This window comes from Anopheles ziemanni, chromosome X (genome assembly GCF_943734765.1).
Source record: "Anopheles ziemanni chromosome X, idAnoZiCoDA_A2_x.2, whole genome shotgun sequence".
NCBI classification, from domain to species: Eukaryota; Metazoa; Arthropoda; class Insecta; order Diptera; family Culicidae; genus Anopheles; species Anopheles ziemanni.
Window position 1 is genome coordinate 12654467 of NC_080707.1, and position 60143 is coordinate 12714609.

General features: G+C 41.9%; 2 protein-coding genes across 2 annotated transcripts in view; one reads left to right on the plus strand and one right to left on the minus strand.

Moving 5' to 3' along the window:
- Positions 1 to 389: 389 nt before the first annotated feature.
- LOC131291095 (muscarinic acetylcholine receptor M3-like) lies at positions 390 to 28348 on the minus strand. The gene is made up of 9 exons (XM_058320285.1): positions 27908 to 28348; positions 27631 to 27745; positions 15931 to 16730; positions 10882 to 11033; positions 10545 to 10665; positions 8307 to 8378; positions 799 to 968; positions 509 to 696; positions 390 to 424 (listed from the first exon to the last, which is right to left on the minus strand). The coding sequence occupies exons 1-9, from the start codon at positions 28346 to 28348 to the stop codon at positions 390 to 392; spliced, it is 2094 nt and encodes a 697-aa protein (XP_058176268.1).
- A 29903-nt stretch (positions 28349 to 58251) lies between these two features.
- Positions 58252 to 60143, plus strand: part of LOC131290867 (dihydropyrimidine dehydrogenase [NADP(+)]) — a 6184-nt gene continuing 4292 nt past the window's right edge. Inside the window, exon 1 of the mRNA XM_058320053.1 lies at positions 58252 to 58338. Coding sequence (XP_058176036.1) covers positions 58291 to 58338 — 48 coding nt within the window. The 5' untranslated portion in view covers positions 58252 to 58290. The remainder of the gene's footprint in view (positions 58339 to 60143) is intronic.

The window sequence follows — 60143 nt, forward strand, 5'->3', positions numbered from 1 at the left end:
GCTGAATAACTTGGCTGTAGGAGCTCTCGACTTTAGTAGTTTAAGTTGTATGTTTCCCTTCATCTTTTTCACACATACAAACTACGCGTGATACTGTAGGCTATGGAACGATAAATGGAAAACCGGTTTTAGTTGTATGGAATGTGTAATAAGGCTGTCTGGACAAAAATTCCTGATTAAAGCATAGTTTATGGCTTCGATAAAATGTCAACAAAATTCATCGAATCGGAATTACACAGCTCTAGAAAATAGGTAACTATATTAGCATACCGATGGGAGAGGTCTCTAACAACACATGTGTCACCTCGTTTGGACTTACTTGTGCGATTCGTGCACTGCTGATCGAGTTCACGATAGAGACGGAGCTGTTCACGTGATCGGAACCGGTGCTAAACCCGATCCTCGGATTCCAGAATCAATATCTCTGAGGGATGAGAAAATAAAGCAGCGCGGATTAGTAATGGAGTCACCCACTCTCTCTCTATTCTCTCGCTCTCTTCTCACTTACCGGAACGTTGCACGATACCGCGCCCGACGTAGACGAGTGAGTCGTTGCCGGACAGGTCGGAGTTGTTGCGCTCCGCTCCGGAGTGGTTCACCGCATTCTGGCGCAGGTAGGCCGCCGACTTGCCCTCCCCGCCGTCTAGTGGTGCCGCCTTCTGCGTGGCGCAGCAGATACAGCAGCATAGTGGCATGCTTGAGAGGGAGAGGGAGCAAGATCGCTGAAGCCGATTACTGGGCGAGTGCAGCGCAAACAGCGCCATTGCTGGCAGGCGTGCCACACCACACTCTACTTACCGGTTGCGGTGGCAGCTGAAGATGGCGAGAAATGCCTGCCGGAAGCGGCGGTTCATGAAGCAGTACGTGATCGGATTGCAGCAGGAGCTGATGTACGCCATCAGCTGCACCAGCGCGATACCGCTGCTGCTCACGTACTGGTAGACGAACGAGGGTGAGTACAGATACACCTGGCGGTACGTTGGAAGGGGAAGAGAGAAAACGAAAACAACGTGTCAACGTGTTTTGCGTGATGATTTGCTGTAAACGTTGCGTGCGTCGTAATTTGACAGGGGAAAACAACACCGACTGCTGGAGGTGATTTGTAAATAAGCGTTATATGACACCTACCATCAACGTTCGACTTGAAAGCCCAAAACGATAAAAGAAAAACCTTCGATCGCACTGGCGAAATCGTGCGGAAACCGTTTCTGCTATCTGTTCCCGTGGCTGTCAAGCAAAACCGTGCTGAATATTTACCAGTGCACGGTGGGCGCCTTCGGGGTCAATAGTGGCATAAACCTCCGTATAGTGTGCTACCAGGTTTCAACGTTAAATTCATCCTCAAAACATAAATCCCACCAAATATTTTATCGATACTTTTTATGGCTCAATTTTATGCTCTCATAAGGCATGATAGCTTGAAATACGATTTTACCCAATAAATATAAGGTTAGGATTGTTCAAGCAGTTTTCGACAGAGACACAAATAATAATGAAGTTTTATGAACTATAACTTTGAAAACAAAATGAAACGTGTGCTGAAATATCGTTCTTACAAGCTGTTATAATTAGTGTAGTGCCTTATGAATCTTTTCTCGAGATTCATTCATTCAAATCTTTCACCGAAGATTCATTTAGATGGATTTATGAATCTTTTGGGATTTGCTCATCACTTTTCATCATTTGATTAATCTTTGGGATTCATGAATCTTTCATTAAAAGGTTCATGAATTTCTAAACCTCAAAGAATCATTCAGATTCATGAATCTGAATTTGGATTACACAACTCTAGTTCTAACCATCGATGGAGGCGCCTAGTACTTATGGGGCTGTAACGAAACTTTTTCGATCATTTTCCTAAAACCTAAATAGCTTTTAAATTCACATCCATGCTCAGTTAACATTCTCGTTATAAAACCTACACCTCATTCTCCCTGAAATGAATTTTATTGCTATGACGTCAAAATTCCATTTGTAGGCTCTATGATTTCTAATGAAATTATGAAATAATATGAAAACGCAAAGTTGATGAAAATTTATCAGCAATTTTGTTCAACAATTCTACATGTTGTATTGGCATTGATCATTCTGTTTGAAACTCGGTCCTTGCAGTTAATTAATTTCTCGGTTTTCTATTATCTGTCAAAGGGTATGATGACATTTTCAGGTGTATTCATTTGATATTCAATTTTAACCAAGGGTTCTCCATTCTGTAAGGCTTCTCTAAAATTTGTCACGCGTTGAAAGGAATTCAGGAAATAATAATGATTTATTTTGCTTTTTCATATCTCGATTCGGCGTTGTAAAACGAAGAGTGGTAATCGATTGTTGACAAGACAGGAATATTCTAGGGATCTATCCGTTTTCATTCTATAATACCCGAATCATTTTCTTGGAAGGTGGAAAATGCGAGAAACACCCGTGAAAATACCCAATGTTCATCGCCCTCGGGGTGTTGATGGAAAGGTGCTCTCCGTTCGATTCCGGCGAATAACGATGGCCCCTTTTTTGGCTTTTCCTCTTAGACACGTACGAGAATGTTTCCCTCATTTGACTGTCATATGCAATGCCTGTCACCTTTCCGGGATGCTTCCTTCCATTAAGCCGCAAACAAAGCCCCCCCGGGACGGGCGAACGGGGAACGTTTTTCCGTGTACCGATTCCGCTCAGGTCGCTGAGACGTGTTCAAGGGCGCTATTTTAAGGCTTATCGGTGACATTTGTTTTTTTCTCTTCTTTTTTAAACGAGCAAACACAGGTAGCGCTGATTTTTCGCGCGAACTCCCGAGCACAGGAGCGGTGGTGCATTGCTTCACGAGCTGCGGAGCATTATTTCGATAAATCGCAATGAAGTATTTATGGGCAGTGTGCGTGCAACAAGTATTCAATCAATCTCCTTCCGGCATCCGGTGGTGCACGCTGGAAAGGTGACGCCCTTTTGACGTAAAAACCGGGTGAACGTGCTTTTTTTACGACCGACGAGCGCAAGGAGCAAGGAGATTTCACCGTCCAAACCACGCACGCAACGCGGGGTTTCGCAAGCCGCAAATCGCACAAAAAACGGGGGATGACTATAAATAAAAAACGACCCCATCCTCAACCCATCAACGAGTTACTCGCGTCGCGCGAAGTTCCGGGCGACAAACGGTCCCGAACTGGCAAGGGGTACGAAGCGGGGGCTTCGCGTGCACTACTAGGTTGGCCAATAAGTTTCAACACGTTGACTGCCATGGCGATCATTTTTGATAGCCAGCTGTCATTAGTTCTAAAAAGTTTTTGCCCCATAAATTAATGAAAATGCGACACAAGTATTACAGTAATATTTAATATCAATTCTTCGGGAAGCTAAGTTTTTGATCAGGCTTCAAAAATTGCTGGTTTAATAAAAGTTATAAGAGATTTTTTTGAAAAGATTGTGCTAAAAATGTGTGTTAAAAACGCTTAGCAGTCAACGTGTTAAAAAGCGACAACCTTCGAGTTGTTTAAAATCCAAAATTCCTTTGCAATTTTAATATTTCATCTTTCATACGCACTTGCTCAAAATGTAATTTTGATCCGTCAACTCATTCGTGTATACAAGCGTTATGAAGTTGAGTTGTTGTTTTGGAAGGTTTATCGGCGACTGAGATCCTTCATCCTTCGTTTATTACGTTCTGCTCAAGGGACTATTTTATCTGATTGATCTTAAAACTAATATTAAATCTATGTTTACAATCTTCATGGAACACAAAAAAAATCACAAACTGAACTTATTTATTTCTTAATTAGACTAGACGTTCATCTTAATAATATGCCATTTTTAAAATTTGTCGTGCTAACATCAAAGTCATGCTGGCCGCTAAATACATTAAACATTTTGCACATAGAGATTATCGGTGCGTTACTGTTACTAGCATATGCCGTACTTGTATGTGGAACTCTGATACCTTCTCTGAATCTTAGAGCCCTTTCATGTGCAGAAATATTTATTTTTTCTTACAGTCAATTTCGTTGTTCAATACTTTGGCTACAAACGTTGAGATAAAAAGATGATAAAAGTACTAAAGAAGTCTTCTCCTTTTTGTTTTTGAATTGTTGCAACATCCACCCCATTCGCCTGATTTAACTCCCACTGATGTCTGACTGTTTTCACACCTCAAAAATTCAAAATCAAAATTCCTTCGTGGAAAGCATTTTTTAACAAACGAGGAGCTGTTATAGAGGAGTATTTGCGTAGAGTCAAAAAAACATTTCCGTAATAGCATAACAAAGTTAGAAGATCGTTGGACCAAGTCCTAGTTGATCTTCTGGAAGACTATATGTACTGAGCAATAAAAATGGGAACCTCCAAAAAAAAGCTGTATTTTCATTTCCGCCTTCAAAACTTATTGGCTAACCTAGTATGTGGGTAAATGGTTTTTCCCGTACGCCCAGTAAAAGCGAGCACGGCATGCATAAAACATTGATCAAATTGTTGCCCGCACCGCCATCACGTTTTTCCAGAGCTAAAATCCTGTTTTCCTTCACGCCGTTCGGTTGATCCGGATTGAAGGGGGCCGTTCCACCTCGACACTTTCTCGAAAGCACACTTTCTCATCTTGCGACCTCCGAACGACAATGATCCTAGAGGAGAAACACTCCAGCATTCCACCTCCCGTTGCTCGATGCTGGCTTGTTATGAGTGTATATTGTTTTATTTATTTACCACCCTAATTTAGCATCGCAGCAACCCTTCTCGGAGCGTATTACAACTCTGTTATGCGTTCCTCGTTTTCCAAAGCTTGGGGATCGAATTACCGGCGGAAGTGCTTTTTTTCTTTCCTCCTCCTCCTCCTCCTTGGGGACGCTATCAACCTGTCACCCACGTACGCAGCCTATCTACAATCTGTTCCCGCGGAATGTAAAAAGCGGTACATCACGGCATAATAATACCCAACCGCCACCAGGCCGAAAAACCAGGCATCTCGCCGCTAATTTCGTGTTTTATTTGCCCGCCCGTGCGTTACGTAAGGTTGGTTTACCGCGCTCGGTGCGGAATCGGAAAATCCGGTGGAAATGTGCGAGTGGCGCGGAAAGGTGTCTTGGGCAAGCTGGTTGATATCATCTTCACCCGGGGTCGGATTATCATCGTCGGCGAGGATAATTCAATTTGAAACACAATCTGTTTAGGGATCACTGCTCGAGTGTTTGTGTGTGTGTGTGTGGGGGGGAGCGTGTGTGTGTGGTGCCCGCCCGACACCTGAGCCGGGCTGGAAGTATTTTTCGGCAATCTGCCTGCTGAAAGGTTGGATAACACCCAGGCCCAGCTGGGACCGGAAGAAATCGAGATTTTTATCACATCCCTGTTTTAACACGCTTTTAAAGCAAGCTTAATCGAATACTGCTTTTGCAGGTAGTATTTTTTATCAATCATTTACTTGCGAGCGCAAACAGCTCCGAGGCAGAGAAAAAACCCATCAACATTCGACAGTTGTTGAAAGAGAAGGAAATAAAAATGTCGTAAACGATGGTAAGTGATTCCTAAAGTGAAGTTTAATTTAAGTAAAACTAATTTAACTCATCTGAAAACATTCAGTCGATTTTCACCCGAACAAGAATCAGTTTCCTTCAATGAAGAAATATCCAAATCGAATAGCTGTTCTTGTTGTCAACTGTTAGCCATAAATCCCTTTCACACTTTCTGAATCATTTGGTATAAAATTATTGGTCATTTCAAATACAAGTGCCGCAAGGCAGGGTCATATCCCCTTTACTTTTTAATATGTTTACTTTTTAAGTTTTAACTATGAGCAACTGTTAACAATTCCTCTAAGCAATTAATTTCCAATCTCATTTGCAGAATAATTGAATGATGATATCAAATGAATAAATAATTGTTAAAAATATCAATCTGGCTCTGAACAAATATATTCACATGCGCGATATTCTACGAAATGGATGCTTAAAGTGAACGAGTTCAAATGGGAAGCTGTATTTTTCACCCGAAACACTAGTTCGCGCAAACAATCAGATGTCAGACTTTGATTTATAAATACTAAAATTACGTGGAGTGATCCAATTTCATACCTGGGACTATTCTTAGAAAAGAGGTTAATCCTTGAAAACCTCAACGACAACCTTTGCTATTAATGTGAATAAATTTTCAAATTACTCTACTGCTTCCAAAACAAAAAAGCTAAATTAAAGTTCGTAAACAAAGATTGATTATATAAAGCCTTGTATTAATGAGTTTTTTTAATGGTTTCGATCTCATCTTTCCTCATCAATTGTGAATAATCAATTGAAATTGTGTGTTTCCTAGGTAGCGTTTTGGTGGAGTTCAGTGGGATAATTGTTAAATTTAAAAATCCACATAATGAGCATTGTTTTCATCGCATAACAAATTATGTGTTATTAACTTCAACCTTTATCCTTATACTTACTTTTGTTCTGACCGTGAACATGATCTGGTTTTAATGTACGCTTTTGTTTGTTAAAATATTTAAATCGGAAATGGATTATTTGGAAGGGAGTGTATACGAAGAGAGCATGCAAGGTTGTGGGTTGAGGAATCCAGTTGTGAAAGTCCAAACCTCATTAGCGCAATTTATTTGGTAAAATGATGGCAATTTACACAGCTCCTCCATGGTACAGTACGTCTGCACTGCACAAGGCACTCGTATACTATTCATTTTGAGAAAGCACAGCAAGCTGTTACTAAAAAGCCTAATTAATATTGTATCATAGTTAGGCTTCGTTGTACAGTATTTTTTATTTCATTAGTGTTAGATTAGTTTTAAGATTGATTTAATTTCTTCATCGAGGGTTTTTTTGTTAGTTTTTTCAACATCCAAAAAACCTTTCAAAAACGATAAAAACTCAGCTTAAACCAACAATAATTAGCTTTTAAAACAAACTTTTTAATGATTAAAATCCGCTGTTGTAAGTTAACAACGTGATCCGGGAATAAACAAACTACTAGTATAACTACTACTTCGATTATTCAGCGTGAAACAGAGACGAACGACCAAGATGGTCCAAGTCTCTATAATTAAACAAAACAAAAATTCAGAGTAAAACAGGTGATTGTTTGAAGTGGTTCAGCGCGGTTCTGTGTCTCTTCATTCGTCATAACGTGGGCTGAGAAGGGCATGTTGCCAACATTCAGCGAAGCCATCTACCCACTGCAACTGTATTGGAACAATTTCCATCAAACATACCTCTTCAGCGGGACTGGAATGTTTTTCCGCATTTTGTAAACGCTTCCTTGCGGAAATATGAGCACTATTCTCACTCGACTGCAAATGGCAAAGTGATATCTCGTGCAAGAATAGTGTTGGCGCCTCCCGACGATTTGCTCCATTCCGTTATTTGTGCACAAATGTAGGGGATCATGGTGCAGTATGCACTCTTTAAGCAATACGATAGAGTTTTCCAAGAACTTTGCTAGCGATGGTTGATTTTTCTTAATTGACTTGTTTCAATGGAGTTAAAACTAGCAGCAGGAAAATTTTGCCTATTTTGCTAAAACCATTATATATCTGGTTGAGGCAAAGTGCACTATAGCAAAAAGGCAAAATGCACCACAAAATAAAGGTACAATAATCAAGTTTAGAACAATTAAAAGGATGAACATTTAGTGCGGTTTGACCGAATGTAAATGAAATTCCAGTAATCAATGATTTTATTAATCAACTTCTTCATTTTGATATTTGTTTCCATCTTTAAACGAATTTAATAATTCGTTTTAGTTTGTTTACAAACTGATGCATTTTGCCCGATATAGTTCATAGTTAAACACACTTGTAATTAAACTATGAGTGAATCGCGTTTTGAAGCTCTGACTTAAATTTAAAGAACTTTGTATGCCATGTGAAAAAACAACGACTTTGGCACTGTTTATTTTCCAGCCGAGAGGTGATGGTTTTGTTTTCCTTTTATTTAGCGTGTTTGTTGATGTAGTGTGTTGTCAATTTCACAGTGAGACCATAATTTAGTTGACTTTTGTTAGGTTGCTACTTTTGATTTGTTAGGTTGCTAAATTGGTTTTGCATCAGGGATGCATATTGCCTCAGCCACCCCTACATCAAAGTCTAAGAATCGCTTAGCGTTGGCCATCAGAAATCATTTTCGAAGTGAATTGCTCATAACTATGCGAGGTATGCGGTATTGTATTATGTTTCCGTGCGATTTATTGGAACAGAAATTTATTGGTCGAAGTGTTTTACAGACCACCGATCAACTTCCATCTGATACGCCATTAAATAAGTGCACGCATCGTCAATGACCATCGGAACGTAAAGCAAAATCGAACGTGAGTGAGCTGCTCCTTTCCAGAAAGTCACTTACCGTGTTGAGGATGTGCAGTGGCGCCCAGCAGACGAAAAACTCGACGATAATGACGAACAGCATTCGGATCACCTGGTCGAACGGGTTTCAATCGGGGACGCAGAAAGACAGAGCAGCAAGAGAAAAGAAAATCAGTTACAAATGGAAGTAACATTTAATGATCCGCACGATGGAAGCGCGCATGTATCGGTACGTGAGGTAATGCGGCGGAAGTTTGTCACATCATTGCGTTTCGAATTGAAGGTCACTCGGAAGACTCTTCAGGTCGGTTGAATCGGCCCGATCGATATGGAGTGGCCGGCGATGTTCATTATGGAATTATAGCTTATACACCCAAAGGGAAAAACACTGCACGTGTACAAGGCGTTACATCAACACTAATTGTACCAGTGAGTCAATTTGATGTCATTTCTTCATATATTACAAATTGTAGATATATCAAAAAACAAAACATAAAATTAGGGTAATTCTGATTCAGATATATAATTTATGACTGTTTGCTTAGATTTTGAGATTCATGAATCTTTTAATGAGAGATTCATGAATTCCAAAGATATAAGAAGGTTAAAAAAACATATAAAAATGAGAAGATAATCCACTTTTTTTTATTTGGTCCTCTTTTTTCATTTGGTCGTTTATCAAAGAGCCACGAAGATTCGTGAAAGATTCATGAATCAATCTTAATGATTATAGGGTGAAAGATTCAAATGAAAGAATATTTTATAATGATTTATAAAGCACAATGTGCATTAGTTCGTCTTCCATATTTTTTTAATTTGTAATCTCATCTTATCCTACCAGCTGTAAGTGATTTTGGCCCTTGTTATCAAATGAAGCTTTTTTGTATCCCTCCAAGCACATTTGAAAGGTAAATTTTTACTCTTTCAAATTATGACAGACTTTCTAACACTTGGTGTTAGAGGAAAACATATCCGCTTGGAAAAACCAAATTTGTTGTGTTATAACTTTAGAAGTTTTTGACCGCAGAAGAAAAGTGTGCGCTGGAATTGAATTATGGAGTTTGTAAATGCACCTTCCAAAACCCAAAATTTCATAACAGTAAGACAATAATTGACGCCCCAAATTAATCCAAACAAATTGAAAATAACTCAACTCTTCGTAGGAATTCAATTACTTTGAGAAAATAAAATATCTTCGCTAGATAAAAAGTTGCTTAAGGTCAAAAATACTTACAGCAAACTGACGCGTCCGGTATGATTGGGTGTACAATTTTGAGGTACAATTAGTGTCAACTAGTGATTTGTCTTATGAATCTTTAGGCGGGATTCATTTATATGAATCTTTCACCTAAGATTTATTTGGGATTCGAATCTTCAAACGTTGTTGGATCTTTCGAAACATTTATGGATCTTCATGAATTTTTCATGTATCTTTCACAGATCCTCATGATTTTTTTATTGGAGTGGATCATGCGACTCAAAAAAAAAGAAGGGTCTATATACCAATTTTTCGGTTTTTAATTTTCTGTTCTTTTAACATTAACATTTCTTTAGTACATTTTTTTAAATAAAATTTGTTTATAACATTTATTAAACATACGGTTTTCGAAGGCTAAGCCAGGACTTAACTTCAAAAAGTATTAATTTCTTGATATTACTATAATTTTTACTTTTTCACTAACTTATGGGACACGACCTTTTCAGAACGAATGACAGCTGGCTATAAAAAATGATAGCCATGGCAGTCAACGTGTTACTGAATCTTTGGGATTCATGGACCTCTCTTGAACAGATTCATGGATCTCTAAAATGATGTAAAGAATCTTTCAGATCAATGAACTTGAATCGGAATTACACAACTGTGTACCCTACTGTTGCATACATTCCGGGGTAATGAAGAAATGTAATTTGTCATTTGTCAGTGACCAAATTAACCTTTTCTGGAGAAGAAAACTCACAATTTTCTGTTAAATTGAAAGAGAAATAGTACCGTTTAATGTGAGTTAATAAAAGCTACTGTAAGGATACGGTGGCGTCATCGATGAATGGGTTGGGGAAAACACGCCAGCCCACGGCGGTTCCGAGCATAACCGGCAGAAAACGGGACTTGTTTGTTGTGTTGTTGCAGAAACCCCAGCACCGGAGGGGGGTTGTTGTTGTTTGAAGTGATGGCGTGTGGTAATACCTTAATTGGCTAACAAATCGCCCGGCCCGACCTAAGACCAGCTCGTGCGGTTGGCCAGGGTAAGGCCAGTTGCCAGTTTACCCTTTTGCTTACCTTTTTCTTCGCCTCGATGCTCTTGTCCATGTAGGTGGAACGGATTGCGTGGCGCGAGAACTGGTAGCTCGGGTCGGACTTGAGCGCCCCATCGTCGGCAGGATCCGTGGTCCCGGGTGCGCTGGAGGTGTCGGCGGTGGCGGTGGTGGCGGTGGAGGTGGTGGTCATGGTGGTGGTGGTGTTGGGGGTGGTGGTGTTCGTGGTGACAGCGTTGCCGGTCGCACCGGAAAGCAGAACCCGGGCCTGGTCGTGGGCGGCCGGTTCGCCCGGTCCAAGCTCGTGCTTTCCGTCCGCCTGCATCCGGTGCTGATGCTGATGGTGCAGGTGGTGGTGGTACGAGTGGTGGTGGTTGTAGTGGTGGTGATAATGATGACCGTATCCATGCTGTTGCTGCTGCTGAGGTTGCTGGCGCGCGGGCGTTTGATGGCATTCGTCAAACTTCGTTTCCGCCAGCTCCGGCAGCCCGTCCGGTGACCCACTTCCCAGATGATATCACTGATTCCGGCCCAGATCCCCGCGGTGTCGCTGTTTAAGGTCACGGAAGAAAAAACAAACACAGTAACGATAAAAGAAAAACCACCAAATGAGTGAACCGTGGGGAGAGTCAAGAAATACTTTTAAATATGTTTGCTCGAAAAAACAACGTTCGTTCAAATACCCTCCGAGCTTCTGCTTACTATCGCGCAAATATTTCCCTCATCTCTCTCCTTTTCGGAGTGTGAGAGAGCGAGACCATCCAGACGCCAGTAAAACCAGCGTTGCCTTCCGGTTTTACGACCGCACCAATCCAACATTAAAATCTCGACTCGAGTGCCGCTGCCTGCCCAGAGGTTAATGAGTGCAGGATATTAAAGATAGCGAACGCCTTTACAGCACTGCACCGAACTAACCGAGTAAGGTTAGGTGAGGCAGTATGCACTTTTTAAAACGAAACACATTAACGTCCACTTGGTTAGATAACAAGGAGTACTAAAACATATCAAATCAACATTAAAAAACTCCAAAACGTTGTTAGTTACCTTTAAGATTGTGAAGACTACTCTTTTAAACACAGTATTATTAAACCAGAACTTTTAATCGAAAGTTTGTTATTTGCTTTGTATCTAAATTTGTTAAAAGAGTTTTGATTTTGATTTTTTTTAATGCAAACATTTGATTTGACATTTATTTCTTATAAATCAACATGAAAAACCTCCAAAAGGTAACTTCAACTACGATTTTCAAGACTACTCTTTTCCACACATTATAATTAAACAAGAACTTTTAACCGAAAGTTTGTTATTTGCTTTGTATCTAAATTTGTTAAAAGAGTTTTGATTTTGATTTTTTGTTAATGCAAACATTTGATTTGACATTTATTTCTTATAAATCAACATGAAAAACCTCCAAAAGGTAACTTCAACTACGATTTTTAAGACTACTCTTTTCCACACACTTTTATTAAACGAGAACTTTTTAATCGAAAGTTTGTGCTTTGTTTTGTATCTAAATTTTTGAAAAGAGGTGATGATGCGCTAACATTTGATTTAACATTTATTTCCAACAAATCAACATTTAAAAAACTCTAAAAAGTTAAACTACGATTTTGAAGAGTACTCTTTTCCAAACGTTATTATTAAACGTTAACTTTTAATTGATTTTGTTTAATTGAATTTATTATTAAACGAAAACTTTATAGTTTGTAATTTGTTTTGTATCTAACTTTTTGAAAAGAGTTGATGATGCACAAAGATTTGATTTGACATTAATTTCCAAGACTAAATAAACCATTTATGGTAAAAAAAATATAAAGTACAAAGATTTAGAATATTGAACCTACTTTTGTGAACTCATTTACTAACAAATGTCCTACGACAACATCTATTTTACATCGCAATATTGAAACTTCTTTTAACATGATTTCCTTCCCTGTTTGTTTCGTCTCATTCTTTTTTGTAACAAATTTTGACGTGGAGGCGTGGAAAACACAAAAGAATCTATGTTACACGTTCGTGAGTATGTTGTGATACTTCATGTAGTTCTAAAATGAATAATGGTGCTTGCCCCACTTTTCGCTACCGGAGCGAGCAGGTATTCGCTGCGCTCACTACGAAACTTTGCCATCCATCCATATTTCATCCCGTGCCGGTACCGTCGATGTTGGATCACCTCCGGGGAAATCACCATGATTTACCGAGCGTACCTCAGGTGGACTCTAATGTTTAACGCGTGGCGAGAAAATTACTTCCCCTTGCCGATAGATATCTAAAGGAGCGGACGGTCCACGCGTTTTGGGCCGTATTAATTTATTCATACTTTAAAAGATCCACATGACTGTCCCTGTCTTTTTTAATTTATTCTTCGAAGTGTATTTTTTATTTTTTGGTTTCCAGCAACTTCCTTGGTCTAGCAACCCTGATGTAAGTTTTATGTGATCCTTACATGAATTAATAACATAAAAGGGTCGTTTTGTTTTTCCTTTCATCTTTACAAGTCAAGCATAGAGAGACTTCTTGAGTGAGGTGAGAGTATAGCGTGTTGCAGAAAGTCTGAGCCCGATTTTGATGTACCTTTGTTTTTATTCGGTTTGACAGTTTTATAGTTGATGATTATTGTATATTATAGTTTACATCAAAAGCTATTAAGCAGTCACTCTCAAGTGTCGGTGCAACATGTTCTCCCGAAAATGAATGTTCTCCCGAAGCATTCCCTCGAAACAACACAAAGAAATCATGCAAAAATGGTAAACTATATCCAATGTTTCAATGAGTCTGATGGTTGAAATGAAAGATGTAAGGATTGGATTAGTTAGAAACGAAATTGGGAAGTATATTGAGGGGACAACCTTTTAAACAAATATAGATAAAAAAAAACCTATAAAACTTCTATAACTTTGTGCTATTGCCCAAATACTCCGTAAAGTACAGACAGTAAGGCAGCATTGGTGTAGACCAAAAACTCCTAATGAAATGTCGAAACAAGAAAGGTGATAGAATTCTTCAAAACATGTTTAGCGGTAAGTTTTACGACTTATTTTTGAGGATTGTTGTACAGCTTTGTACACTGCGTCATAAAAATGGTAGACTCGCCTAGTTTTACTTTTAATCAATATTTTTGGGGAAAACGAAAAAACAATCTCTGTTGCACTAAGAAACTGAAAACAGATGTGTCCCAAAATGATAGCCTCACTAAGGATTTTGATTAAATATTTAATCAACGGAAATAGCATATATGGATAAAAAAAAGTAATGATTTAGTTATCAGTGGGTCCTCCATTACGATTTACAACATGGAAATTTCTTGATGGCATATTGTGTGATAATTTTCCAAACGTATTTACTGATAAGGAACGCAAAGCATTATGGATAGCAATTCCAAACTCTTGTATGATTTCGTAATGGCTCCCGTCTTCTGAGGTCTGGGGAAACGGCTGGCCAAGACATTGTAAGTTCTTGTTGTCGTCCAAGCGTCCACGGCAGCATTATATCTTGATGAAAAATGAGCTGTTGAGTGTTGTGGTTTTCCAAATAAGGCTTCAAATGATTGTCCAGGATGTCGATGTACATATCGCTGTGTTGGTACAATCGTCAATTCACTACTACCATGACCGCCATAAACGCACCACAAATCATGGCGGAATCACCTCCAAAATTGTGTCGAGAGAAAAATCGTAGCTCACGTCTCACATCTCGCCAGTAGTGGATGTTACCATCCGGAAGATGGAACTTTTTTCATCGCTCCAAACCACCTAAACTAGATTAATAGTTTAAAACCTGGACCATATAGCAAACTGACAACTTACGTTCCTCCAATCATTCCTCCACGTCATATGCTCTGTAGCAGACTCCAAGCTAACGACTTTGTGGTGAGTTTTGAGTGCTGGAACTTTCTTGATGGATTCTCTAACAATATCAGGACGAGAATTCAGTGCCACAACACAGTATTTTCGCTTACAGTCAACCTTTGGTTGAATTGGAAGAGACTCTAGAAAAATCTCCGTTTATTACGCGAGGAAAGTTTTTGAGGACGTCCGGGAGACTTCTGAGGCCCATTTGATCTGGGATCTTTCATATAATTATTAATTACGTTCGTGAAGCTTTTTTTTCAGCTCACCAATCTCACGGTTCGACTTGCCATTAAAGCGATAAGCATCAATTCAGCATTAAAGCGATAAGCAGCGACCTTCTCAGCGACCTCCGTGAGCTGTTTTCCACGGCCCATGTTCAAGATAAATTACAAAAGAAAGAAAGAGAACATACAAATTAATTTTGCCAACAGGTGACGTAGCTAGGAGCTGGGTCGCATTGTTAATTGGAATGATTTTTGATCATTATGGGACACTCAAGTTATTTGATGTTTACCTTAATGATATTCTAACATATTTTTCTGATAAAACAGAACTGAATCACCTTGCTTTTGATGTTTATTTTTCCTTACGATTATATAAATTAGCATATGAATGAAACAACTAGGAGAGGCTATCATTATGGGATGCAGTGTATTATCATGAGCATCTTTTTGAGATTGTGGTATTTGGTCATCCGTAGCTACATTTTCTTCACATCTGCTATTTACCTCCAGAACCAATCAGACCGGTAATGGGTTTTCCATCTGATAATGGATGATCCATCAGTTCCTCTGCGTCCATTATCTAGATAGGTTGTGGTTTCATATCTTTTGAAAACAGTTTTCAATGGTTTTTCATTTGAACGGTCCACTACATTTGGTTTTGTTCCACTTCTTTACGACTCAAAAGAGAAACAAACAAACTGCCCCAACAAAATAACACTTCAATAACATTCGTAGCTCTTCGTACTCTTAAGGATTCTCCCACAAGACTTCGTTAAGTCGATATGGTACTTAGGGAAGGTTGAAAGAAGGATGTGACAAAGAATTTAGACTTAATTTATAACTAATTTTGAAAGGGTTTTGCATAATAAAAAGCCTTAATAAAACCGATTGGACTTTGTACTCCCATGTTAAAACATTGTTAAAACCTGTTTAAGTCTTTTAGGCCTTGGAAATTACTTGGAATGGACATACTACTATTAATTTCAAATGTTTTAAAGGTGTTAAAATTACTCATACTGTTTTGCATAATGAAAAGCCTCAATTAAACCAGTTGGATTTAGTACTCCCATGTTAAAACATTATTAAAACCTGTTTAAGTCTTTTAGGTATTGGAAATGTTACTTGGGATGGACATACTACTATTACAATTTAGTTTCCGCAACTATTACTTCTTGCTCGAGTTCAGCTAGGTATCGCTCTACTATGGTTATCAGACCAGAGCTAGAGCCAGATTATACCAGAGCCTTTACTAAAAGTTCGTAAACATGTTTTATAGAGTTGAGCATCTTCTGCTATATGGGAAGGGGAACGAATCGCTAGAGAGTAGGTTGCTTACCTTGGCGAAGAAATGTCGAACGCTGCGAAGTCTTCCGGCGCTGGTGTCGCAATATTCACATTCCACCATCTGGTCTCCGCTGTTGCCGACGGTGGGCAAGTGTCCGGAAATGTCTGGCCCTCCAATACTTCCCTGGGCCGCGCTGCTACCAGCTCCCGCTCCTTGTCCATTCCCGGAGCCACTGTTGTGGTAGCTGTTGCTGCTAAAGTTAACCGTCGCACCCTGGGACGCTTTGAAGATGCCCTTCTTCATGCTTGACGGGTGCAGGAAGGAGCCGGGATCGGGGCGCTTAACTCCACCACCTGTGGGCGTTGTGTTGCCCCCGTAGGCGCCCCCCGGGGCATTCTGGGACACCGCTGAGGACTGCTGGACGCCGGCCGCGGCACCCTGACACAGCTTGCTCGACTGCTGGTACAGCGACGAGTGCTTGATTTCGTGACGCAGACCGCGCCACAGCTTCGACACGATCATGGAGTAGGCGAAGCCCATCGTCAGCAGCGGCAGCACCAGCAGGCCGACGTCGTGGAACAGCACGTACGCCTTCTCCGACACCCGGTCCGGCCACACCTCGCGGCACTTCATCTGGCCGGTGCTGCGTCCCGCCCGCAGCACCGGCTGCAGCCGCTGCACGTAGCACAGCGGCGAGTTGGCCAGGAAGCTCACCGTCCACACCAGGCCGATCATCTTGTAGGCGTGGAACTGGGTCTGCCAGCGGCGCGACGACAGCGGCCGGCAGATGGCGAAGTAGCGCTCCAGCGAGATGGCGACCAGCGTCCAGACCGCCACCGAAACGGAAACCGCTGTCGGGATGTCGACAAAAGAGGCACAATCAGTTGCATTTCCTGTTTTGCTCCAGCAGCACACTACATCTACACTGAAGGAAACAACGGTAGCACCATCCTGTTTGTTGCCAACATTTATTTTCATTTCCTTCAAACTTGTTCTTTTTCCAGTTTGAAACTTTATTAGCAACACTTTGGTGTTTTGTTCAGGAATTTAATGTATTCTAACCAATCATACCTTTAACACGTTGACTGTCATGCGTTTTGTACATGTTTTTAGTACAATCTTTTATAGTAAAATTCATTTATAACATTTATTAAACCAATGGTTTTTTAAGCCTAGGCAAAGTCTTAGCTTCCCAAAGAATTGATAGTAAATATTACTAAAATTTTTATCTTTCATTTTCATTTATTTATGGGATAAAAACTTTTTAGAACTAATGACAGCTTGCTATCAAAAATGATCGCCATAGCAGTCAACGTGTTAAATGGGTTTCTAAAGATATCAGTAGTTAGTAGAGAACCCAAACTTGAGAAATTAAATTTTATTAGTTGTGAGTTCTTCGATTATCAAAATTATTTAGCAGAAATGGGTCAGGTACAGTATCGCTCCATCAAAAATAAGGTAAACAAGCAAACTGATCATGATGTAGCCCTTTGTTCCCTTGAAAACCGGTTCAAAAATCTTTCAATTACATATCGTAGTATTACGGTACATATACGTGGGAATAAAACCCAGCTTACGGTGATAAATAAGCGAATCATTGACAAATAAGTAGTGAACAAGTAAAGAACAGCATGGATAAATCATGCGAAATTTAACAAAAGGTGTCAATAAGTCATTTGCAGCAAATTATAGAACAAGTGGGAAAAACTACAGCTATAAGATTAGATACATAGACTCGTATCCTTACTAATCGCATCATTAAATTTTATGTCAATTGTTTTGTTAGAATATCTTCAATTGCTAAAAAAAACCAAAGTTTTTTTCCAAGCCATTTTTATGTAAACTAACTTATGGAAATTAAAAAAATATTGACACAACACGGGGTGGTGCTATTCTTGTTTCCTTCAGTGTATAGTATTAGTTCTGAATATTTCTATTTCACGAACTGCCATAAAAACGGGATAAATTATACACAGCAGAGATACAATTTGCTTGGCATAGCAAACGTGATTTGCAGCGCAATCACAATCAATTCAATACCAAACAAGCAAAATGATACACGTTTTCGTAAGTGCAAGCATCCCAGTTGAAGATGGATATATTTTGGCTCAGTAATTCAGAGCAACAAAGACAAATCTACCGACAAACTGGCATTGCAGATGAATCCGTAACATTCGCTCTTTGCTAGAACAAATTGATGAAAATGCTGGAACTATTCGAATGGAACACGCGCGAACACTTGATGGTGGTTAGCAATTGAGTGATACTTGGGTAAAGCTAAGAAATAGCTCAATCACATAACGTTGCTTATTTTGATTTGCAGAAGAGACAATGTTTTAGTGATTGTAGAAGCAATACACTCTGTCCAGTTACTATAAAGCCTCCTTGATTTTCGTAATTTTCAAAACAAAAAAATATCGATGAATGTATATGTTTCGGAAAAATTTGCTTAAACAAGTATAGTCCAGTCCAATAAAAACTACTGGTGATGAAAGAAAATTTCTAAATTGAGCTGGTAAAAGCATAAAATGTGTCATTTTGAGCAAAAAATGTTGAGATGTAAGATATGGCAAGCTGTTCTTTGTGTTGATCGATTCAAGGCGTTCTGAATTGTTTTGTAAAGTGTCTAAAACGAACTGTAAAAAAAATTGTTCGCAATTAAAGTTTTCTATTTGAAACAACGTTAAGTTACTTAGACTTCACATGAGTATTTGAAAAGAACAAATGTAGCAAACAAGGGTTAGACCTTTTTTGAATAACGAACCCACAAATGTAAATCAACTGTCCTTCCGTACAGGTGAGAAACATTATTGCGGTTCGTTACTGACACAGTAACGCATGAGAAACAAACAGAACTTTGGTAAAAAACAATAGGACTAGACCGCTTCCTAATAGTTTGAATGAATATTGATGAGGTCTGAGGAGGAAAGAAAATTAATTTCCAAATAGACGTTTGCTGCTGTTGTTCAGTGTTCACACCCGAACTGGCCATTATCTTATCTACGATGAATAGCAGAGATTAAATTGATTGACTTTCAATGTTTTATCACAATATGTTTAGCAGCCAATGATATACTAATAGTTTCGGTATTTGTTTAAGCATATTTACCTGTAAAAAATATCAAGATTGAGCTTATTTATCAATATTTCAATGTTAATATGAAATTTCAATGAAAGTTTTGAAAACCAAAGTGGTCTTAGTGTAACTCGCAGAGTGTATTGAAGAGAACAATAGTGTTAGATAATATTTTGATATTATATGCAAAATAAGTTCGAATGACATCTTTCAACATTACAGTTTAATATAGGATAGCTTGACAAGGTTTTTGTTAATCCCACTGTGGGACATGATGGATTAGGGTGGGAAAATTTATGTTCCAAAACTCATCCCAAAACTGTGTGTGCACAAAATTGGTGTTAATATAAGAGACCTTGATAACGAGACTATCCGAGGGTATCTTATTTGAATTTGTTCAATTATTGGAATATTATGATGGATGGTACGGATTTTATCCTCAACTTGACTTCCAATCTTTTGTGCAAAACTACTAAGAAAATTGGATACTTCACACTTTTAGCTGGGAATCATCAAAATGTCGTGCGAAAATCCATCCCTGAAGACCGACAAACGGTACGAGTAGCAGTCGATAATCAATGTTAAGCTGAGACGTACCAAGATGACTGAGGAGTGACAGTTGGTTTGAAGTACACTGACGAGCTTTTCACTGACTGGAGAACTAGCGATTTGGGGTGCTTTGGACGCAAGGCTTCGGAAAGGGGCTTAAGTTCTTTTTTCTTTAAGACATAGTAAAACATTCTTGGGACCCGTTCTCCGAGTGGAGTTTCTGACTTCTGAGTTTTGAGAATACCAGGTGACGCCAAGTTCGGGAAGTTTCGAACCCCCGAATGGCGTGTGGTGATGTCGTTCCCCTAAGAGGTAACGAACTCGAAGGTAGGTCGAACAAAGGGGATTGTAAATAAATCTTATGTTTTGAAGCTGCGTCCTCTTGCCCTCCGGGTCTTTTAAGCCTGCAATCCAATATTATTATCTTTGGCAGTGAAATCAAAACTCGCTCACGCGAATGGCTGGCAATGCATGGAAGATGCCACGACCGACTGGTTGGCACATGCGATAGATAGATTACGGGATTACCACGGTTTCCTTTTTGAAAGAGCGCCGGGTTTTGCGCTTTCGCCAGCAATCGCGCAAGACACCCTTATTACTCACAGCGACGTCGCGCGTCGAAAGGACATACAAGGTTGGCATTAGTCAGCTCAAACCGCCGTGGCTCTTACGGATGTCTTTTCGCCCCTCCCCCAGCTCGAGGGGTTAGAGTGCGATTGCACTATCGCTGAGGAATATGAATGAAGATCCTGCAACCTGCAGATGGTGCGGCGCAACAAAACAAATTACCATCGGCAAAAAAAACGCAGGACCAAAAGCTGTCGGCGAGAGCTGTCACCACTCTGCCTCTTGGGCGATTTGATAAATAGCGCCCCCGGATTGGCCTCTGACAGGTCCCATACCCCCATACGGTCCACCTGCACCTGCTGCTCGCGACACGAAAGGTAGGTACGAAACTCGGGCTCAGGATGTCGAAAAACAACTGCTCCGGTGGTCGTGAAAAAAAAAACCAAATCGAACCCACCTTCCCGGGAGGGAGTCCGTGAGTGCCTGTACGCAATATTCCACCCACGGCGGAAATGACATGCTTTGTGCAAAATGGAGCACCCCCAAACCTCCCAAAGCCCCAAGTATGGTTTTACGTGCCCGTCGATAGGGTACGTTTACATCTGGCTTTTTCACCCATTTCCTTCCGGTCGGGTGAAAGTCGCGAAAACGCCACGCGTACGGCGTTCGGAAAACGGAGCCCTTTATGCCTTCCGTGAGCGCTTCCATTTTCCAAAGGCCACCATCCGACGTGGCGTGTGATTTGGTCGCTTCTGCGAAATGATGGTTATTTTCTTCGGCTGCTTTTCTTTGCCTTCCTCCCATTTTTTTTTTCAAGATTTCCTACTCCTTTCGACATCGCTCTGAGACGCGCTGTTTGCCTTTAGGGTTCGGCCTCGAGGCGGTCGTTTACGGCATACAAAAAAAAAAACCAGGCTTAAAAAAAAAATACGGAAAACATTTTAAGACCGGCGCTGGTTTTTGGGCAAATTAATGCAGATTGGCGACTGTCGTTATCAATTCTGTGTATTTCAATAAACGGAATTCCGACCGGGCGAACCCGGACGAGGACCCCGGGAGGCGCCGGTTCCGATTGCAATGGCCAATCTCTTTTTGTCAATGGTTTGCGACTCGAGCCACTCAAGTGGATTCGCGAAAAACGAAAGGGGGGGGCCGTGGAAAATGGCGATCCTTTTCGCTACAGAAGCGCTCGAGCACAGTTTGAAGAATCTGGTTAATAAATAAATTTTCTCGTCAAACGATACTTTACGGCACGTTTGGTTCAAACAATCTTTTCCACCGAGTAAATATTTCGATTAGCGGGACGGGCTCGGTTAAACATCTCAAGTATGTTCTGCAAAGTGATATTTTTTCTTTTCAGTTACCGGTGCACCGTTTGTGAATGCGAAATATATTATGTAGACTAAAATACTTAATGTCTATTTATATATCTACCTACAGGAAGTCATAATTTTCAAGGTTTACTTTAATGAACTTTGCTCAGAGGCGAATACAGCCGTTGCCACTAAACTTTATTTAGAGAGCAAGTGGTGTTGTCTCTGTCATCTATGACGTTAAATATCAGACACTAATACACCATAGTGCTCCATAGTAAAAAGTATATGTATCAACTATCAAAACATACATAGATTTATCGTCAGACTTCCTACCAGTAATCTTGCCTATAGGAAACGCAAGTAACAATAATTATAGAAAAATAAAAAATTTTGTATTACAAGAATGCAAATCGGAATGAATTCAGTGGTGAAATTAAAGCAAAATAGATCTTGCAAACAACATAAGTTCAACCACCAATATTGATCAAATAATTAACAATATAACAAACATATACAAACTGCTTAGAACAATTCAATCCCTAAAATAACGTTTAGAAAGAATTGGCAACGGAACCGTTCGAGCGGGATCGTCAAGCAACAGTATCACTCATTAAAACAGGAAATAGAAACAAGAATCTCACAAGAACGAAATGATAAGTGGTCAAAAACGGTTCAAAATTTAAACTCACTAAACAACAACAATAGTAAAATCTGGAAATTTCTAAGAACTAAGTGTCGCTCTGTTGAAAGCCGATAACAAATCACTAATCTATAAGTCCAATAAGTACAAATAGATACGATTAATAACAATTTCTTTGCACAAAACACGTCTCCAACATTTGAAGTAATAAAAAAAAGTGTTATATAAACAATATTGAAAGTGCATAATTTAACTAAAATCCTATCATTATGTAGATAGCCAACTCAAAACTGAACATCGCAAAAAAAATTCTTTCGGCGTGTGAAAGCTATTGGTAAACCCTGTAATATTAATGTACAGTGTACTTTGTAATTAATTCTGTTTTAGACCAACCGATCAAATAATAATAAAAAGAAACAAGATAAACAGATGATTAAGATGGTAATCCTTTTTTTATGTAACTCTCGACCTGTCTGTCCTACACCCACCATCAGAAAAGTCGTTGGTTCCATTTCTTTATCTTCTCTAGAAATCATCGGCACCATTAGGTTTTTCTTAAGAGTTTCCGCCCAACTAGAGCCCACGAAGTTCTAAACAGTTCGGAGAATCGACTGTTTTCGACACTTAATTGCCTTGTAGTACCTTTTACCATTCCAGGATGGATTTCGCACAGTGACAAGAGGCCAAATCAAGCCAAAACAGAGCCGGAGAGTTATGACTTCTTGTAGCTGGTAGCAAGCGCTTTTGCAGACATTTTTTTCTCGTTCACATCGTTAATGGTAATGCCGGTAGAGACGAAACTTTTCCATTTTCGACCATAACTTCATTTGGCCTCCCAAATCAAACGCTTCGTCGATGTTCAGCAACAGTGTTTCTTTTCGCTAGACCATGAGGTTGCTTGAAGTCTACGTAAGACTACGTTTGAATACATGAAATTATTTTGCAAAAACACGCTTTTAAAAATACGTTTGCGTCAACTTATTTCGACGCCATGCCGGTGAATGCCACAAGAATGTGTAAATATTATACCACGAAATGATATGGAGAAGCGTATAGATGTGGAGCTAATAATGTGGAGAAGTAATCCGTGAAATAATTTAAAACGTACACTGGAAAATGGTGACCAAGAGCTATCGTGGAAAAATTTTTTTTTTACCGATGTTTTTATTACAGTTTTGTTTGTCCTCTTAGAAATAATCACAAATGTGGTGAATACAGGAATATAAACTCATTTGTATAGCGGATAAACGAGACTTGTTTTGCTTGTTTATAATTTGTTTGCATATTAGTGTATGCAAATTAGTTTGCATATTGCTACGTATACTTTTCAGATATTGATCAGTACAAAACACTCTATTTGTTAATAAATTTGTTCTCTTTTCTTTTTGTAGACAGTTTTATAAAATAATCTCATTCATTCTGGATTACCAATGTTTTAGACCGAGATTAAATGGAAAATCAGTAGACCAAATAAACACGAAACCAAAGCTGATGAGTTAGAGACAAATTCAAATACCTGAGAGGCAAAAACTGATAAGCTATTTCAAAGAATGGGATAGGAGATATCCTCTTTTTATTTACTTTTACTGTTGAGGACAATATTTTAGAGTTGTGTAAATCTGATTCAGATTCATGAATCTGAATGAATCTCTGCCTTATAAGGGATTCATGAATCTTTCGTCGAGAGATTCATGAATCCTAAAGACACACCAACTAATGAAAAGTCACCAGCCAAAAATGGGCTGAGGGATCCTTTTTTTTTTTTTTTTTTGGTTGCATTGTCCACGTCTATGAAAGAATCGGGGAGATTCGTGACAGATCCGTGAAAGATTCATGAAGATTCATTAAGGTTTCGAAAGATTCATTAAGCTTTGAAGATTCTAATCCGCAAAGATTCATGAATCCATCTGAATGAATCATAGGTGAAAGATTCATATGAATGAATCTCGCCAAAAGATTCATTAAGCACAACACTACAATATTTTGCTTTTTTTTATATATTGCCCAAACTATAAATCATCTTTTGTCAAACCCTATTTTTACTTGTTTATTTTTGCCAGATCAACGTCCAGTATCGTCCACTTAACTCTGTGGGCGACCATTCATGTCAATTGAGCGCAAGTGGCACACAATCTGGCATTTGATTGATGCACAAACAGTGGAAAGTCGAGTTGCGTTGGGTAAACCAACCGACCAAGATATCGGATTTCGGAACCCCGATCGAGTCAACGAATGCGTGCCGTCGAGCTGTGGATTACGCCAAGTGGAGGGAGATATGTAAATAACTCAACCCTCACAAACCAAGCTCCCTGCTCCTAGCCGAGCCGAGCCGGGATGCTAATTAACTGTCGGATCATGATGCACGAAGGACGAGGCGAAAGCAACGAAAACCGGCGATTATCCTTACATTAGTGATTGCATTACACGCCGGGCTCGAGGAGTGAAGCGGTACGTTCTTTTCTGGCGGCGAAATCAAGATGTGGCAACCGGGATACGGCGTGCGGGAAAGCAACCCTCCCCGAGGTGATGCTAGCAAATGTGTTCGGGGAGTAGCGCTTTGGGAGCTCGGGAAGAATTGGAATAATGGCAGCACGCTGACTTTGTAGTGGATAGCCCCGGTAGCATCGATTCAACTATGCTTCCACGTGTCTAAAATAGACCAAAATAATATAAAAGTAAGTACTTAAAACATTTTTGTAAGTATAAGACACAAGTAAATACTTAAAACATTACACAAGTAAGTACTTAAAACAAACCCATATTTTCATAAAATGTTCAAGTTTACAAATGAGAAAGAAATGATCATTTAAAGAGTGTTAATACAAATAAACAAATATTTTTTACTAACATTTCCTTTTATGTTTTATTATTTTTCCACTGATCAACAAGTTTACATTTATCGTTTTAAAATGCCAAATTTATCATTCGTTCAAATTTAAACGTATTCTGTTATCCACTTCCGGTGCATTTTTTTTATCACCCATCAGGCGCCTCCATGATCCACCTTACATCGGTATGCTTTGTGTTAAAACTGATATTCTTGTATCAGATTTTCAAAGCATTCCGTAGCCAAATCAGAAACTTCACTGCAACACAAGTGCTTACACTGAAAGTTTTTGGAAGTACAAGAGCAACGATGGTGACAAAGAGGTTCTTTGAGCCAGAATTTCATGGACCTGTTTTATTTTTTGGACCTATACAACACGCAGGGCGTTTCGACATTGATATACGCAGGAAAACAAAGTTCGTGCAGCGCTGGGCGTCTCCACTACTGCTAGGCACCTTCACTACCACCAGGCGCCTCCATTTCTCACCTCATATTTTCTTTGCCTCATATATTCTGTTAGGCATACCACATGAAAACAGTAAATTAACTAAACCAATCGATAGTTTTATTTTGTTTATCCAATACATTTGTATATGCCCAAAATTGAAATATTGTTTACATACAAAACCAATCGTTCAGCATCACAAAGCGCCTTCACTACCACCAGGCGCCTCCATATTTAATTTGTTTGCATTTACTTTGTCATTCTTTGAAAATAGCAAGTTAAATGGACATATTGAAAGACTTTTTTGTATGAGTTATCGAATATATTTGCTTGTACCTAAACTAAACGTAAATAATAATTCCAAAATCGTGCAAAATCACTGGACGCTTTCACTACAATCAAGCATAACACACTTAGTTTTTATTAAACTTTTTTTCTGTCAGAAAAGAACAAGTTAAATGAACAAACTTATGCTTGTTTTTATTTTACTTATTCAATAAAAATTGATGTAAACAATAATACCAAATTCGTTCTGAATTACAGCTCGCCTCCACTACCACCAGGCGCCTCCGCTACCACTAGGCGCCTCCATTTCTCACTTAATTTGAACTTACACTTATCGTGAAAAAAGGCATGTTAAATGAGCAAAGTTACGGAAGCTTTTTGTATTGCGTATCCAATGAAAAAAAAGGATGTAAACAATAATTCCAAATTGGTTCTGTTACTACCACCAGGCGTCTCCACTACCACCAGGCGCCTCCATAATTAATTTAATATACGTTTTTGCGTTTATTCTGACTGAATACATTAACTAAATGATAAAATCAAGTTCAGTTTTGCTTAAAATATCGAATAAATTTAGGTCTGCCTAGAATAAATGTAAGTAAAAAGTTTGTTCAAAAGCACAAGGCCTCCACTACCACTACCAAGAGAAACTGCGAAGCACCCGATGAATGGGTGGCTCAATGATCCGCCCACTAAGGCTCCATCAAGGAGTTGTGCACCTGCCAAACGGAAGACCTATTCATCCATGTTGTCAAAATATGCTGAGGGGGTTAAATATACCTCGGAAGGGCCAGCATCGAGTTTGGCGATTGATTCGGGTTGCACTACTACGAACCTCAAGAATACCGTACTCCATTTCCTACGCACGAACACTACCGAGAAGTATTGAAAATGCCAACTTCCAAACAAACTTAAAACGGTAAAACTTATGAACAACAGGCACAACAAACAGACCGGATGGAAAGCGGTCCTTAAGCACAATGTCGGAACACAAGCGGAATAAACTGTCAAAGGGTCGCAGGGTGGGTTCTTGGGTTTAGGTTGTTGCTAAGCTAGATTCAAACTTTAAACGGACATTTATAACCGTTTCCCTTTTAAATCTTTAACACCGATAAGGTTTATATTGTGATAAACTCAGTCGTAAACTTTTTATCCTAACACTTTACCCCGTTGCGTCCCATAGTGATACGGTGGAAACGTTGTTTTTGTTTTCGATTGCGAACGACGCCGAACATCGTCGCCTGCCTGGGGGTACGAATCGATTTGCGAGTGATCTAGATTCGTTGACGTGACGAGAACAGATTGTTGTCGAGGGCCCCTTTTTTTACGTTATAGACAAAAAACACCCACACACACACACACACACAAAGGCGCCCAGTGATTACTGGCAGCTGGTAGTCAAATTACGGTAAATGTTTTGTTCCACCCAAAAAAGGCAATATGGCCGGCGTCGCTTGGAGCGCCGAGCGTCGGGACCTTGGGGTTTTCGCAACAAATATCTGATTATCTCGACTTTTACCCATCACGAAACCGGGGGGGGGGGGGGGGAAGGTGGGTAGGGGGGTAGGGGCAAACATCACGACCACTTGTGCTTCTTTTCTGCGTCGTGCCGAGCGAGCGTTCGCTTAATCAGGTGATTTATTTTCTTATTTGCCGCTGGAATGCGAACCAGCGCGATTCGTTTTTTCTTTTTTAATTCGCCTTCCGTTCGTTTTCTGTCTGAACGAACTTCTTTCCACCCTGCCGTCCCCTCTAAGATCCTAACTCACACGAAACTGACTTCCACAGTGAACGTTAGCAACGAACGAATGAAGATGAAGCAACAGAAACGGAATAACCAGCTTGTTGTTAGCGATGGGAAACCCAACACCTGCCGCGGAACCGGATGGGACGCGGGGGTGGCTTCTCGCTCGCGTCAAAGGGAAATTGATTCATCACCGCCCCCCCCCCCCCCTCCCCTTCCTCCCACCACTTGCTCAACAAAGGGTGATCAATAAATAAGGCATCCGCCACACCGCTAATCTGCCCCGGCCCGGTCTTACTTACCCTGAAAGTACGGTATTAATTTGCACATGACACTGCCGAAGATAAACCGCCGCAGCACCTGACCGGCGAGTGTAAACGGCATGCAGAAGACGCCCAGCAGCAGGTCGGAGATGGCCTGAGTGTGAGAGCCCAGAAGAATGGCGGCGAATGAATAAGTAAGCGGATGAAGTTGGATTCCCGGAAGCATTAGCTGACAGGGTGCCTAATCGTGGCCTCTCGATCTATTTACCTTTCAGCCACCAGGAGCACACCATGATGACCCCCCGGGAGTACTCACCAGATTCAGCAGGTAGACGTTCGTGACGGTACGCATCCGCTTGTTTTGGGCGAGCGTCAGTATCACCAGCAGGTTGCCGACGACCGACAGCAGGAAGATGACGGCGTACAGTGGGATGATAAGCTGGTTCTGGAAGGAGCTGTCACCGGCACCGGTGCGGGTGCCACCGCCACCGGTGGCGGTACCACCGCCCCCGCCGGCCGTGTAGTTGTACGTGTCGACAATGAGCGAAACGTTCTCGCGGATGATGTCGCCGAGGGCGGTCGACAGGTTGCCGGACTGCACGCCATCCGCGGCGTAGTACTGGTCGTAGTAGTAGGTCACCGGCGCCGGATGATGGTGCGGGTGGAACAGCAGGTCGTACTGGCTGGTGGCGGACGGGCCACCGGTTGCCGGTGGCTCCCGCAGCTCCACGCCGTACACGCACGGATTGTCTGTCATCTCCGACCGTCAGCACCTGCAGGGTAGGCAAAAAAGGGAAGGAAGCATAACACACAAAGCCAGTGGGAGGGGGTAAAAGAAAAACATGCTCATGGAGAAGTCGTCCTCCGGAACGACCAGCCGGGTGCTTTCCACCTTTTTTTCTTTTACTTCGCGCCAGGCGAGCGAAAAGCGAGAACCCTCCATGTTTGTCTTGGACGATCAAAAGCCTACATTTAGGCGCACTCCCTTGAGAATATTCGTTGTCACCCGTTGGCGCGCTATGGCAACAACTTCGTAACAACCGTTTAAGATTCCCCGCCAGACGATCTCTTAAACCCGCCCCGTCGCCCAAAACCCCTTAGTCTCCCGCGCGTTTTAAATGAGCTTCAACAATGTGACGAGGCATTATTAAACATTTGAGAATGTTACGAGAAAATGGCGGAAATTCTTTCGACAACCAGGAGCAGGGTGGGCCAACCCCACGCCCGACCGGCAATCGAACCGCTTTTCGGTAAAGTGCTAAAACACAATGATAGAGATAAAGTGTTCCGAAAATAATCCTCCTCCTCGGATGAAGGTTGCAGCTGATTTGCTTGGAATGGAAGCTCGTGAAAGTTTGCTCGTACCGCTTCATCCCGCAGATACATCCGTCGAGCGTAGTTTTTAAACAGGATGTGGTCGGGTTTATCACGACATTTTTATCTCGAAACCATTTCATCCCAAAGTTTTATCCCCGTTTCGGGCGGGTTTCGTCTTGCGGAACGTCAAGGCAGTGGTTTCTTTTATAAATACTAGCTTATTTGCCCGATTACAAGGGTGGTACTATGTTTATTTTTTGTGAAAGCTATCTAGGAGGTTAAATATGAAGTTTAAGTTACTTTGTAACCATTTTGTTGCAAAAAAATGTCTTTCTGTGTGACTGTGCTTTGTAAAATGGGTGTTTGGTACGTGTTTTGAAACTCTTTGAAATTCAAGAACTTCTGCTTATATTGAATTGTCTTTTACCTTTTTTTCTGTTAAATTATACGAAGAACCCCGTGTCGAGCAATTTATTTTTCATTTGACTCATTTGAACGTATTTCATAAGGCGAAAATTTTAAATAGTTTCAAAAATAAATTCCAACAGGTAAAGTATTTTAGTAATCCAAGTGACTTTCCCCCAATGAAGCTGATTGCTATAGCAATCAATGCTATGTGGTGAGAAAAGCTGTTTGATAGTTTTTGCTAAAAGTAAATGCCCTTAGCTATTTGCTTCCTGTTTCATAATTGTGGATAAAGTGAAAATAATAATCATCCGCAAGTTAATGACTTCAAAGCGAGAACAAAGCGCATCGTAACCGACAATGAAGATGCAAATGCTACTCTATGTATTTTTTTATGTGAATCTTCCAGGAAGTGAAATATGTATGAAATTTTAGTAAAAAATAACATTCAACCAATATTCTCCAGTTCGGTACTGTCACTATTGTGTGTGTTGTATTATGTTTTGATTTTTTTCTGTTAAATTGTACGGAAAACCTTCATTTGACTCATTTGAACGTATTTCATAAGGTTCTGGCCCGGTGCGCTCGAAAATTTGACATTGTTTCAAAAGTAAATTCTAACAGGTAAAGTATTTTAGTAATCCAAGTATTAAGCTGGTTGCTATAGCAATCATTGTTATGTGATGAGAAAGGCTGTTTGATAATTTTTGCTAAAAGTAAATGCCCTTAGCTATTTGCTTCCTGTTTCATAATTGTGAATAAAGTGAAAATAATAATCATCCGCAAATTAGTGACTTCAAAGCGAGAACAAAGCGCAACGTAACCGACAATGAAGGGGAAAATTCTGTTCATCTGTTGCTGGACTGTTCGTTGTGATTTTTTCCTATTCCAGCAGCAGGTTACTGGTTGGATATGAAACTTGAACGCAAGCTGAGCTTGTACAACGTAAAGCCTTACAAGTTGTAAGCTCACTTTGCTAAAATTTTATATATTATAGATAGATAGATAGATAGATATTTTTGTCTTGTTTCTTGTTTGCAGAATTAACTTGTTTCTACACTTACCGCGGTTTATAATAATTTGCATATTGCTATAGGTTTGTAGATACATCAAGCAACACTTTCCAATGTAAACTCAGAACCCCCTGCCGGCCTTTTTCTTTCATAGGCCTTGGGCTTGGCTTTTTTTATCATTGAAGAAGTTTCTTTTTCCAAGACAACCAGCCATTTGGTTCGAAGAAAACCGGACGTCAGGAGGAAAACCAATCAGCCACTGCTCATCGATGTTAATTAATGTATTTTCTGCGAAAAGTCCTGCGCAGGGACAGTCGGACGCAGCGTCGCCAAGCGGCAGAGTCGGTCGGCATCGATTTCTCATTTCCCACTCGGGCCCGAGATCAAAAAGTTTTCCTTGTGATCCCTTCCCCCCCCCTCCCCCCCCCCTTTCCCTCCCCCTGAAAAGAAGAGCTGCAAAAATTTTTCGTTGACGTTGTGGAAGAAATTCTCCGTGCTTCCGCGTCTTGGAATGGGAAAGTGGATCTCGGTACCCTCGGCCGTATGCTATACCATTGCGGGAGGGTCGGTGGGAGATAAGAAAAGAAAAGCACGCATCATCGTGGTAGGAAATCACCGAAACAGACGAACGTTCTAGCGGCGCGTTCGAAGCTAGAGCCCGGTCCCGTATCGTAGCGTTCGATCTGTTTTATACTCGCTCATTCCAGGGACTAATCTTTCAACCCATGGCACAACACACCCCCAACCCCACCGACCTGCTTTGTGAAGCGCAATCCATGGGGAAGAAATGTCCCCCCTCCCCGCCCCTCTCTTTGATGGAAGTGGGACCCTTTTTCCCGGGTGGAAAATGAATGAAGCCAGCTGTGTTGCGGTTGCCTGTCGACATGAACAAGAATCTCGATTTGTCTTGGTTTCACCGGAGAAAAGAAACAATACGAAACAATAACGGACACACACACACACACACACGTACGTAAAACCGTTATGTTGCGGTCGAGAGAAAGGATTGGCTACCGCTCGTCTGAGTTCTACTACCTTGGCGCTTCCCCCGCCTGTTCCACCCTGCAAATCTATAGTTAATTGATTAATGTGACCCACCTCGACAGGCACAAGAGACCAACATCGGCCCTTACAGAACCGCACATATCTCATAAGTCTTCGGTTGCTCGCACACAAAAGAAAAAGGGGGGGACGAAACCCGGTGCGATGTCGTATCTTTGCCAATATATTTATTTTATGTCCACACAATAATGATCCTCCGGCTTGATGGTGCGTTCTATCACGCTCCCGCTCCCCGGATGCCTCTCCGCTCGTCCCCCTGTTAATGCCACCTCGGTGTTAGGGAAAGCCCCGGGAAGCGCACTCCGGGAATCTGTTCCATTAAGTCATCAAATGTTGGGCGGAATTTTTACGGGCCTTTTCACGCCGTCCCGGGGCGGGCAGATTGTTTGTGTGTTTGCCGGTAAGGGTACAAGGGGGACAAGGGGGAGAGAGGGCCGGCAAAAAGGGTTGGGGGGGGGGGAGTAAACTTTTGCTATCGATGAAACTTTTCACCAACCAACCGGTATTCAGCAAAAAAAGTATGATGGCTCTTAAAAGAACTCGCAGTTAAATGAGGGGCGGGGAGGGAGGAGGGAAGAACCGTGGCGAGATAGGGGGCGGGAAATGGATGCTTTGTGGCGCTCGTGATAGTTTAGGTCGACTGGCGGACGGCGGGGTGTTCGCGGTGTGCCCGGGAGCGGTGTCACATTTCATCTTCCGCCGCCCGGGATACAGGGTTTCGATCAATATAATGGAATGTTTCAAATGGGTGAACACTTAAAACCCATAGGGGATAACTTCAATCGATAGAGAGAACATAGCAACCATATAGAGGAATGTGTAAGACAGCTAAGGGAAATGTGCATACGAATCAGGGACCTTTGCGGGGAGCAGGTTGTCAACGTTACAGAAGTTCTCGTTTGTTGTCATTTGTTTGTTTACTTTGTTCCGAATAGTGAATTAATGACAGTTTTTTTCTACTCGTATATTAATTCAATTGAATTTTTTACTTCGATTTTTACATCTTGTTTACACTCGTTTGTTCATCAACGAATTCGGTACGGTGAACGTGAGGAACCTCGCTTCGAATTTTACCCATCGCCGTGACATTTCATGTTTACCACGACCGATCTGTTGTTTGACAGAACTTTAACAACTAAGGTGAAATAGGAGAGTTTTTCTGTATTTTAGTTGAAAACAACTTTCTTGGGTGAAAACGACGGTTTTTAAACAGTTTATTATCAATAGGAGCATCATTTATTAACAAGAAACGATCGAGAAACGAGCAAGTCGCTCCCCTGATCGAAAGCAAAGTTCCTTGGTTGGTTTGCAAGATTCCGCTAGTTATTTGTCTTATTCCTTTATATGAGTTCACTATCATCCGAGGCTGGGGTCAATGCACTGTCTCACGATATTTTATCGGACATCTGAATCATAAGTGTTTCTGTTATTTTTAAAATTTGTACGAAAGTTAAATGAGTTTTATTATTTTTGCTAGATGAAAGCCTCAATTTTGGGTTTGAAACTCCAGTTTTGTTGACAGATAAAATCGGATACGACCATCCGATAGAATCAAAATCGTTCGATTTTATCGTAGGATAAAACCGTACGGCAGCTGTCAAATCCCATACTTTTTCGTCTTTCAAAACCTAACACGGTAAAGCTTTTACACCAGCCTGATACTTTCCATTATACAGGTCGAAACCCTGTAAGAAAGTCAGCCCAAGTGTATGGTTTTGACCTGAGGTCGGGTTTAATGTCGGGCGGGCCGAGGTGAAATGATACTAATAAATAACAACGGAACGAGTCCTTTCGTCACGCATGCACAGCATGATACATGGACGAATAGGCCGACCTTTCGGTGCTGAAGTGGCGTGAAGATGTCCGAGGATGGATGGGGTCTTCCAAGGAACTACGATGAGCGTAAGCTGGGCCCATCTGAAACCATCAGTAAAGCCACGCAGATAAGATCAAATTGTTGGACCAACGGGTTAATGAGCCGTAAGGTTTCAGGGTCGGGAGGTTCGCAGAGGATGTCTTAATTTGCTAAAAACTAGATGCTTATCACACTTGTTCCAGTGGGAAACCAGCCGGCATCGGAGAAGTTTGGACTTAGCAAATCGTTGCCTTTGATGTACCGGTGAGTAGCTGGGACTATACATTGCCCGCCCTCTAGAGGCTTTGCAAACGCACCGACCTGTCTCGACTTTGTGCGCGAGTTCGGGAGTTCAAAAGCTCTAACAAAGCGCTGCCAAAGCGATGATACACAGTCTACGGACGGCTGGTGGATCAAATCTCCAAAACCCAGGAGTCGGTCAGTTCGCTCTAAATGGGGCCATAATGGAGCGGGGGTTTGCCCTCCCCCCCCGTAGCAGGAACGGGAAGTCGGAGAAAGAATTGATGATGTTGTCTGATCCGATTACAGTTCGGTAGTGAGCTTCAGGTCGGATATTGCGACTGTCAGATCGCAACTGTCTGTTTCCATTGCTTATCGATTCCATCGGGAGATCGATTTCGGTGGTCTTTCATTCCTTGAAGATTTTAAATCCACCGGACTTAAAATGGTTCCCTCGTTCCCCGGTGGCTCTAGCGTAAGCAGGCGGATCGCGTTGGCGTCTGCTCTCGTTATCCTATTTTCTTTATCGGACTGGCATCGGAGGGGGGGAGTGTATCGTTTCGGTGAGATGGGGGAAAGTCCTCGCGTGCGTTGTGCCAAAGCCTGCCGACAGGGAGCCGTAATCTAGGATTCCAGCTTCAACTGGAGCCTACCCGATAAGCCAGAGCCCAGACAAAGGGCTCCAAGTTTAGGCACGCATGAAAAGGGGTTCTACTGTTAGCTTCCCTGCCATTACCGGCTATGCACGCCAGACAATCAACTGCCAGCATGTGTGGTGGTGGGCAAACGAAATTGTGTACTTGGCATATTTTTTTTTTTGTGGGACTACCGCGCGTTCCAAAGCCAGTGCAAATTTCCATACGACTCCGAATGCTCGAACGACTTGCATGTTTATTTATTTTCGATCCATGCGTCGAACGGACGAAGGCAGCGAGGCGAAGGGAAACAAACCAAACAAAAAAAAAAAAAAAACAGGCACCAGCAAATTTCAAACGCCATAGATTACGCCTCCGGCATCTGCTTCCCGGGACGTGATTGCGGTACGCCCGTGCTGCCATCCCACACACACACACACACAGACACCCCGAGGGCCCACGGTTACCTTGGGATTTGGGGAACGGACGACGAAAAACCCACCGCCGGCAGACACGCGCTGCTGCATTAACTTTTATGAAAACATTCACACATACGCACCGGAGACACTTACAAAACCAAGCCCGGCTGCCAAAATGAACCGTCACCAACCGGGACGTCGAATAATCCCCAACGGTGGGGCTCGTTTCCGGCACCCCGCGACGCTACCAATCCGGGACAGGCTCGTGCAGCCGTGGGACTGTTATTAATCTAGGCGTGGGAGCGGCTCGGTTGACGCTTTTGCCCGACAGCGGCTGTAACCAAGTGGCAACCTCTTGGAAATCACTTTACGTTCGATTGGAGTTTATTGTGAACTTTATTGTAGCTGCAGATCAGCCGCCTGCGCGCACTTTATGAATGGAAAGCTCCCGCCTTTCCTAACGACACAGCAGAAACCGATACTTCGGGTGGGCTTAGGCGTGATATTTAGTGCACCGTAATGTGCACCTAGACTCTTGTGACTGGAGGGCGTCGGGAATCAAATGGAATGCACGGATCCAAGGGGAGTTACCCAACGACAACGGGAGGTTGGGTGATTCTATTCAGACGCAGATGAGAGGTTAAAAGGTTAGGACTCATATTCAGATACCTGGAGTTCATGTACCGTTGACGAATCATAAAGGTTGATGAATATTTCGAGATGCTTCAATATACGGGAAGCCTGATGAATGTTTGCAGTAGCTTTGGATAAATTGCGTTGCAACTTTGCGTCACGATGCAGCCTGTCGACACCTATCTTTTATTGTCCCTAAGCTAACGCAGCTGACTTTGACTCTAGCTCAACAGTGTTTGTCTCGTGCTCATCTGATTTTGTCTCTTGATTTTAATGTTGCCTATAAAAAGGAAAAAGTTAGTAATTTCAACATGTTCACTGACCAAAACTTACAAAATATACGATTGCGATTGTAAACAAACCCAACATATGACGTATAGCAGCTATGAAAAAAATGGTTTATTCTCAATTCAACGCTTCTGTGCGTATGTCGAAATTTGCAAACAAAACTGCTCTCGAAAAATCGATAAAACATCATGGTAATAGGTACAAGTTAGTTTTAAAGCCTAAATTAACTGATTTTTAGTGTTGTTATAGTACAATTATCCTTTATTTATCCTCATTTATGTTGTTTTCATCTATTTGAATTGTGTTTTTGGTAAGAGACAAAAGTTGATGAGTTAGAGACAAAGTTAGAGCTTAGTGACAACACCACCTGCTTTCGAGCCAAAGTTCAGTGGCAACGGCTGTGCTCGTTTTGTTTGTGCTGTAATGAAATGGTTATTGTGTTAAGTAACCGGATAAAATAATCAGTGGTACTGAACGCAACGATATTGAACTGAGAGAGCCATCGGTTGTCCACCGTCATTTTGTTTCGCTCCGGAACAAGTATAAAGAATTTTATTCGATCGATAAAAGTCTTGGAAAGAACGTTTTATAGGTTTTTTAAATGGATAGGGCAAGTACAAACAACATGAGTGTACCCTTAAACATCGGAAAAGAGTTGTTACTCCTGATTAGTGCACCGTTAAAACCCATCGGGGCATTGTTTACCCTCGGTTCCGAATCGATTAACTTCGGAAGGGTATTGTTGATCTCCCTTGGCTAATTTAAGGATTGATATCTGTACTTGCTTTGATTTGTACAGAGACAGATTATGTACAAAAAACCTAAAACATACGGACCTCTAGTTTAAAGCTTAAAGATACCCAAACGAAGTTATCGATTCGGTAACAAAGTTTAACGATACCTTGTGGGGCGTCTACTTTACGAAGTTGAAGGGAATTGTTTACAGACTTACTCCATTTATAAACAAGACCATGCATACGGTTCATTCCTACATTCTTTATGATTCAATAATTGGAACAAAACAAAATGGCCGCTTGCTCAAGTAATCTCTGGTTATTTGTTCTGATACTTAACACAAATGATACAATATTCATTTAAACAAAAAAAACAATATTTAGATAACATTTAGTAATGTCAAATTTATATGTATATCGTGTCATTTGTTTATATATACTATAAACATTTTTTGGCACATTTCTACAGATGAAAAAAGACAGCAAAACGCCTAGTCCAGTTCACTTGACATCTGCAACCAGATTTTAAATTAAAAAGGCAAGCTTCCTAAATCACTTGTTCTTCATGTCGCCGACAGGATGGGTCGTTCGTTCGGGTTCATGGCTCATTTAATGTCGATTCCGGCTGGAATGAAACATTACCTGGTGGTAACGGCTGTCATCGACTCGCATTAAAACCCCTTAAAGCGGGATGTAGCACGCTCCAGCGGTTTTGGGTGAGAGGTCACGCTCCACACGGAAGTGATTGAGTGAGGTAATTGAATCGAACGACCACATTTCTGGCGGTGTGCGATGATTTGGAAAATCTAACGGTAATCAATAAAATTGTAACTTACCCCAAATGAATTACCCAACCATTAGACACCACGAGCGTAGGGTATTCCTCGGAACCATGCAATTAACACGCACCGAGTCCGAAATCATAGGCCCGAAGGGGGCAAAAGAGCGTCCATTCGCAGATGTGAACATTCGTCAGGTTCAAGCGGTGGGCGAAAAAGTTCCCTGGAGGCAAAAGGAAGGTTGCCGAAAGGTCGAGCTCATTATACGGCCGTTCGCTTCAAGGTTAGGGCATCGGAGTTGGCGAGATAGGTCTTCGGGAAAAAGCTAACACATCGGAAAGCCGGAAAACGGAAAGGCGCCAACTCTCTGGGGAGTTTTTGATTCTGCTTCCGGTTGACCCTTCATTCTTTCGTCAGAATCAGGGATCATTTCGTACCAGCGGAGCTCCAAAAGAATGTACTAATTAGCTTAGTGGAGATTAGCTGCGTACGATGCCAGAAATCCCAAAGTCTAACCCGTTGAAGGTATGCCCACCTTCGGTTCGTTGTTGAGAAATTAAAAACTCCCGTGTGACGGGTGTGTCAGGATCGCTTCCACCTACGCGGATGACATACGCCAACAGCCAGCGTTTCTAATCAACTACGAAACAGCGACGTGGGAGTGCACGCGACGATGTCACAACGAAGAGCACAATCAAGGTAGCATTTTTGGCAGGTGTCACATCGCACATCAAGTGTTTGGAGTTGCAATTAAACCCGGTGTTTTTCCAGCTCATTCGCTTAATCCGCGCGACCGAAGACCTTGCCCTTTTCGCATGCTGTTCGCTATACTCCGGGGTTTTTTTTTACCCTCTTCCCCCTTTCTGCTGGGTGCAAAAAGGAAGCGGTTGTTTACACCCGAACACGAGCTGATTGGATTGGTCCGGGCACGCGAAGGGTGTTACTCTCAGGTCGAAGCCGTTTTTACAACGTCCCATATACAGCATTCCTACATGCTCGTTGCAGTGAGACTGGAATGTTCACGAAACCCGTTCAAATGCCCCGTCGAGCGTATGAGTACCCTTCAGACTACTTCTCGGCTCGGAAACCCTCGGCGGGTTGTGGGAAAGCGGTTTGCCGATCAAAAATGGACACCACACCACACCGTGTCCGTCTGCGATTTCGTGTAATCCTTAGCTACGCCCGGTACCTAATTCCACTGTGCAAACCGCTACCGTACCGAAGCGATGTCGAGCGAGCGCCATCTTGTGTGCCTCTCGCGAACCTGACGAACGCTGGACGGGCGTGATCGTTACGAGCCGGGTTAGGGGTAACAAAACCTCTTGGCGAAGCTTTTAGCCATTCTCGGGCAACGTCGGGAGTGCCGGAGTGATCGGAGTTGCCGTGCAGGACACCGAGCAACAAGGTTCCATTAAATACGTTTCGAGCATATTTTACCGCTCCGTTTGCTCGAGTGACACTTTCGATTATGCGGTGGCGCGGTGTGTCGGGGTTCACCCGACCGTTGTGCCGCTCCACCGGCCACAGCTTGCGGTCGGAGCGGTGGATTTGTTAATGAAATAGAATGTCTACGAGCGCTGTCCCGGGCACATTTATGGGGATTTCATGCACCCCGTGAGTGTAAAACCGTTTCGCTTGCGTTTGGGTTTGGGGAGGACCGGCACGAGCACGTACGGTACGACAAGGGCACACCGAATACCGCACGGGTGGATTCGGGTAGTAGCGGGTTAGCTCATTGCATTACAATCCTTCCCTCCTCCCACACAGAGACGAAATCTGGAATGTAATATTCACGATGGAACGAACGGGTAAAACATGGACATCATGTGTGTAATGTTCATTTCCCGTCTGCCGCGTTCCATCTCCCGGGAAAAACGACCCGACGGACGTGACTTCCCGCTCTCATCGTTAGGCAATCGCTTCCACCAGCGGTTGGGCGGACAATAAACACGTTTATTGCGTCCTTACGCATCAATCGCCAATTTACGGAAGATCCTAACAGGTGTTCCCTGACAGCTTTCAATCGAAACAATCAAAAACAAACGCAGAACAACTGTTTACCAAACATCGAGCAACATCCGATTCCATTCTCCCTTGTGTTTGACTCTAGAATACATAGATGTGCTGTTTATCTCAGCACTACAACATCTTCATTCTATAACTTGTTTTTACTAAACAGCTGCTGTTTGGTACGCTGGTTGACTATCTTCTGTCGTTTCTGGGTTTGTTTGTGGAGCAAACCCTCTATCGCATCACTACGTCGGTGTAAAGAAAAATAAATCGACTCGAAAGTTTGACATTTCCTAACGAAAACTGTCAGCCCAGAGCAACGGGACGGGAAAACAAAAACACTGGCAAAAAGAAAACAAATCCTAGGCTAGCAAAATTGTGTGCAAATAAGCAAAAGAGGAAAAACAGTAGAGCATGATTAAAATAGTTTCATATTTTCGTATGAAAATATATGAAAATGAAAAATGCTAAACATGTGGTTTTGTGTTTGCCTTCTATCGCACACTTGTTTGCCTGACTTGACATTGTTTCTTTTGACAATATTTGTAAATGAAAAATAGTTAAAACATCACCCAACCGGTTTTCCTTCTCACCGAGCTGGAAACGGGTATTAAAAAAACACACGGTGTACACGGTGTCCAATATATATGCCATACACTTTTCTCATCGAGCCGTAGTGCTCGCGTCACAGTTCATACAATTCCTACGTATTAATCAAATATTCTAGTATGCTTATATAAGACATAAAAAATGTTGTTGGATTATTGGCATTCATTATTCATATGTGATAAAAATATGGGACTGTTCCGGGAAAAAACGGAAAAACACTGGCACTGCGTTATTTTTTTCCAATGAAAGTCCGAGAATGACATTGAAGGATTAAATTGACAGATTAAACTGGTATTTTAAAGGACATTCCGTATATTAAAAGAAAAATAAAAAAATATAAAAATAAAAATTAGCGAAGGATTATAAAAAGTAGCTAAAAATAAATACTTATTTTTATCCTGAAACGGTAACGGTCAACGCATTAAATTCTACACTGCGTTTTTTACAGCATTTCGAGAAGACAAACATAACACAATTTTCGTTAAAGTATGATAAGCTGTGTAATCACCTTTTAACACTGCTGATTTGACCCATACACGACAACGTTGAAATGTTTTTAGTTAATACAGTCGGACGTCGATTATCCGGGGCCGGATTAACCGGGGGGCGGATTATCCGGGGGTCTGGCACTGACAGCTGCACGGTTGTCGTATTGACATGTTTATATGAATATCAGGTTGGTTCACAAATGTGTTCATCAGTTATATGTCAAATAAAACTGGTCGGATTAAAAATAATAATAAAAATTACCATTAAAAAATAATTGGAACATTTTTTTATGATTAAATAACTAAATGAAACACAAATTCCCGTATGTATTGGAAAATTTGTATTCCAATTTATTGAAGGAGTAACGTAACGTCATAACTTGTGAAATGAACCAACCTTCGGGAAACGTCCGCCAACGCAAAGTCCGTTACAATTGTAATCAGTGACACAAAGGAAAGTTCCTGCAGTTCATCTTTTGGCGCGGTTTTTGTGGCAAATCACTGTGACCTTTTTACCAAAAACTCTAATTTGTTTGGTAATATTCATGTAAAACTTAAGTTTATTATGTTCACAAAACCATGATTTACTCATTGTTGTGATTTTATTGTTTCAGACTCAGAATGCTAAATCAACAGCAGGGGAAAAGAAAAAGAACGGTGCTGTCCGTCGATCAGAAATTAAGTTTAATAGATAAGTTTGAAAGAGGTACATCTACTACAAACCTCTCTATAGAATACGGAATAGGTCAACAGACAGTTCGAGACATCTTAAGGCAAAAAGAAAAGCTTCAATGCTTTGTGCGCGATTGCGATAGCTCGGCTGGACCGTCAAACAGAAAAACCATGAAAACTTCAGTGTACGAAAATTTAGATGCTGCCTTACTAACGTGGTTTAACCAGAAAAGAACTGAAGGTGTTCCGATCAGTGGCAATATTCTTAGTGAAAAAGCAAAAGATTTTCACGGTAGAATGGGTGGGCAAGAAGAGTTCAAAGCATCGACAGGTTGGCTGAAACGGTTCAAAACAAGATATGGCATCCGTATGCTGACCACACAGGGAGAAATTTTGAGTGGTTGCACAGAGAGTGCTGAAGCCTTTTGTCTGTACTTTCAAAAATTTGTGCAGGAAGAAAATCTCTCGCTAGACCAAATTTACAATGCCGACGAAACAGGGTTGTACTGGAAATGCCTACCAAAGAAAACCCTTGCAGCTGGAAATGAAAAATCAGCTCCGGGATTTAAAGAGCCTAAAGAAAGGCTAACGGTTATGTGTTGTTCGAATGCATCTGGAATACACAAATTAAAACCAGTGGTTATCGGAAAATCAAAGAAGCCCAGGGCATTCAAGAACATTGTTGTTGGAGATTTGCCTGTGGTGTACTACAGCCAAAAAAGTGCGTGGATGAATAAGGACATTTTTACTAACTGGTTTCTAAATAAATGGACTCCGGAAGTCAAATCATTTTTGACCTCAAAAGGGCTTCCTCCCAAAGCCATTTTGCTATTAGATAATGCACCATCACATCCCCACGAATCATTTCTCGTGACTGAAAACAACATGCTCGTGCCCAAATTTTTGCCGCCCAACGTTACCAGTCTTATCCAACCTATGGATCAAGGTATAATTAGTTTACTCAAACGGAATTACAGAACAACTGTTGTAAAACTTCTTTTGGATCAAGATGACCAAGTTTTGGACTTTTGGAAAAAAATAACAATTTTAGATGCTATTTATGCTTTATCTAGCTCCTGGGATAAAATAGAATCTTTGACTTTGATGCGATCATGGCAAAAGATCCTACCAAATATAATATCTATTCTTGATGCAGAGGAAGAAAACGATAATGTTGTGGAGAAGTTATTTGTAGAATTCAAAACATTATCATGTTTTGAAGATTTAGCTCAAGCAGACGTAGAAGAGTGGCTTCTAGCTGACGAAGAAGTTTATGGGTTCGAATCAAAAAGTGAGGAAGAGATTTTGAACAGTTTGATTGAGCAGGATATAGACAATTCGTCATCCGACGAATCCGACACCGTTGGCGATAGCATTGAGCTAACAACAGCAAAGCTCTACGCTGATGGTCTGTTAAATTTTATGGACCAAAAAGGGTTTGATTATGCTGATAAAATAGCTGTAAGAAAAATTCGAGCTGAAATCAATCATATGATTCAAAAATCTAAAGTTCAGTCAAAAATAACTGATTTCTTTGACAAAAATAATAATAAACTGTAACTTTAAATTTTAAAAGTGGGTGTTTTTGACTGATGATAATGTTGAAATTTAGTCTAGACTCAAACCAGGTATTATAAACGTTTTTTGACATATGTTCGATTATCCGTGGAATTCGGTTATCCGGGGACCTCTCGGTCCCGACACCCCCGGATAATCGACGTTCACCTGTATATACTATCAAATATGAACATACAAAACATGTCAACTGTGGCCTTGTTCAATGCCGCAATCCTTCGACTTAGAGAGAAAATAAGGTTTTGAAAAAAAATTTGAAGCTAATTAAAACAAATGATAGAGATATTATTCTAAAGCATATTTTGTGATTGATCTATCTATAAAATAATATATAAAAGCTTTCAACTAAAAAACATGCCAAGAAAATCAAACTAAGTTTTATTAAATAATTGATGTTTGAATATGCATGAAAATATATTGGACACCGTGTAAACTAAACAGAAGCCATTTACCAATAAGAAAATTATTAGAGAAATAAAATCAAAAATAAAATTCGGGCATGGTAGGGTTGTGTCTCGAGAAAAGTATTGGATTTAGTCCTCCTCCACCTTGAATAATCTGATGTAAGCTAAAAACTATTTAGCTTTTTTCGAAATGTTCAAAAAAGAAAACTAAAAAGTGGTCCGATTTACCGCAGTTGGATTTTAGTGCTGTGGAAAAATCTCTTCCAAAAATGGTATGGTATCAGGCTGCCATGGAGGTAAGAAATCATCTTTATTATTCTAGACAATGGAAATCATATTCCAGATTTACCGGAAATGCCATCCATTCAAAGGGTTATGGTACGTGAGCTCAGTTTTATTATTATTGAAAATCCTTACGAAAATTCAGCGTCCCCCATGGATTGTTATCCAGCTCGAGTTCTTCAATAATCTACACACTCAGTAATAGGTTGACTACCCTCACGTGCGCCGTCTGACTTGGTACGCCGAACCATTCCTTCGCAGCGTCACGTCGGCGCACGAATAAACAGATTAAAAAATCCCCAGCATATTACTATCGACCCTAGCCCGGTCGGAATGGCAATACGGACATGAATAATTTATGAGTAGCTCCTCTGCCGGCTCGATACCATACCATCGGGGCACAATTTGTCAATTAGAAAAGCGGGTAATCATTGCCGACACCCTGGTCCAGGGTGAGCAATTAAACAATGTTAATCAAATGCTGAATTTGTTTAGTTTCATTCATTCTTTTATTCGGTCACCGGGAACCACTGTTGATTTGCATAAGATACGGTGGCAGGGGGGGGGGGGGGGGGGGGGGGGTGTTTAGAACGCCAATGCGAATAACTTTGGCCGCCCTCGATGTAGCAACCGGTAATGCTAAACGACGGTATCGTCAACGAAATGAAAAATTTACCGACCTTTGATCACGGTTGAGCAGACTGCTTGAGAGTAGAGTTTTATTGAAGAAGCGAAAGCGCCGCTCGCTCGTTGATAGAAGATGGTCGATTGGACGGCGGCACCTGCTGCCGGGTGAGGCTAAGCAATGGAACACTGATACATCGTAGATACACACTGTCCTATCGATCGTTCGTTCATAGAGTCATTGAAAACCCAGATTTACCGCACGCTCATCTAATCCTCGGCTAGCATTTGCACTGACCAGGCGGAAAAACCGAGGAAAAGTTTCCCTGTAAATCATCCCGAATGTTGCATCCCATATGCATTTCACACACACACACACACACCGGAGCTAGTGGTGTGTTGGGAAATTCGACGCAGGATTATTTGGACCCAGCTGTACCCCGAAGAAAAACAATGTCGAACTGCTAACGGTGTGGCTTCTATTTTCCCAACCTAAACCACACCAACCCATACATACACACATTTACCAAGGATTATTCATGCATAGGAACCAATATTCACGTCATTTCGAGTCCGCACCCCGCCATCGCTGGAAGCGAAAGGATTAAAACCCGACCGTAAAACATCCGTTTCATCGAAATTAACAATAAATAGACACAAAAATTATGTTTGCAGGGGCAGGTTGTACCAATATTGAGTCTCTCGATGGAAAACAATCAGCCCCCGCTCGCAAGCGAGGATGGATGGAAGGTGCTGTGTGGTGCAAAATAATCGAGATGCTCTACACACGGCACAACAAGCGAAGAACAACAAATTAAAATGATATACCCAAAACTCTGCAAGCCGATAAAAAGGAGCTTATTGTGTAGTTACAGTGTCGTTCACATGTATTATTCAACAAAGTCGACAATAACAAGCGTATTTGATCGCTACAGAAACGTGTACATGTTTCAAAATGTGTGGAAGCAAACAAGGCCTTTTGTTGTTTTTTTTCCGTATCTATTTACACAGTTTTAAGCTGTCAATGATTAATTTTTAATGTTAAACATTGAAACATGCAACCTATTGAACACTGAACCACTCGAGGGGCTTTATTTGCCGGGTTTTAATTATTTATTCGCTTCGCACCGTCGAGACAACAGAATAATACTTTTACAAACACTTGCCGGGGTTTTAATTATTTATTTGCTTCTGCAATTATTTAATTATTTATTTCTGCTTACATTTGCTACTATCCCGACAGGGAAATTATTAGTTTCCACAAACATAAAGCGGACGCTTTTTATTCGAAATCGAAAAACGATTGAAATGCAACACATTATTAATTCCCTTTGATATTTGTTTCCCTTTTCACCGAAGCTTACGAAGCGGTGGAAAGGAGTTTCACAAAAGAAAAACAAAGCACAAATAGATGCAAAACGATAGCGTAAATAAATAAACGGGAGCCATTGAAAATACAACCGTGAACAGTGCTCAAATTATAACGATTTAAGAACGGGTGGATAAATTGTGTGTTCGAGTGTTTAAAATAGAGGAATGTTTAAGCATCAAAAAGAAATAGTGTAAGACTCTAAACACAGCGCGAGAATCGCCCGACGCGAACGAAAAAAAGTACGAACGAACTTATGATTGAAATCGGCAGCAGGTAAAAGTGAAATTGTGAATTAACCCCTTCACAGTTTGAGCGGATGGAATTTGTACTACTTTGTCCGCGTGTTTTACTACTTTCGTTGTGCGAGAGCATCTGCTTCGAATACACGTTCTAATGCGTTTGTAAACTTTTAGTCATTTTTTACACTTAATTATACAATTGAACCAAATTTTCGCTTATTATCAGTATATTATTGATGATCATAATTCCAAAATATATATTTTCAAACTGACCATTATTTAATCAATAAACTCCAACAGTTTTTGGAAAAATATAATTTTTTCTTCGGTTCTATGCCTAAAACCATACAAAAAACTAGAAGAACAGTGTAATAACTTTTTGAACCATTTTCTCAACAGTGAAGGGGTCAAATATAAAGTTAACAAATGCTATTTTCTTCTTGATCAAGTAAAACGAGTAAAAAAAACAAAATATATAATTGGTGATATAAAAACTTTGGTTGAAATTTAGCAATTCTGTTAGCTCGCGCACAAGTGGTAATTCCACAGTTTATAAACACAGCGCGAACAAAATCTGGGTTTTCAAGTGTTGTGCTTTAATCTTTTGGCGAGATTCATTCATATGAATCTTTTACCTAAGATTCGTTCAGATGGATTCTTGAATCTTTTGGGTTTCGAATCTTCAAACGTTTATGAATCTTTAAAAAAACTATTTTTAATGAATCTTTGAAATCCTTATGAATCTTCATGCATCTTTCATGGATCTTTCACGAATCCCCATAATTGTTTTATTAGCCTGGATCATGCGACCAAAACACAAACGAAATGGATCTCTTTACCTATCTCTCATTGAATGATTCATGAATCTCTAAAACAAAAACAAAACCATTCATATTCATAATTCTGAATCTAAATTGCACAACTTTAGTTTTTTTTTTCACACGGAGTTTCACGTCGGGCTGTGCAATCTCTCGTACTGCCTGGGGCAATTGTTGCGCTATATATAGTAACGACCTAACAGTTAGGTACGGAAATACCAAAGCCATCGAAACAAACTGTTTAAAGGTGGATGATGTTTTACTGAACTTTTTAATGATTTCCCTTCTCTGGTAACACGATACGAAGAAGCTACTTCACTACCAGCCTAGGGTCGTGTAGTTAGTGTTAGTAGCGAAAAAGCATTAATCCCGTAAGACTATCGCTACTTCCAGCACCGCCAGCCAGGATGGTTTCACAGGGCCGGGAAAGTTTACTGCAAGTTCCATTCAAGGAAGCTGTAACCGACGAAGCTTTCCCGGCCAAGGGCCAGAGTGTTTCCTCCGGGTTTTCCACCATCCAACCCCCGGCTCCCTCCCCCCCCCCGGACTCGACTCGACGCGTTGGAGGCGCAGTGTAACTGATTGTTTTCTTTATTTGAAACTTTTGTGGAGCAGAATCGCTAAACTAATCATCTTACGGCCACACACAGACACACACACACATGCAAGAAACGTTTTCGGTTGGTTTGTTTGATTGTTTTGCTTTCACTGCTTTTCTCGCAGCTCGCAGATGGGAAGTACACAGCACTCCGTCCGGGCTTACTTCGCTTGACAGACATTCGGTTGCTTCCGGTAAGCAGGCAGAAGGAAGGCACACACGCACGCACGTACACACGAGGGGAGGCGATCATTTGTCACGTTCGCTGGCAAACGCTGGAACGAACGGTCTTCCCTGTTGTTCGGCCACCGACGTTTGTTGGACGTTGTTCATCTTAATTGTGCGCTCTTGAGAAAGATGGCAGCAAGCACAAAAAGGGTCCCGATAAAGCCGTTCGTTATGCTTTGAATGTGGGGGGGGGGGGGGGGGGGGGAGGGGGAATTTTCCGACTGGGCGAGGGCGCTGCAGCAGAATGGAATCCTGGTGGAAAAGTGGACTGACCCGAACTCGATCCACTCACGGTCTGCACGATTGATTGATGCGTGTTCACCCGAGGAGCGTGTGCGTGCAAATGCTGGTGTGTGTGTGTGTGTGTGTGCGTGTGTGCCAGTTTGATAGATGGTCACCGTGGAGTACCTAGAGGCTGCGTTAACTTCTTGCCCGCCACGGAGCACACGTTTTCTTCGTGCGTGCGTGCTCGCCTGCATCGGTTTTAAAGGAGTTTTCCACGCTCCCGCTCCCACTCCCAGCCCTCCCATGCTCCATGCCTGAAGAAGTCACCTTGGGGTGGCCACCCACCCGGGACGAGAAAAGGTCAAATGCATCAACAGGCGTAGGAGGTGGGGAGCGGGGGGGCAAGATTCTATAGTTTTCGTTGTAAAAGAAAATAAACTCGTCATGGCGTTTGTTTTTTTTCTCCTTTTCCGAGCGTTTCTTAACGAGCAGCTCCGTTGGTGCGTTTCTCCAACGATAGTGCTATAGTGTCGGGCAGCCTCCTTCCATTTTCCATCATCATTTCACCCCCCCCCTCAAGGCCTCTTTACCGCATCTTCCAATACACCTACAATCGATCTGCACGAAGGATCGCTATTATTACTATTTCTTGGCACATTTTGATACACCCTTGATCGGCGGTACGTGTCGGGGAAATTTACAACCACCTCTCTCCCTCCCTTCTCCCCCTCCATCCATCCCCATTATCGCGGAGCCCTCCGAGGTAGCGCTATTTGCGCGAAGCGGGATTTCGTTCCGTTTTTTTACGACGCGAACATAAAATTGTAAGGTGAGCGAGTGGGCAAGGTGTCGCGGGTAGGAGGGGGAGGGGTTTGCGTGTAAGTATGCTGGGATGGTGGTGGGCTTCAAGTAGCCAATTAGGGGCCCCGTTTGCCTCCGTTGTGGCTTACCGGCAGGAGGGCTCGCGTCGATTTCCGGTCGAACGGAAACACGAGACACTCGGTCGTCCAAGATGCTGACAGCGCTCGGCGCCCACACTTCATAGAAAGGAGGGGGCGGGGGGGGGGGGGGGAGAATATCTGTAACTTACACAGAGCTCAAGGAACAGAAGTGCGTACTCATGATTGCTGTACGACTATCAGCCCGTAAGCATTCCAAAAAACTAACTGAGCGAACTTTCATCGACGATTGGAGAAAAACTACACTAAATAATTGAACGATAATAATTTTGAAACAAAGTTTTATAAGTTTAGTAATTCCAAAAAAAAATGCATCAATGACTTTCCAGGTGGTTTAAAGGCAGTTGCTTGGAGCTTTATCGAAAAATATCCCAACAAAATTATGCATTTTGGCATGTTTTTCTGTTCTGCCTTTGCCTTCGCGATCACCTGTTGGTCGATTTTTACCTCAAAATAGTTGATATTGATCCTAAGCTTGTGGTTTATCATTTTGTTTTTTCAATTTAAGTCATTGAGCAATTTTTTTTCACATTGACATTCAACCGGTACATCTCATCTAGTGATCTTTGGGCAAAATTTACCGTTTACAGGTTTGTCTAAAGCACTTTTCTTTTTCTGTTTTCACATTTTGATGTCATTACATTGCTCTTAATGATGTTTTACTGTTAAAGTTAGCCCCTTACGGTAAGTTTTTAGTGGAATTTACCTCTTTTGCGACGGTTTCTTTTGGGTATTTTGTGTACGAGATAATTATATTTGCTTCAAATCTAAATGTGATTTCGAAGAAACGTAAACCACTTAATTCGCCATCCGGTGCTATCTAGGGTCAAGTAAGTACAGCATCCATGATGGCCGAGACGTCACGCTTATCCGAAAAGGATCATTTCATCTGTGCTTTTTAGCAGTGTTTTTTTAGTATTCATTTTTAAAAAGTTGTTTTCATTTGGTCATTTGAAGGGAAGAAAAAAAATGGAACGTTTTCCCTCGTTTAAACCCTTATGTTGGCTGTTGGCGTCCAGCAGCATAGTGCGAGGACAGGAACGAGACTTAAAGACTAGATACATAAAAATCTATGTCAGAGAAATTCGGTGGAAATAACATCCAACATCTTGACATCGAGAAATAGCTTGCAGTGCGAAAAAAAAACCATCAAACGTAGGTTGGTTGGTTGTTTTGGTCTCGACGGATTCTATTTAAATGATAACACTGTCAAATTGGTTCTTCACACATAAGATATGCTGCTTTTGATGGTTTTTAAAAAAGAAAGCTTTTAGCGTTCTTGGTTGTTTTATAAAAAATCGTGGAAATTCCATCAGTTCGAGTTTTTTAAACCATACTTTAAACCATAAATTAAAAAATTGCCACCCCTAGACGATCGTCCGGGAAATGGGTTCGATCGGCTATCCGGTCCTATTCCTTCTCCTCCGTAGACTCTTACCCTTCCCTTCACCTATTCACCCCTTTTTTTTTGGGGTATTAAAAAATAATGGAAACGCACCCAAAACCGGTCACCGAATACGATCGCAGGAAACACGCGGATCACGAGAGATTTTCTCGCTTATATATGTACACACACACAGACACACACACACAACTAATAACTACGACTTTTCGGTACGACCTCCTCACTCGGCGGACGATGAAATAGTACTGAATATCAGAGCACGCTGTGCGGAAAACCCGAAAGTTGCTGCCGCTGGAGTTTTTCCGGTCTTGACGCGGGCGGAAAAGCGAGCAGACTGACTGCCAGGACACGGACGACGGACCAAGCAATGCATACCTACTGCTGCCATCCCGGTTGCGATGGCGTTCGGCGTTCGGCATTTCGGCGTTCGGCACGCTCGTGCAACGCTCGGGTTCGGTGCGTGTTGCTTCAGCTGCTGTTGCTGCTGGTGCTGCTGCTGCTGCTTTTTTTTTTTTTGGTGCGTTCGGATACTCCTCCAACCCTAAACGCTAGATCAACTGGAGTTGGTAGCATTTTTTAAATCTATTGTCCCGTGCAAAACTGTTTAAAAACCGAACCACGAAATCCGACCAAGGCGGTAACGAATGAGTGCACACCCCTTAGGGCGCACCGGAAAAAAGGATGCCAAAAGGTGCTTGGGTTCCTCTCGTCCGCTTGAGGTCATCCCACGCACGCCAGATGATCCTTCAACACCCGAAACCGGGCGAAACCAGGAGCCCCTAATTTGGGTACACCGAGACTATTCGCTGACTAATCGCTGCATAATTGACCGTTCCGGTACCGAATCAATCAAGCGAACGCGCGAACCTGGGAGTTGCTCCGGGGGGGGGAGGATGTGGAGAGGGTGAACAATCGTTTGACATTTTATTTTTCTTTCACCCAGCGTGGGAAAAACAAACGCTGGCGATAAGCTGGGCTCATGTTTGTCCGGTTTCTCCAATAAGCTGTTTTAATTCCACAAAAAGTGAACATGCATCCGTTTTAGCCAGGGGCCGGCACACCTTTCTCCGGAGGGGCCAGGTTGCGAAATAAAAATTCAAACCACGTTCCAGAAAATGGGGGTAGTAAAAACTAGTTATCCTGGAGGAGTTAACTAAAATATTGTCATCTTATGAGTTTGATAGCTCTACATCATCAGAAACGCGAAATAAAAGCAAAGCAAAACCATCATCGGCTCGGACGGATCCTGATGTCATTTTGCTGACCACTCGGTTGAGGAATAAACAGTGCAAACATCGTTGTTTTCTCACATAGCATACATAGTTCTATTTATTAAACTTAAATTGCATATTAAAATCTCAGAAAATACGTTAATCGTTATTCATGTGAACTACTACTATGAACGGGGGCGTAATGCAGGCCGTAATCAAATTAAAACGAATTAGTAAACACATTTAAAGATTCAACAATGAAAAAGTAAAAGTGCTGATTAAAAAAAGCATTGATTTCTTGAATTTCTTGAATTCCTTAAGGGTCAAATCACAGGAAATCAAATTTCGTGGTGGCGTATGAAGAATGGTGCAACCTCTTTCCCTCTTTTTATGGTGCAAATTGCCCATTTGTAATGGTGCATTTTGCTTCAACAAGATATACATCTTTATAAAATCTATCTTTTGTAAAATGAACTCAATGAACCTAAGGAATCGATAACATCAACAATCAGTAGCAAAGTTTACTAAAACTCAACAGTTTGCTTTAAGGGGTTCGTATTACCCCAGGAGCCCCTACCATTAGAAATGTTTTGTTTTATGCCGCAGTGTTTTAGATTTTAGAATAGAATATTTATCACGACTTTCACATTCAATCTTGACTTGACTTTTACTATTAATTTTTGATAATTTTTGTACAACACTATTTCCATATTCATTGAGTTTATAACACCTACAACAAATATGCATTAAAATTTTACTTCTAAATAATTTTCATATGTGTACATCACATTTTGGTACGTTTACAGTTCTAGATTGCTGAACTTTGTCTTTTTTAAAAATTGTTCGCTGCAATTCGTATGTTGAACTTTGTACATTTTCAGACATTTTTGACAGTTGAATATCCCGGATAACTCGGATAATATCACATTTTTAACATGTAAACTTCAAAATAATCTTTCAAATAGATCAGAGAGATTGAGAGAGCGGACCAGATATAATTTGCTGGCGGGCCCGATTTTGCCGACCACTGGTTTTAGCTATTTATTAATAAAAATAAAACCATCATTCCATCACTATCCTCCACCCTTTACCTATTAGTGTTCGTGTTGTGGCATTCCAAGCATGCTTCACACCGTTCCCCGTTCCATAAAAACGCAACCGCGCGATTGACCGATTAATAAAGAAGGAGAATTCAGAACAAACGTACCAATCCCGTAAGGCAGAGATTCTCAGTTGGTTTCTTGAAGGTACATTAGTTTAGTTGAAGAAATGTTTCTCAACAACGTGGATTTGATTCTAGCTGGTTGTGAAAAAAACTATATCAGTATTGAAAAAGCATTTAAGAGACATTTATTAACTCAGACCAGAATACGTGTACGAACATTTGACAGATATTTATTTGAAACCCAATTTCTCAAGAGTGCATGATTACTGAAAAGCCATTTTCAAAAATCCCGATAAAAAACCTACGGTGTTGGATAAAAAACAGTTTGAGAACCCCTGCCAGCACGCTTAACTTATCCTTAGATCTTCTAGATGTGATTATGTTGCCATTTATCGTAACCTTTATTGCTCGTTTCGCTAAATGTTTGCTATTTACGATAAAGGTATGTTGAAGTTACTGTACGTGTGTTTAAGTTTGGGTTTGTGTGTGTGTGTGTGTGTCCATGAGAGATTATTGTTTTCTGAATTCGCTCTAGTTTTGTTTGTTGCGGGCGTTTTCCCTATTTGTTCGGAAGGAAAATAGGTTTGCTACGGCCGTTCCTCCGATTTCCCCCCCCCCCCCTCCCCCCGTCATCGTCATTGGGTATTTACCTTTCTCTCATAAAAAATAATCACAGGACTTGGCAGTTTTGATGCTGCGCCCGTGTTTAGTTTTATGTGTTCCCCCAGCCCAAAACTCGTGCAACAATTTACAGTAATCCAACGTAGATCAATGTTGGATTTCCGTAATGCCGATGCCGATTGTATCGATGGCTGATGGCCGCGATAAGACGCTGGCGTTCTAAACAAAAAAAAAAAACACAACGACAAACAGCTACGCAGCAGAATCGTTTGCATCGCGGCATGAAATTGGGCGCTGTGTGCGTGGCGGTATCGGTTTTATTTCGATTGGCCTCTTGCGCAGCGCCGGGCAGCATTAATGTTTGTCCATAAAATGGATGCCGACGGTATTTTCATTGCGGGCGAAATTAAAGGATGCTGTAGAATCTAGTGAAAAAAAGGGGGGCCACAAAACAAACAAACCAGAACTCTCCAAAAAAAAACCCACCCCCGCCGCCGCCGCCGCACCGAAATTGAAGGTCAATAAAGATTCCCGTCCGTCCGCCGTCCGTCGGAGTGGGAGTTGGGCAGACCAGCAGTCGCACGGAATCATTGTCAGCCAAACGCAGCCATTCGCCACGGAAACATCGGCCGGCACGGTTTGGGCACGGATGCGGGCCATTTAAAGGCGCACACGGTTGATTTTCGTTTCGTTTCGATTCGCCGCACGCGGAGCGGGGGAATGGGAGGGAAAAAGTCCCGTGAAGGGTCGGGGAAGGAATAAAAAAACGCCCAGACGACAATGTCAGGCCAGCCTACTCGCTTACGTTCTACGGACGTTCTTCTCTTCAGCCTTCACCAAGGTACGCAGCGACTTTAATGTGACACGTTCCTTTTCTGCCAAGCAAAACACTCCCACGTGGCATGCACCCGTTTTCTAAACGTGTGTTTGTGTACGTGCCCCCGGCGGCGTTGATGGAAATGGATCCCTTTTTATTGGGGGTCAATTAATTTGATTAAGCTGTACAAACACTTACGGTTGCATAGATTTTTATTGTTCGTCAACTCACTGGAGCGGACATGATTTGACACATTTAACGATAGCACTTTGGAATTAACAAAACGTTGTTGTTTAAAAAAAAAAAAAATGCCATATAATTTACATTAAAATAGTGGGAAGGAGCTCGGAAAGGCATCCCACTCATCAAGCATCGAGCAAAGGAACGATATGGCGCTACCAAGAAGCCTTTTCATTTAAAGGAAAAAGAAACTTCATTTCAACTAAAATATTTACATGTGAAGAGATTTTAATAAACATGATGACAGCTACGAAGAAAACAACTTGCATCTCTTAAAGAGATGAACAAAGATCGGGTAATGGTTCGGTTGTTGTTTGGATGCTTTTTTCCACACTTTACTTACAAATTTATTGTTTCTTATATCTAGTTCTATTAAACTTAAAACTAATTTATGTAATTATATAACTAAGAAACGAATCAGTTTATGTATTGATGAAAGACATTTAGCTCAACTGGTTGTTTGTTCGATCCACAATCCATTTACATCATTTTTAGTATCGTTTTGATTTACTACTTCTTTTTGAGATGCCTAAAGTATCATTGGAAGTGTTATTGTTTTCTATATCAGTTTTTTGTTAATCCGTTGTTTTGTTATATTAGTTTTTTCTTGTTTTTGTATTGATTTGTTTGCTCTGATTTTCTGTTGATAATTGGATAAAGTAATCTAATGAGTTTACCCGATTTATTGTTTGTTGTGTCTAATTGACGGCAATACATATTCATTCATTGACTAATTTTAGGCCAATGTATAAACCAGCTGCATTCTAGCATACGGTTCTCCCAGAATATGGTTTGGGTTTAACGAGGCGCTAATTATAATTTTCCGAGAAATCGTAAAACTTGTCTAATTAGACTTGAAAATCACGGAACACGGCTTTCGATACTTTGTTGGTTGAAATTTAGACGGTGATACCAAGAAGGTTTGTAGTCAGCGGTCTTTCCAAGTTTTGGTAGGACTTTCCTAGTACTTCCAACCTTAGAATCGCGAGGAATGTTCACAGGTTGTCAAACCAAGGCAGCACGCGGCTAAAGCGAACTCCCGTGCTCGTTCGGCGGTGAAAAATGCTCCTGATGCCGTGCTTCAGCAACCCCTTATACACTCCTGCTCATTGGGCACACCTCCAAAAACTAATCGGCAGTAGCTGAAGTCCAAGTCAACAGCATTCGCACCGGTTCGTCCACGTCCAAGCATCAAGCCACCAGGACAGGTGCGCCGGTACGCAATGAAGCAGATGCGGAAAGATCCAGAACAAAACAAATACACAATAAAAACCAGTTTGCTGCCGCATTCCGAAGCCGGAGCAGAATTTGGGCTGGCGCTCGGTCAGACGAGCAAACAGGTTTCCGGTTTAATGAAACCCGGTCTCGGGATGAACGGGCCTACTCTCGGGGGGATGGGCAGCGTGCGGTCACTGTCACGGTCGTGGAAGGGGAATGGGTTGGTGGCCCGTCGGTAACGGGTGTCAGCAGCTTCCAGCTGAATACACCGCTGCACTGTGGTTATCTACCGTAATGAGTTTGCGGTTAGACGGTGCTTTCTCTTTCGACGTTTTTTCTCCTAACTCCTTCCTCTAGAGACATGGAACGTCGTGGAATATCCTTGGATCTAAATCCACGTTTAAAGCCTCCGGTAAAGTTTTGACCGCTCGAACGTGTGAATAACTAAAACGATATTATATTTCACGAAATTGCGTCGCTTTACGACGACGAACAGAACGTTGGAGGTTCCTCAAAACTGTCCGATTTCTGTGTACCACTATTGATACTTATTTTTTATTTGATTTGTTCATCACTCATTAGCATAATTTGATCTCTGAATTGACATGCGTGAAAATTATGGTTCTCTAGAAAAATATTACTTTTATAAAGAACAGTGAGAAACTGTAATTTACCGTCGCCTACGTGCCTGTGTTGGTTGGTACTAAAGGACTCGCCGGATTTCCTGTTACTGCCACCCTGTGACGCATGATCACATTCCGCCGAACGATTGTTGTTTGTTTGGAATTCCGTTCATTAGACAAAGTATGCCGTGGTTGAGGTTTGTGGAAGGAGTTGTAAGCACTAGTCGCCTGCTCAGTAGGACGCGTCGTTCGATTTGCCCAAAAGTCACGAAAGTTCGGCGAAGCTCCGAACGGGTCCTCCGCCCGGGGATTACACCAGACCGGGCGGATGTAAATTCTTCTCTCATTACCCATTCCAACATGGTCGTCCCTGGTACCCATTACCATCATTCGCGTCACTTCTCGGTAGTAGACGAGCGATGTTCTTAGTGATGACTTCGGGTGGGTGCACAGATCGGAATTTTGGGCTTGCTCGATATTGTATCACGGCGAGTGGAACAACCTGGGGGAATTCGGATGTCGTCGATCGAAATAAGGTCTCTCGTTCTCTTTCTCTCTGAAGCTCCCTTAGCTGATGACTGCCTCGTACGTTGCTTCCACTCTGCACGGCATGCTTGTTCGGAAGTTGATAAATACGCTCCAAATAATTTAGCCCCGATTTGCCAACATCCTTGTACTATCCGCTCCCCCAAACCCCTAGGTCATGTTAGGAATCTAATCCGACGCCAGCATATGCATTCCATATTGATTAGTTATGTTACGAATTTATCACCGTCGTCCATTTTCCAATCACTACCACGTTACGGCGGTAGAGCTTTCGCCCCGCCGCTGTTCAATCTGCAAAACTTTCGCCCCTTTTTTGGCACCCTTCCTCGAAATCTCCTCCGGCAACGTCGTCGATGGATTGGAGCTGCTTGGATGGGTCGGTGGGTAGCTGCGTGGGTAGAAGAAAATCAAACGCGAGTGGTTTGAGGGAAAAAAAAACCTCCACTTTTTGGGGCTTGTGGCAACACGCCAACACTTTTCCATTTTTTTCAGCCTCGCTCTCCCATCGCCTCCGTCGATCGATTCACTTCCCACAGGCTCACATCGACACTGGCTCGTTATCAATTCACACCACGCTCGCCGACTACGAGCTACTCGGGAATAGATTGTCCCGTATCCATCAGGCGTGCTTTTCTTATCGCCCTCCACCTCTCCACCCGATCCAGCCCGTCGTAATTCTTTTTTGCACCCTTCCTCCACATAGATCTTGCTCCAGCTCGCCAGAACTCAAAACGCGGCAGCTGGCAGCTTTACGCACGAATAATTACATTTCCGATTAACGGATTGTGAAGGGTGCCGGGAAGTTTTGGTCTTCCACCACGCCCGAGGGGCCCGAGGGCCCAGGTTGACATTCGCGAGCCAACAGGGCGGCAGTGCGGGACGTAATCTAATGCGCTCAATCTCCTACCGGCAAGATGGCGTGTCCCGCCGCGAAGCTCCGAGGAAGTAGAACCACTCTAGGCCACCGCTTTTTGGGGTGTTCGATTTTCGATCATCATATTTTTTTGATAGCAGAGTGTAGCAGGTCTGGCCGTGAACTTCTTGACCTACGCGAGATTACGGTGACCGGTGACGTGCTCGGTGGCTAAGCCGAGCACGGTTGGATGGTTCGATGGTACACTCAGGTGCACTCAGGTGGTAGCTAAATGGTTACCTGCAAGCTGTTTGCTTCCAAGAGTTCACACATAAATCCCATGGTTTTGAGATTTATTTGAGTTTTTGATGTCATTTGGTTCTTTCAGCAGTAACTAACCAATGTGGAATGTATGGAGTAGATCACAAAACGGAATGTGTTTTGATGTCTACCAAGTATTTTGGTGTCAAGAGACTTAGGACCTTACATAATCTTCTTAAATACAATGTTTTTTGATTGTAAAACGGATGTCGACTAATTCTACTACTTTAATGCTTAATATTCGTACAACGACATCACTTGTTTGTAGTTTACTATATTCTGTTTGATCATCTTGTAAGATCTACTATGTCATCCTTCCTTTGGTGCGCAGTATATGCAAAGCAACATATCGATTTGCGTATTGGCATTGAACTTATGACGATTTTTTTTCGAGGAGCTACGCAGAACTAAGCGTGCCCCAATCTCGTACAGCTGGACCTTATCAAAAGCCTCGCGAATACCGACTCAGTTCACTAAAGCTGACCCACGCGATACGCGTGGTGTGGCATGAGCACCATAAACCCGTCGCTGCCCGTCGCGACGTCGGCAGAAGATTCTTGGGTGGTGTTGCTAGGCTACTGCTTCGCTCAGGCAGTGGGGACCCGTATCGTTAGATGCCTCCACACCTCTCGCGCCAACAGCGCGTTTGTCGGTCGACGGTCGCGTCCACGCGCGGCCCAATCAGGTTCTAGCGCACACCTCCCGCCATGGGGGGTGTGCGGTGCGCCCCGCCATCGACATTCCGTATTGTTAGGTCGGCAACGTAGTCTAGATAATGGACCAGCGCACCAATACGGACGGCACGATCAGGGGCGCGATGACGTACGGGTCGGTCGGTGCTAGACGCTAGAGCGTGCTTGGTGGCATCGTCCCCAAACCCGACACCGTCAGTCTTCACTCAGTGGTCGTACTGAGTAGCCGTGTGTAGATCCATTGATCGTGTGTAACGCCGTTTGTTGCCTACAGGTTAACCGCATAGGTGAGTGTGCTCTGGCGAGTGTGACAAGAAACGGTCGACCACCGCAAGTCGATTTGCAAATGCGCGTGTCAACAGCTGCCCACGGAAGCTAACCATCAACTGTTCTCCTACCGGCAGCTTCAACCGAGCCGCTTCAGAAAGCATCAGCCAATCAGCCAGAATCAGCTGCGCCGAGGTCGTTCAGCGAGAGACGTAGGCAAGCGGAAAACATCTCAGCATGAGTTGTGCTAGTGTTTTGACCAGCAAGGATCTGCCCGATATTGAGGTAAGCGGGTCAGTTTCCATCTCGGCAGGCAACCGCCGCTCGTGTCATACCTTCATTCGAGCATAATCAGCTCGCCTCAGCCCCTCATCAATCACTATCATCAGCACAGGCGAAAACCACCGTCAATTGGTCCAGCACTCCGCCCCACTGCGCAATTACGTCAACTGTCAACACACCGTCGGACACCGAGATTGTATAACTGGCTGTACGCGGCATCATGCCGCTAGAGCCCGGCAGCTTATCAGTCGGGTTGGGCCGCAGACCGTCCGCCGACGTCGCAGAACGTTCGCAGAGTGGCGTAATCGCTTATTCGGCAGCGCGGGCTCGGACTGTGGTACGGATTTCGCATCATCAGCTGCAAACCAGCCGCGCTTGTGGCCTCAATTATCTCCCCGCTGGAACAACCCACTAATGCGCTCTTAATGGCTCACGAGTGACATTGCCGCAACACACCGTGTGCAAACCCTCGCTGATGAGCATTTACGCTTATCAAAAGCCAACTCTGTTTACCCTTGGGTTCGAAGCGAACGGAACAAAAACAACAAACAGGAACTCCTGTAAATCGGATGATTTCCGTCTTGGAACTCGTCGCTAGAATTGATTGGGAGGATTGTTTTGACTCAAAGATTCAAGGTCATACGGTACGGAGTTGAGTTCTACGTTCCTTTGTTTGGAGTTGAACGTCGGGGTCAAAGGCCATTACTCCTTTGTTGACACTCTATCGCACGCCATATTTCGAGGACTATGATGTTCTAAGTGCTGGCGAATAGTCGCTTGTGGCTTTTGCTACAAACACGGCGTTACTATTATTTTTAACCCTCGAATGCCTACCTGTTGCCACAGAAACTGTGCTGTCGAAATGGATGCATGGTGTTAATTTTGCGGAAAATTATAGTTTCATTCTATTGTTGGCGCCATTTTGGTTGACCAATTGTTTTTTTTTTAATTAACCGCCCTAACAGTGTCTATATACATTAATATTAGACCTTTTGCACTCGAGCAGCCCCTGAGAGGAGCCCAACTGAACTCATTTATCAACCTGTTCAGAGTTTTGTCATTTTGAGTTAATGGTTCACAAAATTATATTACTTTTGTATAGTTTGTGGTTTAATGCATAGGAAATATTTTTATTTTTCCTAAAATTGAAACTTTTTTCAAATAGCCCAATTGACCATTGCTTACTCTCGTGAATCTCGCCCAGAACCAAGCGGCAAGATAACATGTTAACTTACCATCCTCAATAACTAAACTAAAGTTCAGTTATATATTCATTACAGAGAACACGGTAGCAAAATGTTGGTAGGAAAACAGATTTTGAATGCTGGTTAAGTGCAACGAAAGTAGATTTATGTTGTAAAAGTACAAAATCCAACGAAAAAAAAAATCAAAGTTAATGGTTGAATGTCAAACTTTGAAATGTTTACGATGTTTTTTATGTTACTTTTCGGTTTAGATAAAAATAATTTTGATACTCTAATTAAAAATGGTTTAGTATCACTTTCAAAACGTTAATACATCGTTTGAGGTATCTGATCCGCGGTTTTTGGTTCACGTTCATCATTTGGCCCTTTGCAAGAAACGTGTGCCGATCCCTGGTCTAGTGTGGAATGGGTTAATTAAACGATTTAACGGGTGACCTCTCGGAAGCATTCGGATTTTAGGCAAACATATTTCTAGATGTAGTTTAGGGTTCTTTAAAAATTACTTGTTTTTGATTGAAAATGTATTTTGCCAAGTTAACAGACATTTCGATTCGAGTGTCGAAAGTATTTGAAAATTGATTTTCTTCTCTATGTTTTTTTTTT

What these genes read in the sequence shown, in the direction of transcription:
- LOC131291095 (XM_058320285.1), bottom strand. Translation starts at nt 28,348, where the DNA reads ATGACAGACAATCCGTGCGTGTACGGCGTGGAGCTGCGGGAGCCACCG. An exon ending in TTCGACATTTCTTCGCCAAG is followed by an intron (nt 11,034 to 15,930) that starts GTAAGCAACCTA and finishes AATCAGTGATAT; the next exon opens with CATCTGGGAAGTGGGTCACC. An exon ending in CGGTATCGTGCAACGTTCCG is followed by an intron (nt 425 to 508) that starts GTAAGTGAGAAG and finishes CTCATCCCTCAG; the next exon opens with AGATATTGATTCTGGAATCC.